This window comes from Colossoma macropomum, unplaced genomic scaffold (genome assembly GCF_904425465.1).
Source record: "Colossoma macropomum unplaced genomic scaffold, Colossoma_macropomum, whole genome shotgun sequence".
In the NCBI taxonomy this organism is placed as follows: Eukaryota; Metazoa; Chordata; class Actinopteri; order Characiformes; family Serrasalmidae; genus Colossoma; species Colossoma macropomum.
The window spans coordinates 37,939,033-38,011,121 of record NW_023494792.1 but is presented as its reverse complement, the minus strand read 5'-3'; the positions used below and the strand labels follow the sequence as shown (position 1 = coordinate 38,011,121).

At 39.5% G+C, this 72,089-nt stretch overlaps 1 protein-coding gene across 2 annotated transcripts; it reads left to right on the top strand.

The window, feature by feature from the left end:
* The first annotated feature begins 22,049 nt into the window (after positions 1–22,049).
* lrig3 (leucine-rich repeats and immunoglobulin-like domains 3) lies at positions 22,050–44,767 on the top strand. 2 transcript variants are annotated; one of them, XM_036577093.1, is made up of 19 exons: positions 22,050–22,576; positions 27,278–27,349; positions 27,453–27,527; positions 34,630–34,764; positions 34,983–35,126; positions 35,376–35,519; positions 35,969–36,112; positions 36,950–37,093; positions 37,974–38,054; positions 38,283–38,354; positions 38,466–38,537; positions 38,947–39,110; positions 39,364–39,693; positions 39,952–40,233; positions 40,481–40,951; positions 41,133–41,291; positions 41,482–41,622; positions 42,940–43,146; positions 43,853–44,767. In XM_036577093.1, exons 1-19 carry the CDS (start codon positions 22,065–22,067, stop codon positions 44,086–44,088), a joined length of 3,585 nt encoding a protein of 1,194 aa, XP_036432986.1. In that variant the 5' UTR covers positions 22,050–22,064; the 3' UTR covers positions 44,089–44,767. The 2 variants fall into 2 exon arrangements, with proteins under 2 accessions (XP_036432986.1, XP_036432985.1); XM_036577092.1 differs by having other exon boundaries at positions 42,940–43,188; positions 43,853–44,753.
* Positions 44,768–72,089: the final 27,322 nt, after the last annotated feature.

The following is a 72,089-nucleotide window of genomic DNA, read 5'->3' as shown; positions in this document are numbered from 1 at the left end:
AGAATTTAAAAGGCATGCAATAATGGCTTGAAACATCTTTTTAAGAGACTCAAAACAAAAAAAAAATCTGTTTGAACAGAGGATAATTATCTGCCACACTCTTGGTTTATTAGTATTTCAACACAGTCTCATTTAGTGCATTACAAAAATATTAAATGCCTCTGAAAGGTCAGTACAGGAATCATGCTCATGTGAGACTAAACTAAGCTTTCTTTTTGATGGTTCTTTTACTTCCCTCCACCTGGGGGCAGTATTTACCACTGAGCTAAGAAGACTGCACTCATGTGAGACTGTTAGAGAAGGCTATGCTCAAATGCTGAGGTGAGGCAGCAAAGCTACTACATAACCTGAAAGATTCATTCATAGACAGCCTGAGAATTTATTATTAGTGGCATTTAATTGCTTGTCACATGCAGTAGAATATATGAAAATGAATAAGGATGAAGTAGTTACACAAACCTTAGTTCTAAAACAGTGTCAACAGTATGTGAAATCGAAATAAAAACAGAAAGTAGTGATTTGTAGTTTCACTTTGATGCACATGCACAAGATATGTAATGTTTTATCTTATCAACTTCATTGTTTTCTGTAAATATACTCTCATTCTGAAAGTGATGTCGGAAACAAATTCAACAAAAGTTGAGACAGAAGCAATTTAAGACTAGAGGGTGTTGTGAAATGTTCAAAAAACATCTTAAACTGGTGAAGCAATCATCACTGGGTATAGAAGGACCCAGTCCTTTATGAGCAAGGATGTGTCAACATTTGAAACTGTTTGAAAAATGCCTCAGCAAATAATCCAGCAGTTTAAGAACAACTTCCTCAACAAGTGACTGCAAGAATTGTAAATGCATAATATTATCAAAAGTTTTAGGAAATCCGGAGAAATCTCTGCACATAAAAGGTGATGCTGGAAACTGAACCTGAATGCCTGTGACCTTAGATGGTACATCGTTAAAAGCCAGCATGCTTCTGTGACATATATTGCCACGTGACTTTGAGAATAATTTTACATGCCATTCTAAATAGGTACTGTTAGTTGGTGCATCCACAAATCCAAGTGAAGCAGAAGCCAAATATCATCAATGTCCAGAAACTGTGCCAACTTTTCTGGGCCTGAGCTCATCTGAGATGGACTAATGCATGGTGAAAATGTGTATCGTGGTCTGATTGTTTATGGAAATAGTGGCTTTGTGTTCTCTGGGCCAAAGAAGAAAAGGACCTTCCAGATTGTTACCAGCATAAAGTTCAAAAGCCAGGGTCTGTCACAGAATGGGAGTATTAGTGGGTAACTTGCACATCTGTGAATGCACCATTAACGCTGAAAGATACAAACACATTTTGAAACATATGCTTCCTTCTAGATGATGTCTTTTTCAGGGACATCCATGCTTATTTTAACATGACAATATCAAGTTACATTCTGTATGTGTCACAACAGCATGGCTGCATAATCACAGAGGGCGGGTGCTAGACTAGCCTGCTTGCAGTCCAGACCTGTCTCCCACTTAAAACACATGGTGCGTTAAAATGTGCACAACATGACAAGGAAGGCACATTACAACGAGCAGCTGAAGACTTACATAACAGAAGAATAGGACAAAATTCAGAACTGGATTAATTGATGTCTTCAGCTCCCAAACGATTGTTAACTGGTGTTAAGAAAAAAAGCTGATGTCCACCTTTTTTGGAAAATGTTGCAGACAACAATTTTGGGATAAGCATGAATTTACAAAGAACCCTAAATAATATAGTTAAAAAGTTATCAAATATTGTGTCTTGTACTGTTTTCAATTTAATACAGGTCAAACAGAATTTACTAATCACTGCTTTCTGTTTTATTAGCATTTCACAAACCTTTCCTACTTGTTTGCAGTTAAAATTGAAGTTTTTAGCAGCAACTGTCCAGTTCATACACGTCAGAATCAACCACACAGGCCCGGTGATGGGTAATTCAGTCACTGCAGTAAGAGTCCTCACGGACAGTAAAAACTCATTTACAGGCAGTTTGAAAAAAAAAACACAGTTCATTTATTGGTTTATTTTATTGGTTTATTTCATTATTTTAAACCATAGCAAGCCAGTAGTATTCCCACACATAAACATAATGTTATAAACTTATAAACATGCTGGGTGATGTGATATCACTACATTTGCTGTACCCAACATAGATGAGAACTACACTGATTAAACACACTCTGTGCTGCAAGCAGATATCCTGCCCATACAAAAAAATGCCTGTATGGTACAGCGTACATTTTAGCACATCCTCACACCACAGCATCAGCTTTCTGACTGAAAAACAGCTTCAGTCTTGGGAAAACACGAGTAAAACATGTCTGTGCTTTCGTTCATCAGGCTGAGCTAAGCCAAAGTCCTTATAAGAAAGTCTGTTCACTCAACGGCCATCTTGGCAACGCCACTGGGCAGTTATTTCCACTCATACAAGACCAAGCTCCTATCTCTTCGAATGGGGAGAGACCTATAAAACCAAAATGTTTAAAATATACATTAACAAAATCTGACAAAAACAGCATAAATAGTTTGTTGCGTTTGGCTCAAATAACACACAGAGAGAAGAGAGGCTAGTTGTGCCCCTGTCCTGTCTTGCCCTTATCCTGCTCTGTCCAGTCAAAATAGAGTGTTTATCCATTAGACCGTATGAAAACATGACTTTTCAGCTTGTTCTGGCTATTGCGCCTCTGAAGATCTCCACAATGAGGGGGTGGGGCTTTTCCTGCTTGTAACTTAAACAGCAAGCTGATTGGCTCATTTTATTGAAGAGTGGGACTTTTCTTGTAAACAGATGCCATGTTAAGCAATACCAGCTTTCCCATTCATATTTCAACCAGTGACCAGTCTCCTACTTTATAATGTCTCTGACTAAGCTAAGAACCACAGACTCTTAGACAGTAAAGTTCTTGTGACATTCACATTTTTATTCCTACAAAATTAATTATAGTTTTATGGCTACATTATAGATGACAATAAACTAAGACCACAGTTAGTGAACTGCACTTTATTCTGTTCCTAAGACTCATGTTATCACTATGTTTTCTCCCCTGTCCACTTCAGTGACGGACTGTTGGAACAAAATACACCAACAACCTGGATTAACCACGGTTATTTTCTGCACATTTACATGAATAAGTAACTCTGTTACCAGCACAGTCCTGCTACCACTTTAAAAAAAGAATATATTTAAAAATTAACTATATTATGAAATGAATGATTAAGGAGTATAGATTGATTATATGTTTTATTAAATCAGAGAGTTATTTGTTTTGAGCTTTAACTATCACGGTACAATTTTTAAAAGGTGGTTTCCCTCAAAGCCTGTTTTCACATAAATCGGCGTGCAGTTAATCTCAGCAAAGCGTATTGTTCATACTGATCTAATATCATAGCACTGCTTAATTAAACAGATAATATCTCTGTCTGTGCCTCAGTGTGTTCACATATATCACACCTGAAAACAAAGGGCATGTGTGTGTGTGTGACATTCTGGAAAATCTGCCTCCGTGTTTGGAGTTGAACTGTGACACACACACACACACACACAGACACACATACACACACACACACACACACACACACACGCAGACACACATACACACACTTAAAGATGTATGTATGCATGTGCACACACACTCACACATACAAACCTCTCACCACTTGCCTCAAGGTGGGTGGGAGAGGAGACATCCAGCAGCTGTGTTTTTCCCTAGCACCTCCAGCACACACCACACACACACACACACACACACACACTGCACATACACTGCTGACATTTCTCCATCTTCAAACTCTATTTTCCATTGGAACACAAAGGAGGAGCTAACAGCTTCATTTGGCGGACTACAGCGCGGCCACATCATTTTCACACTTAAACAAAAGCTTGGGGATGGGGGTGTGATGTCAGCAGGGGTTTGTGGGGGAAGACTGGTGACCTATAATCAGCTCTCTACAGGGGTCAAGCACCACCAACCGCCCCCTCACACCCACAACCCCCCAGCCTCACAGCCACAGTAACATAACACTAGTCCCTGAACACCCCCCTCCCCCGTTCCTCAGGTGGTGGGCCTTTTTGTCTCTGCACCCCTAACACTGCCCCCACACAACTTACCCAGTCTCTCCTGTTTTTCCTTTCCTTCTTTCTTTCTTTCTTTCTTTCTTTCCAATGCCCATTTCTTTTTACACTTCAGAAAAGTGACAGCTTGACAAATGAACATTTAGGCAACGTTGTGAAAATTTTCACATTTTATGTGAGTTTATTTTGTGAATGTTCTAAAATGATTCAACCCATTTCCAGGCAGTTTTAGCGTTCTTCCTACAGTGTTAGAAAAAAGTGTACTGTCCTGGTTAATTTTGTTTCCCCAAGGTGCAACCAATGTAAATAAGTGGTGCAACATGGTCCAGATGTGTAAATTAAAGAGTTTAAATCTCATGAGAAAGAAGCAGATTTTTATCTTTTCATAACTAAAGTTCAAGCCTGGAGTCAAGACAGGGTTTAGGCAGTTAATGCAATTTAAAATATATAACCACAGTGGAATATGGTACAGTTAGGTTCCCTCACTAAAAGTACTGAAGGCATACCTGTACCTTTAAAGGTTCAGTTTTTTGCTGATGGAGTAGAACCTGTATATTACATAGAGGTTTTTTAAACTTTAAAAAAGGTTCTTCACAGTCACACATCTCGTTTTACAAGGATCTTGATAGCTCAAGAAGAAGTAAGGGTAGCTTGTCGAAACCAACTGCAGTGGAACTTCTTATTACATCTATCAGAATGGGAACATCCAGGTTCTACCAGACATTTGTTAGGCTCTATTCATCTTTTTTGTGTCATATACCAAAATAAAAAGTTCTTTAAAGAACCATCCGTTGAAAGTTAGTTTTCCTGTGGCATTGCTCAAAGAACCCTTTCTGGCACCTTTATTCTTAAGAGCGTTTCAGATCTTACAGCCATGGATGATCTGTCAGTGAAGTACACGATGAAGAAATGTCTAGATAGCTTAATAATCTTATAATATTCTTACAACAATCTATTAAATGGGAAATATGAGACATTTGTCTACATGTGTGCTTTCACTTCAGACATCTTATTTGCAGGGTACTGAAATGGGGAGATCATTGAAGATTATTAATGATCTATCTCATTGTTGGCTTCATCAGTGGTACTGGTCAGTAATCACTGTAGATGAAACATGAAAATCTGCCATGAGGTCCTTCCTGTCTTAGCAATGCTAGATTTGCGACACACTTTATTAGCAGTCTAAACATCTCTCCAGATTTCTTCCCTTGATCACAACCAGATGAGACTCTGATGTGTTGCAATACACAGATCCTGGAATGATCCCTCGCTGGTTCAGCTCTCTGTTAAAAGTCTCTGGCACATGTGTGCTAAACAGTGTGGATCCATGAGGCTAAAACCAAGCTCTGGCTGGAAACGGTCGTTTTTATGCTGAACCAAGACGACCTTCGTGCTCTCATGGTTTTAACTCTTAGAAGTCCAGATGTATTACTGTTGTTTTGTTACAAATTTTTTGTTTACATTCTGTATCAACAGGCTTTAGTCTGACGTCTGACTTGTTTCAGTCTCAACGTCAAAAACATATAAAGTAAAATAAAGGATGTTTCTTCTTTCTGCAAACCAAGATGTGCACTCAACAGTATCTTTCCATCATATTCAATTCACAGCGAAATATCTGCTATCTACTAATAAACACATGATGAATAGACTGAAAGTTTAGAATAAGCACTTTCAACAGAATTTCTGTTTAATTAACTATTAGTAAGAAATCATTTATTTGAAATCACACCATGCTTTTGTTCTATCACTTGCAATGACTGTGTCCTTAAGGGTTAACTTTCACCAGAGAGCCGTGGCAAACTTTACCAGCACGTTCTTGTTTGAGTTAACACCACATAAGCACTGACGGCCAGCTGGAGGGATGATCCATCATTTAACTGTCAGTCCCCTGGAGGTGCTCTGCTTTAAGCAATAAAGGAGGAGGCCCAGGCCCAAGCAAAACAAAGGGAGTAAAAATGTGCATCTAGGATCAGCGTTCTCTGTCTTGAGTTAGCTTCTAGTTCTGTGCTATTACTCTTGATAAGTCTAATACAAGCAAAGGGAGAACAAATAGAGCTAGAGTACAGCAGCCTAAACCTGTACTCCAGTTAAAATGCTGTTATATCACTGGAATAAAGATCGAGTAGAAGTAAAGGTAACCTAGCAAAAGACAACTTTGAATAGAAGTACAAAAGTAGCAGGTAAAATAACTCCTTAAGTACTGAACTCCTAATAGGCCTGCAGTGGAACTTCTTAGTACATCTATCACCATAGGAACTGAAGTTTGTTAGGCTCCATTCTCCTCTTTTCTATATCTTTTTGAGACAATTGTTGTCTAACATAAAGTGTGAGCAATAGCAAAAGAGTCCAAATGCTGAACCGACAGAACACAATGAAATTAAACCCAAATGTGAGCTCCAAGTGAATGGTTAAATTAAAACTGAGTAAAAGGTAAATTACCGTCCTCAAAAATATACTATGGTGGAGTAGAAGGAACAGTATTATTATTTGAAATCGATCAGAGGAGCCAATCAAAATTGGGCTTAAAGAAGAATTCCACCAATTTTTCAAAAGTCCTGCATAATTAAATCATTAAACGTAAAGTCATTCGAAGTGGTGGGATGTGAAATGGTTCACTGTAGAGAAACTTATGGACTCAGATTTCTTTACAGTGGTGGTTTTAGGAACCAGCGCTCATAACGTCTACAACATAACAATAGCCATTTTATTTACTATCCAAAACCACCAGTGAACCTACACGTGCCTACTGTTTTTTTTTTTAGATTTGTTGATAATGGTTAAACAGTGGTAAAACCAAAAAAGTTTTCACTGGCAACTATTTTGCCATATACACCCTGCATGTACCCCTCCACCATGAGTACATTTCAAAAAATATGGTTTAGACCAAATCCTTATATGCCTTGGCAATCAGACAATAAATTTGTAGCCATTTTCAATAATAACTCTCTGTGAGGGAGCTTTTAGAGGCGTTAAACGCTTCAGACGTTTGGTTCCTATCACCACCACTGTGAACAATTCTAACTCAGTAAGCTACCCAAGAACGCCGCATTTCACACCAAACCACTCTGATTGACTTTGTTTATGATTGAACTGTGCAGAAAAGTATTTAAAAATTGGTGGAGTTACACTTTAAGTACCTGTCTCTGAGTAAATGTAACTAGTTACTGCTGAGATGTGAATGTATGGGTACCACTTAAGGTACTTTGGGGAGTTGTCAGTGTGTGGCTTCATGACTACTACCACTTCAATAAGCAGGAATGTATTACAACTATTGCAACAGAAAATTGCCCAGGCTGTGTTTAGTGGCTTTAATACTGGCAGTCTGTGTGGGTTGGTTTTGTGGTTGAAAGGCTCCATTTCGTAAAAGTAAGTCAGTATGCTGAAGATTAATCTTGCAACAATAATTTCTTTCCAAAATCTATGAGCTTATAGCTGTCTTTGATGGATTTAGGCCTATTCTAATCCAAAGAGATGATGACAGAGGATAGCAGTGTGTGTTTACACTTCTAAACAACCCCTACTGGTTAACCCCATGACCAGTGGCCCACATGGGGCTTCATTCTCGCAAAGTGTTTTAACAGCTGGCCTCGTCTTATCAACTAATTTGACTCCATTACAGATTCCTCTTCATTAGGTGACCGTTACTCTATAGGAGTGTAAGATACCTTTATTTGAACTGTGAGAAGGTGAGATGCATAGAAAATTTCATCTTCTACTTGCAATAATATTTTTGTATCTTAGAATAGAGAAGTATACTCTACACCAGAGCTGCCCAAAGTGTGGCCTGTGAAGACGATTGACCTGGCCTGCCAGAAAGTTACCCTAACCCCATCCCTTCACCCAAACATACTGTTATAATTTAAAACACAAATTTTTACAGTACACATGCACAAACACACATTATTATAATTTTTATTATAATTTAAATGTTAATTTTCTTACATTATTTAAAAATAACAGCTGTAATTTTCGTTGCATGAAAATTTCATGCTGAATAGAGCAGTTTGGAATAGCATTAAAAGTTAGAATTTTTTTTTCTCCTGTAAAATTATTTTGGTATATACTGCACTGTGCAATGTTTTTAGGCATATATATACATATATGATAACTTTACAAGACAAGGAAAAACATACTTTACTTTTAATGTAAGTCAATGGAACCAGACAAAATGTAAAGAGCAATAGGCATTTTCAAATTATGTCAAAGACTGAACAAAAATGAGATTTTGTTCCTACAACAGCGATATATACATACGCACACCCTCTCCTTTGGCCCCGTAAAAGTCAAAAACAAAAACATTTAGGCAGCCCTTCCCTACACTTTGGAAAGAGGACAAACAGACACTTGGGATTCAGTCCTGGGTTTTCCATCTTGGATATCTCCTAGTAAGAAATTATTGCAGTTTTGGTTTGGCAACTGAGGTGAAATCTACATTTTTTGCACACTATAGCATTCCTCTAGCCAATCTAAATACCCCAATGGAAGTTTCATTAAAGTGTCCTAAATCACTGCTTTTGCTAATCATGAAAGTTATCTTTACTATAGATTACATTTCTCAGAAACATATTATATTTGCTTAAAAAGAAAGAAAAAAACGATAGTATTACAAAAAAAGCTTTCGGCTTGTTTTTTTTTTTCACAGAATGTCCATCAACTCCACACACAAGTCTGAAGAAGCATATCTTTGCTCAACTCAGGCCTTCTGTAAAACGTTCTTAGTGTTACTAAGTGTAAGGATTAAAACATATGGTGTAGAATCACTGCCAGGATGAAAAGAGTCATATGAGACCCCATAACACACACACGCTTACACCAGAGGAATCATCTTCATGACTGTTGTTCCCATTTGTTTCTGAGGAGGGGATGCATCATCACTTTGTCTTTAGTGAAGTCCTCAGGGTGCATTTAATCACGGCGGACCAGGCTCAGTCAGGGGCGTTAAGGTCTTTGGCAGAAGTTCAATCATTTGTTTCTTCACTCTTTTCTTTTTCTTTTTTTTCTGCTGAACTGCCTGAGAAGATGGATAGCCTTTCTTCACTTTATCATGGTCACAAGTTTTATACTAGCTCAATGATGTATGAATATTTTGGATGAATATATTAATACATGCATATTATCATACATGGTTATAAATAATAGTATTCATATGCAGTAGAAATGCTATCAATCAAGAAAAGAAAAATGATTACACAGGCCTGCCACTAGCCATAAACCGATTTCTAAGAAAAAAAGCTGGAATGTAAAGCCTTGGCAGAATACAACACTAGATACTGTTGTTCTTCATCTACAGCCAACATTTTTCAAAATTTCAAAAGATGAATGATGACATGGGATTGCTAGCTTTACAAAAATGTGTCCATATGCAGTTGTTATATTGCTAAGACTATTCTGCTAGTTTCAAACTCAGCTAGAGGCCAAACAGGCCTCACTGTTCCCTTAGTCTTAAAAGTGTTAGGGTGGGATCTTGAGTGGTGCAACCAAGCATTACCAACCAAGTATCTGTAAGAGATTGTGAATTTGATCCCCAGTGATGCCATGGCCATCTGTGTCTGGGAGCTCTCTCTGGATGGGTATTGTGCACCCTGTCTCCAATTAGCGGCAATTAGTGTTCTCCTCCAAGCGTGTTGAGCTGTCCAATGATGTTGGATACACTGAAAAGATGTGATGGCACTTCACGTGTCTCTGTGAGGAAACATATGCTAGCCTTGGTGGCATGGCTAATTTGTAAAATGTGTTTGCAAGGTATTGTAGCACATGTAAGCAATGAGTTAACTTGGCTAGCTACATTAACTTTTACAGTGCAAAATCTAACATCTGCAATTTTTATGTAAAAATATTACAAAACTGATAACAGGTTTAGGTAACAGTTTATCAGTATCCCTTCAGTACATGAGAGGAGAAGATTCAGACAGTAAATATTCCTCTTTAGATCAGCGTTTCCACAGATTTGAGCTGCAATCCAATTATAACACACCTGAGCACACTAAGCACATTCTTCTGGGTTTGGGTTAGGATTGTAACTTAACTCCACAGGTAAACAGCCTGAGATATGTAGTGAAAGAGGGTTAGGAGCCACTGGAGACCAAATAAATAAGATATGTCAGAAACTGTAGGCTCCATTGTTAGGATGTTACAAAAGCCATTGTTTATGGGTTAATGGAATGTTTGCTTGTGTGAAAGTTCTGTTTCACTATCTAAGATTTAAAATGAATGACATCCTCTAATGATCATTTTACTCAATATTGCATCCTTTCCAAAATCTAAGCTCGAAATACAAGTGTGTGTATAGAATTATAAAGCAAGAGACATTTTAAGGCCTATATCATATAGATTGTTTAAGCCTCTATAGTGACAGTGAGCAATGTGGATAGTGGACAAAGAGCACTATTCAACAATCTCTCTAAATATATCATTGCAAATCTTTTAATTTTTCACCAAATCAATGCAAATGTCAGCTGCTCCTTAAACTGTAAGAACATTTCATGATGAATAGACCAATAGTAATGATCCAAAATTAAATTCTTGATTTGTATACATCAAAGTTGCTGCAAATGCAATAAAGTTAATAATGTTTTTCTTCTGTTGCAAACATACCATTTTGAAGGTGGACTTCAGGTGGACTTTTGCACAAACGTGTGAGTGAACACTGTCACTAAAGCTTTAAAGATTCTAATTTACACTCAAATTGATATGTTGATAATATAATTTATAATAAAAAACTTGTAAACAACAATACAGAAGCATTTCACCAGTGGTCTCAGAGTTCTTGACCCCACTGTATAAAGTATTCATATTCCCTGATTATATTGTCTATGATCCTTGATCAACATCTTCAGAAGGGACCAGGCATTGGTTTGGGCCAGAGTGTGTCTGCAATAAAACCAGTATCTTAGTGTAACTAGACTCTGTTGCTATTCTTACTGCTATGCTGTGTCCTCATTACTATACAAGAGTCAATAATGAGAGTGGTGGGACGTAGAGAAGCACTGACTGAGTGTGAAACTGTTAATAAGTGCTTAAAGCAGCACCTCAGGCCAAACATGACAATCAAAACACCAACTGAACAGGATGCACAACGTTTTCTTGGAAGATTGCTGACCTGGAAAATAATGGAGACAGTGCTTCAGTGAACAAGATAATTACATTTTAAACATAGTCAATAATTCTTGCTCCCAGTGATTGGCTGAGTGAGGATTTGTCTGGCAATTCATTACTGACTGATTGTAACTGGCACACACAAAATATGAATCTGGGTCTGTAGTGCTTTACAGAATCAGTAACTGAACTGTTTTAGTACCAGTGGAATATAAAACCTTCTTATTACATCTTTATAGCTAACTTTCCAGTATGTTATACTGATATTTCAAAGACATATCAAAAGCAAATTATTTTCATTCTTTGATTTCGGTTGGATATAAACTGTTTTAAAATCTGGTCTCTTGCATCAAAATGAACGACAACACTACATTCACATTAAAAGTTATTGGAAAATTGTTGAACGTTGTGGTTTTTCCCCTCTTGTGCTAACATTCACCTATAAAAGAATGTCGAATGTTTGAGATCTGCAGGCATTTTGGGGACGTTTCAGTGCACATACATTGCACATCCTATCGACTGCTTATTAAATGTATAAATGTAAACAAAAAATAAACTTACATATGACATGTTGAATTCAGTGACAATAAATGAATTGGTAGAACTGTCCAAATGGAATGATGGGTTGAGGTCTAATTGCTAACCCTTTTTGGCTGATTGCCCTGGAGGCTACATTCAATGATACAGTCTGTTATTTCATTAATTACAAGAGGCATGTATCGTAACCGCCAGGTATGTGCACGTACACTGGTCTCTTTATGAGCTGAGTGAGGCAGGCACAGAGTATATTTTGTTTGGGTTGTCTCGCCTGTTATGGGCGACGGCCACACAGCTAACACACAGACCACTTCTACACACTTTCAACCACCCATCAACAACACGCGCTTATGAGTGCATAACCCTATAAATGGGAGTTTAGATATTTCTGAAGGCTTAAGTAGATTGTCTGGGGTGCTAATCATGTTACTGATGGATTTAAGTTGTTACAGTGTGTGGTGGACAGTTTGGTGGACATTACACAACCCTAAAATGAATGAGTAACAATCTTATTGTGCACTTTTGTCTGTCTTTCTGTTGTTAGCTTGGGCTAGTTAGTTTCAGTAATGCTCACACTGTTGGAATCATATACACTATACACAATACACTGAATATGACTGAAAGAAATGTGTAGAGCATTTTGACCAAAGAAAAATTACAATTATTTCCAAAAAGTACAGTACTGTGCAAAAGTCAGAGAGCAAAAATGGCCATTGAGCATAAATGTTAATCTTTCAGGAGATATTTCTGAGCAGATTAAATATAAGATACTGTATTCACATAAGGAAAGTCAAAGGTCAATAAGTAAACAAACTTCTAAGACTGAACTGTGGAGGTATGAAAAAACCCTGCGGATTTCTCTACATTGTGCTGATGTAGCTTTTTTCAGTCATGTGGAAATGTTGTACACATTTGCACGACTGATATTCAATGCATCACCATTTTTGAGTGTATGAGACCTCAAACAGAAACATACAGTTGTTTAGCATATCTGAAGTTCATAAGATTAAACTTGTGATGTTATTATTATATCTTTTATCAGTTCTAAAATGCAGTGTACTCTGTCCACTGAACCAGGCCTCCTTTCAGCTCTGCATGGCCAGAAACCTGCAGGTTTAGAGCCAAAAGCTCCACTGGTGGAATGTCTGTGGGGCAGACACAACACACCTCCGCCTGCCTCCAGCACAGAAACGGCTCTTCTACAGCACATTTGGTTGAATATTTAAGTGTAAACACCGTCTGCCTGCCATCACCTGCAAAGTATGCCTGCTCCTTTTTCACCATCCCCCCATCTCTCAGTACCACCCCTCAGCTTATATTTTTACTGGCTGAGAACACTTCTCGGTGCAAAGCATGCTGGGAAAATATTTTTTTTTCACTAATGTTGCTATTCTGAGTATAATGACTGGCATCTGGCCACTCCTAACCCTGGCACTGGGTAATGGAGTCCATGGCCAGACCCTGGGACGCACTCCAAAATACCTGGCAGGGGCTTTTTGGGGCTCCATTTTCCACAGATTCAGGGTGTGCTCTGCTTTGGACCACATACAGTACAGAGTGGAAGAGGGAATTATGGTAGCTTTCAAGGCATATGTCCGATTAAACAAGTCAAAATATGACTAGGACTTGTATTGTAATTGCCCCCTACTTAAAGGGGAATTCCAATGATTTTTCTAAACATCTGCATAGTTAAAATTGTTAAGATGTAAACAAAGTCCTTGATAGTGATGTGAAATGCTTCATTCTTTAACGTGTTGGTGAAAGGAACCAGACGTCTAAAGAGTTGAATGCCTTTAAAATATGTCTTACAAATTGCTATTACGTGACAAGGTTATGAATATGGTGCCTGACGCCTGAGACAATGTTTTACGATTATTTTAAGATCATATTTTGGCCTAAAGCTTATTTTTAAAAATCCATTAATTGTGGCGAGACAAACCCATTTACAATGGAAACAGAATGCAAAAATGTGCAAATCATTAAAAGCCTATATTTAACTGAAAATAGTGCAAAGACAATATATTAAACGTTGAAACAGAGAACTTTTATTGTTTTTTCTAATATATGTAAATTTTTTAATTTAATGCCAGCAACACATTTCAAAAAAGTTGGGACAGGGGCATGTTTACTACTGTGTTGCATCACCTCTTCTTTCAACAATACTCATTTGGGAACTGTAGAGACCAAATGCTGTAAGTTTCAAAGTGAAATGTTTTCCATTCGTGCTTGACACAGGATTTTATCTGTTAAAGAGATTGGGGTCTCCTTTGTCATATTTTTTGTTTCATAATGTGCCAAATGTTTCCAGTGGCTGACTGATCTGGACTGCAGACAGGTCAGTTTATCACCTGGACTCTTTTACTACGGAGCCATGTTGTTGTAGTATGTGCAGAATGTGGTTTGGCATTGTCTTGCTGAAATAAGCAAGGTCTTCCCTGGAAAAGACGTCGTCTGGATGGCAGCATATTGTAGCATCCCACTACTGGCTCGTTCGGCTATGGACGCGCGGGCGAGCATGGAGCACCATGGGTACTGCCATGGCAACGGTGGGAGAAACTCAAAAACAGTAAATAGTTGGTCATCTTAGCATATAGCTGTGTATATGTGTTGATGGTGATATTCTGTGCTGGGCTGTGGGGTTGGTTAGTGGAGTTGGGGAGCTACCATCATGTGGAAATGTATGTATATATGTGGCTGTATATGACCTGCCTGCTTTCTGGCTGTGTTAACTGGGGCTGAGCAACAGGTTTCCCCTGCTTCATGTTAATAAAAGAGCACTCTTTTTCTTCTTCTATGCCAACACTCCTAAATATCATTCCAAAACTTGTATATATCTATATAGACTCACCCATGCCATGCTGCACAAAGGCACCCCATACCATCACGGATGCTGGCTTTTAAGCTGTGTGCTGATTTAAGCTGAATGTATCCTATACTCTTTAGCCCAGAGGACCCGATGTCCATGATCTCCAAAAAGAATTTCAAATCTTGATTCATCCAACCACAGGACACTTTCCACTTCGCCTCCATGTTAAATAAGCTCAGGCCCAGAGAAGGCGGCAGCGTTTCTGGATCCTGTTTATATATGGTTTCTCCTTTGCATGGTAGAGTTTTTACTTGCATTTCTGGATGCAGCAACAAACTGTGTTCACATATAATGTCTTTCAGAAGTGTTTCTGAGCCCATGCAGTGATTCCCCCTACAGAATCATGTCTGTTTTTAATGTAGTGCTGCCTTAGGGCCAGCCAATTGTTTTTTGGCCTTGTGCCTTACATACAGAGATTTCTCTGGATTCTATGAATGATTTAGTGATATTATGTACCATAGATCATTAAATCCCCAAGTTCCTTGTTTTTTTTTATGTTCCCAGACTCTCTGGAATGCTCTTTTTATAGCCAATGATGTTACTGACCTGTTGCCAATTCTTTTAGCATTACACAAATTTATTTGCCCCTAACCCAACCTTTTCAGAATGTGTTGCTGGCATCAAATTCACAATGGGCGTATATTTTCAAAACACCATAAACTTTCTCAGTTACAACATTTGATATGTTGCTAACCCTTTTTGGCTGATTGCCCTGGAGGCTACATTCAATGATACAGTCTGTTATTTCATTAATTACAAGAGGCATGTATCGTAACCGCCAGGTATGTGCACGTACACTGGTCTCTTTATGAGCTGAGTGAGGCAGGCACAGAGTATATTTTGTTTGGGTTGTCTCGCCTGTTATGGGCGACGGCCACACAGCTAACACACAGACCACTTCTACACACTTTCAACCACCCATCAACAACACGCGCTTATGAGTGCATAACCCTACAAATGGGAGTTTAGATATTTCTGAAGGCTTAAGTAGATTGTCTGGGGTGCTAATCATGTTACTGATGGATTTAAGTTGTTACAGTGTGTGGTGGACAGTTTGGTAGACATTACACAACCCTAAGAGTAACAATCTTATTGTGCACTTTTGTCTGTCTTTCTGTTGTTAGCTTGGGCTAGTTAGTTTCAGTAATGCTCACACTGTTGGAATCACATACACTATACACAATACACTGAATATGACTGAAAGAAATGTGTAGAGCATTTTGACCAAAGAAAAATTACAATTATTTCCAAAAAGTACAGTACTGTGCAAAAGTCAGAGAGCAAAAATGGCCATTGAGCATAAATGTTAATCTTTCAGGAGATATTTCTGAGCAGATTAAATATAAGATACTGTATTCACATAAGGAAAGTCAAAGGACAATAAGTAAACAAACTTCTAAGACTGAACTGTGGAGGTATGAAAAAACCCTGCGGATTTCTCTACATTGTGCTGATGTAGCTTTTTTCAGTCATGTGGAAATGTTGTACACATTTGCACGACTGATATTCAATGCATCACCATTTTTGAGTGTATGAGACCTCAAACAGAAACATACAGTTGTTTAGCATATCTGAAGTTCATAAGATTAAACTTGTGATGTTATTATTATATCTTTTATCTGTTCTAAAATGCAGTGTACTCTGTCCACTGAACCAGGCCTCCTTTCAGCTCTGCATGGCCAGAAACCTGCAGGTTTAGAGCCAAAAGCTCCACTGGTGGAATGTCTGTGGGGCAGACACAACACACCTCCGCCTGCCTCCAGCACAGAAACGGCTCTTCTACAGCACATTTGGTTGAATATTTAAGTGTAAACACCGTCTGCCTGCCATCACCTGCAAAGTATGCCTGCTCCTTTTTCACCATCCCCCCATCTCTCAGTACCACCCCTCAGCTTATATTTTTACTGGCTGAGAACACTTCTCGGTGCAAAGCATGCTGGGAAAATATTTTTTTTTCACTAATGTTGCTATTCTGAGTATAATGACTGGCATCTGGCCACTCCTAACCCTGGCACTGGGTAATGGAGTCCATGGCCAGACCCTGGGACGCACTCCAAAATACCTGGCAGGGGCTTTTTGGGGCTCCATTTTCCACAGATTCAGGGTGTGCTCTGCTTTGGACCACATACAGTACAGAGTGGAAGAGGGAATTATGGTAGCTTTCAAGGCATATGTCCGATTAAACAAGTCAAAATATGACTAGGACTTGTATTGTAATTGCCCCCTACTTAAAGGGGAATTCCAATGATTTTTCTAAACATCTGCATAGTTAAAATTGTTAAGATGTAAACAAAGTCCTTGATAGTGATGTGAAATGCTTCATTCTTTAACGTGTTGGTGAAAGGAACCAGACGTCTAAAGAGTTGAATGCCTTTAAAATATGTCTTACAAATTGCTATTACGTGACAAGGTTATGAATATGGTGCCTGACGCCTGAGACAATGTTTTACGATTATTTTAAGATCATATTTTGGCCTAAAGCTTATTTTTAAAAATCCATTAATTGTGGCGAGACAAACCCATTTACAATGGAAACAGAATGCAAAAATGTGCAAATCATTAAAAGCCTATATTTAACTGAAAATAGTGCAAAGACAATATATTAAACGTTGAAACAGAGAACTTTTATTGTTTTTTCTAATATATGTAAATTTTTTAATTTAATGCCAGCAACACATTTCAAAAAAGTTGGGACAGGGGCATGTTTACTACTGTGTTGCATCACCTCTTCTTTCAACAATACTCATTTGGGAACTGTAGAGACCAAATGCTGTAAGTTTCAAAGTGAAATGTTTTCCATTCGTGCTTGACACAGGATTTTATCTGTTAAAGAGATTGGGGTCTCCTTTGTCATATTTTTTGTTTCATAATGTGCCAAATGTTTCCAGTGGCTGACTGATCTGGACTGCAGACAGGTCAGTTTATCACCTGGACTCTTTTACTACGGAGCCATGTTGTTGTAGTATGTGCAGAATGTGGTTTGGCATTGTCTTGCTGAAATAAGCAAGGTCTTCCCTGGAAAAGACGTCGTCTGGATGGCAGCATATTGTAGCATCCCACTACTGGCTCGTTCGGCTATGGACGCGCGGGCGAGCATGGAGCACCATGGGTACTGCCATGGCAACGGTGGGAGAAACTCAAAAACAGTAAATAGTTGGTCATCTTAGCATATAGCTGTGTATATGTGTTGATGGTGATATTCTGTGCTGGGCTGTGGGGTTGGTTAGTGGAGTTGGGGAGCTACCATCATGTGGAAATGTATGTATATATGTGGCTGTATATGACCTGCCTGCTTTCTGGCTGTGTTAACTGGGGCTGAGCAACAGGTTTCCCCTGCTTCATGTTAATAAAAGAGCACTTGTTTGAAGTGCTATGTTTCCCACATCTTTTTCTTCTTCTATGCCAACACCCCTAAATATCATTCCAAAACTTGTATATATCTATATAGACTCACCCATGCCATGCTGCACAAAGGCACCCCATACCATCACGGATGCTGGCTTTTAAGCTGTGTGCTGATTTAAGCTGAATGTATCCTATACTCTTTAGCCCAGAGGACCCGATGTCCATGATCTCCAAAAAGAATTTCAAATCTTGATTCATCCAACCACAGGACACTTTCCACTTCGCCTCCATGTTAAATAAGCTCAGGCCCAGAGAAGGCGGCAGCGTTTCTGGATCCTGTTTATATATGGTTTCTCCTTTGCATGGTAGAGTTTTTACTTGCATTTCTGGATGCAGCAACAAACTGTGTTCACATATAATGTCTTTCAGAAGTGTTTCTGAGCCCATGCAGTGATTCCCCCTACAGAATCATGTCTGTTTTTAATGTAGTGCTGCCTTAGGGCCAGCCAATTGTTTTTTGGCCTTGTGCCTTACATACAGAGATTTCTCTGGATTCTATGAATGATTTAGTGATATTATGTACCATAGATCATTAAATCCCCAAGTTCCTTGTTTTTTTTTATGTTCCCAGACTCTCTGGAATGCTCTTTTTATAGCCAATGATGTTACTGACCTGTTGCCAATTCTTTTAGCATTACACAAATTTATTTGCCCCTAACCCAACCTTTTCAGAATGTGTTGCTGGCATCAAATTCACAATGGGCGTATATTTTCAAAACACCATAAACTTTCTCAGTTACAACATTTGATATGTTGTCTCTGTACTATTTTCAATCAAATATAGGGTTTTGCACATCATTGCATTCAGTTTTTCTTTACATTTTGCACTGGCAATTGTGCTTTAAAAGTAGGTAAAAAAGTAGCCACTACTTTTTCTGGAAGAGTAGCTAAATTGTAGCTAGCTACAAATTGTGGGAAAGTAGCTACGAAGTAGGTAGCTACTAATTTTCAGTAGCTATCCCAACCCTGCCATTTCACATCATAACACTCCGAATGATTTTGGTTACTTCCTAGTGAATGAATTGAGCAGACATTTTGAAAAATCGGTGGAATTCCCCTTTAATTCCTAATCTAAATGGCTAAATCTAATTTAATCAGAAAAGCATTTGTAATTATAAATGCAGTTGTTTCCCTCTGAATAACTGAGAACAGTAAGCTTGTGACTACCACTGTGTTCCCTAATCACTATTCCCTATAGTGGAGGCTGTACTCTAGCCTGGCCAGCTCTCACTGTCAGTTGTTTATATGCCTCAAAACTGTGCTACATTACAGCAACCAAGAGGGTGGTTAAAATAATACAGGTAGGAATCTCTATGCAATCAAATTTGGAAGTAATTTCCATAGTGCAAAATAAGTCTTCAGGGTATGTTTTTTTTTTTTTTGCCTGTGAAAATTTTCAGATGTGGTTGCTATGGGAATACAAGAAGGTAACAAAAGCACTATTTTTGTGCTATGCAAAAAAAATAAATTAAAAAAATCTGTTACACGTTTCAGTGAATACTACATAGTTTCAGGCATAGCCTATGTTATCGGTCTTTGGCACTGCTATCTTAAAAAGCTTTTATTTTTTACACTGCATTGTTTTGTGGAGCTGACTGTAGACCAGCATGAGGAAGAAATCAGCCAGTCATGAGGGGAAAAACTCAACTTCCACCCTGAGGCTGATTTTTTGCCACACAGATATACCCAACACATGCACACCTCCAACCCCCTCCCAAAATCTACCCCAAAACCTCAAGTCAAACTAGGTCCTTGAGGGATTTAATCAATCACCAAGTCAGAGAAAACTGCTTTGCACTCCCCCTATTATACATTATGGCCTCTGTACCTTCGTTGATTGCTTCAGTGTGTGAATACTTCAAGCAGGCTAAAGATGGTCTGAGTTACTTCAATTTTATCCTGTTGAAGAAAACATGTTATCAAAACAAGCCCTTGGACATTTTTTGAGATTTTAACGTTCTCTATGGTGTTGCTGTGTGTACTACAGAATTTTTGAAAATAATAACTTATTCACAAAAAAGAAAGATGTTACACACCTCATCACAGTGTCTATGTGTGAATTCAATTGCTTATTCATATTACAGTATAGAAAAGAATAAAATAATAATGACAGGCTGAAAGCCACAACTGAATGCCTGTGACCTTCATTCCCTTACATAGCACAGTGTTAAAAACTTGCTTTTCTGATGGATGTCAACCCATGAACTCGGGAATACTGTGACAAATTCTTGTCAATAAACATGTTGCTGCATCCACAAATGCTAAAAGTTAAAACCATACTATGCATAGCAGAAGTCACATGTCAACAATGTCCAGAAACGTGATTTCTCTGAGCTCAAGCTCATGTGAAATGGACTTAGGCCCAGGGGAAATGTGTAGTGTTGCCTGAAACGTCAATCTTCCAGATTGTTTATAGACGTAATGGGAAAAAAAAGGAAAAAAGAAAGAAAAGGAGTATCCAGATTGTTACCAGCGTAAAGTTGGTAAGTATGCAGGCGTACTAGTTCCGGCCACATGGGTAAGACACCATTAACGCTAAAAGACATATACACATTTTTGAAGCAATGACAATGCCAAGCCACATTCTGCATGTGTTACAACAGCATGGGTGCATAATCAGAGAATGTGGGTGCTAGACTAGCTTGCCTGTAGCCCAGACCTGTCTCTCCTTGTGAGATATGTGAGGAAAATCCTTTCAAAACTGGATCAATTGGTGTCTTTACTCCTAAAGAGGTATTAAGTTTTGTTAAATTGTATTGGAACTGAAATTATGTGCATTGTTACTTCCTTAGACATTATCCTGTGTGTATAATACACCCCTGTTAGCATGATTACATAGTCTGACATTTCGCACATGGTTCATTTCAAATCCCTCAAATAAAACAAGCTTAACTGTTACACAAATGTAAATGACAGTAAATAATGTTGTGAGCATATTAGTTCTTGATGGACAGTGTCCATTACATGCTTACATTCCAATTCGAGCCCAGTAGTATGCAGTAAAAGACAACTCAGTACTCATTTCCTATTTAGCACAACAGACAGGTGATCAATAGTATGCAATCAACTTACACATGTGAGTGCCATGCTGAAGGCTAAAAAGCAACTGTTTTCAAAACCTTTAAACAGTCTCAAAAGATTAAATACAAATTGATTAGACAACAAAACTGTTCCTAGCTAGAACTTGTGAAAATACTTTGCTGTTTATTTATTGTAAGAAAGTGCTTGACCTAAGCAAAGATAATAAGAATTGATCCATTTCCTGATGGTTACATGGTGCAATCCAATTTTCATTTGAACTACTAGCCTAATTTTAAATTGGAACGTTGGTTAATTAGGTGCCAGTGAAGAATCTATACCACGTCTGAATGATAATGATTGAATTTCATGCTGAGTGAGGGTTTAAAGCAAGAACTGGCTAATAACTATTCCTCACCCATTTCCAGAACAGTTCACACAAGTCACTTGTAAACAGAACCAAGCAAACGTGTGAATAACGTTAACTCGCTCAGAAGAATGGAGGAGGACAGAACCTCTTTTGGAAAGAGCTGGTGAGAAGGTGTCACCTCTCTAAACTCTGAGACTCTGAGTGTTTATCTAGATACGGACTACGGCTATAGTCTTGGATTAAATATGGACCCAGATAGAGAATCTCTATTTAAAATCATTGTACAATTCTGGAATCAGAAAATATTATTTGCTGTAAAGGGAAACACTTTGTTTGCAGCGTTCACACAGTGGCTTGCAGACAATAGCCAGATAACTACACCTATAAGTGCTCTTTCAAATGGTAATAACCAGCGAGTTAGTCTTTTGTTCCTCGAGGAAGGCGGCTAATCATCACTGATAATCATTTACCACTTTTAATTTTTTTTTTTTTTTACATTTCCCTGATTTTTATCACATTGTTGTGTTTTTACAAAAAGACTCTAATATTCTTCTACCCTTCTACCCCTTTGATCGTTTCCCTTTCTTTGAATTGCTCGACACGCGTAAGCCTTTTCTGTGGACTACACTACCCACAATCCTCGTCGCTGCTTTACCTTTGCCGAGCATCGTTTTCCTCAGCCAATGGGAGCGCGTCCTGTGGGAGTCTGGTATGTTGGTCGCTGCGCTTCGACTCCGAGGAGAAGAAGTGGAAAAAAAGTTTGTAGCAGAAGGAGTAAAGAAGTTTCACACGAGGATGGAGGGCTCGGAGCCGTTGGACTAACACGACTGCGTTTGTTTAAACGACAGAGACATATCGGTACTTCAGAGTTTCAGACCACGAGCTGTGTTTTTCCTCGCTGCCCGTTTGGAGTTTGGACTTTTCCCTCGGTTTTACTCGGAGGACGGACGGCTGTTTTCGGGGAGCTCGACGATTTTCACGGTGTCAAAATGTCCGCTGCGGCGCAGCCTCTGGGCGCTGCCAAGTGTGCTCTGCTCTTGCTTTTCTTCTCCGGTGTAGAGCTCGTTTTTGGAGATACTGAGAGTTTAGAGCCGTGTCCTGCTCCTTGCACATGTGTGGGAACTTTACTGGACTGTAGCCGCAGATTCACAAAAGGAGCAACACCGGAGAGGCTCCCCTCATGGGTCACGCAACTGTAAGTTAATGGCTGAGATTTTTTGTCCGTTAAAATGTGTATTTACTAGTTACGTTCAAAAGCGAGCTGTAAGTTCTTTGGAAAGACTTTACAGGTTTGCGTTGGGTCTGAGGAGGCCTGCTTTGGAAATCACAAAATACCCCGCTGTTCTGTTTGTACTGCTTTGTACCTCAGACTGTACAGTTTTTCTTTAACTAACTAGGTTATAACTTTCAGCTGCATGGCCACACACTTCAGCCATCCAGAACTGCTAAAGCTAACAAGAAATTGATGTGAAAGAAGCTAAATAGGCAGTCCAGAGTTTTTCATGTGATTCACATGTGCCTTTGGGCCCTCATTTTCACTGTCCCTTCAGCTCTCAGTACTTTTTTGGACATCTTGATAAGATCTGTGTCAACACACATCACAGCAAGTCACCAAATGGCTTTGAAAAAGCAAGTCTGATGTGGTCATTAGGCCTACAAACAAACCTCTCAATCATAGTGGACCTGACCACAAAAGCTCATCTGGTCACTGGGCAGACAATATCCTCTCACATTCGTGTGAATCTTTGGACTACTTTGTTTTTCTCCAGGCTCTGTACTCAAGTGCTTTAATTTGATATCTAGGAGCGTTTCAGCCTGAAAGACAGAGAGACCTCAATGTTCTTTAGGGTTCTTTTGCACCTGAATTGGTCCTTTGTGGTTACTCTGAAGGGGCCCTGACAGGGGTGATCTATTGTATTAATTTCATTGCTTTTTAAAAGGACATGGCAAAATTAACATTTTGAAAGGCACAGGTTTGGTGGCTGGGTTGTCTGGTTACACTGCAGCGCTTTTTATTTGTCTAAAAGTTTTCTTAAGTTAACTCTGATTGTGGCCAAAGTTTTTCATAGCTTAACGCCTACAAACTCTATTTCCTCATTTACAGCCACAAATTATTTAATTAGAAATTGGGGTTTGTGCTTTTATCTGAGGGGTTTGTTACTAAAAAATGCCTACAAGTATGTACTACTTCCAGCCCACGTTCAGCATTGGCTGCTGTTGACTAGTTTCTCTGTTTCTGTAGGGAACAGTTATGGACACATTTATATTTCACACTTTTAACTGTTCATTTGGGATTGTGGATGGCCCTTTTAATTAGTTATAAGATATAATCATTATTATTAAATAAATTGAAGTAGTTTGAAACAGCTGTCTGTTATTTCTAACACTGCTGCTTTGCTGGGTGCCAGTATGTTTCCAGTGTTTCTTACTTGACACACTTACTAATGTGGAAAGTAAAAATCTAGGTTTGGGTCTGAAATGCTGGACCTGCCCTTTAAGGTAGTTTGTGAGTATTTCCTTTGCTCAACAGCTTGGCATGGCTGTAAAAAAGAAGTCTGGAAAGTTTATAACGCCAGAAACAGGCCCCTCCTTCCACTGCACCGCCAAAAACAAGTCATAGCTGAGGGGGAATAAATTCTTTGTGCCGCACCATGCTAATTTATGAGTGGCTCTCCAGCACATCTTAAAGCCTTCAACTGGCCCAGCCTTTGTTTTCCCGGGGCCCATTATTTCTGCTGAATTAGCAGCTAAACTGAACCAGCAATGGAAGCCATTAAGGAGCCACTCTGTGTGGATGTGATTGTGTAACTCTTGCAGAGAGAAGGAGGGAGGGAGGGAGGGAATGCGAGAGAAAAAGAAGGAGAAAGGGGAGAAGAAAACAAGGCCTCAACCCCAGTTCTCCCTGCCAGGGTGGTAAATGGAGGGGAAGAAAAGTTTTGCTTAATTCAGAAAGTAGTAGCGCAAATACTGTAAAATGTGCTCAGTTTATCACAGCTGAGATAGTGACGTTACGCTGTTACAGTATGTATCAAAGTACTTTTAGAGTTGCTGTCCTTGTTTGTTTGAAAAAGTCAGATGTGATAAACTGATGATCTTTTTAGTGAAGCCGACTTTGCGTTTTAAAGCGTAGAAGCTTGTGCACGATTTAAATCTGGACTTTTTTCATGAATCGGTGTGGAAATTGTAAGCTTTGATGCTCATGATGATGCTGTATTTCGGCTGCCCCACCAGCTATTTTACTAAGCTATACAGGAGACGGCAGTTTGCACATTTGCATTCCACACATCTAGCTGCTCTTTTGGCATTTTTGTAGACTTTTCCCCCATTCGAATATTATGATGTAGCGTTTAAAGACTAGGACAGAATGTGTTGACTCAAGTATTAGTGCTTGTCAAGGCGGTAGAAGTAGATAATCAGCGCTTGCTCCACAGTGACATGCTCTCCCCTCTGATTACTCTGCAGGCCCAAGTGTCCTATAAACTAACATGTAAGCTCGGGCATGCCTATCTTATCATAACAAAGAGGCTGGATATGTAGGTTTCTCTCTTTCTTGTGGCACCAGTGGCCATTCACTGCACAGCAACATCTAACAGCCCAGTCAGACGCTTACATGCAATGGAGTTCTTATCTGATCCACTTACGATATGGATTTCCAGAGGAAGCATGAGTGCGATAAACACACTGCTTTATCTGCCTCTCTCTGCACACCTCCTGGTCCCTTAGGAGGCCTTAGTGTACAAGACAATATCTAGTTTGGTGAGACTGTAAAATGTACCCTTGTTCACATGTATATTAGCTTATTGGTACAAGCAGATTTATAGCTTCAGTCGTAGATGTCTTGGAAGTCTTTTTTTTTTCTATTTTGTGAGAACACAAGGTGTATTAATTCACTTAAAAAGAAATCCCTCATGCTTGATACACTATGTATTGTAGCATAAGAGAGAGAAAACTGGGCAATGATTCAAGAATATTTGATGACTGCAAATCCTTTTTATTTTCTCCCAGTGAAATCTCACGTGAAACCTCTTTTTAAGAGCCAACAAAGAAACTTGTGCTCTAAAAAAAAGACTTGCCTATGGAAATGAAATCGGCCCTCGTTCTCGCTGCATTGTGAATAGATTAAGAGTTGTTACTTTTCCCCCCTGGTTCGTGCTTGCACTGATGAAGTCCAGATGAGGGGGGGAGGGTCCAGCTGAGGAGTCTGGCACCACAGTGTTGATGGAGCGCAGCGTCAGGAACACAGATTTTACTGAGTGCGGATTCCTTCTTGCCTTGCTCTGCCAGTTCTCCTCAGGGCCTTGCTACAAAGAAAAACAAAAAAGGAACTCCACCACACCAGTCCCAGTCTCACTCTTCCACCCGGTCATGTCAGCTGTTGGTCTGCTTTAGATTGAGTTTTCAACAGAGGAACTGACACTTTTGTGAGAAGTTGTTTCAGTTTAATGAGTGTAACCCTCAGAACGGTCTAACTCCAAATGATTTAACAGTGATGTCTTGGTTCAGTTTTATGAAAATATTATAACAGTTATTGTCTCTGCCATAATAAAACTTTGTATGTCTGAAATTGTAACTTTTTAGGAAAAATGAAAAGTTCTGTAATGGTACGTTATGGTAGTGAGATATTATATATAATATATATATATAATATATATGTATATTCAATTATTATATATGTATTTTTCTTTTAATATTAAAGGATTAATTGTAAGTGAAGAGCTTTGAAATGGCAGAGCCAGAGTGATTCAGCACCCCATACTGGTAGCCAGAAGGTCTAGGTTCTAGGTCCTGTGAAGAACATCAGGAAACTTGAGCACTGTCCTGGAAAACTACAGTTACAGTACAAGGCCAGAAACTGACGCCGCTCCAGGGACAAGAAAGAAAGTTTGGGACAGCTGTTTTCTTGGGAAACCAGAAAAATGGTCTTTTCAGACGACATTGTGGAATTACATGAGGGATACGTTTGCTGGGGGAAAATAACTGTCTGAATAGTTGCTGGATTAGCTACACTGGACCACATGTTTAACAGCCTGCTAGGTGGATTTTATAGAAGTAATCAGAAAGCCAGCAACATTAAGAAAAGAGCAAGTGATTGTAAACCATGTTCCAGCCAAGTCAGCGATGCCTAATATTAATATTTATGTTCAGCTTCTCTTTTATTTTGACAAAAAGAGGAATTGCTTGCTTATCTAATTGTCTGTGCATTTCTACTGTAGTTTTATATACATTATATTGCTACATGCAGCAATTGTGATACGACTTGTAATACGTCTGTGAGTCTTTGATGTAACGAGTAAATATACACTTGCATTATTTTGACTCATTAATTATATTTGTTCTCCATTATCAGTCCTGGAAAGGCCATTGTTGCTGTAATGATCAACAAACTGTATACTGTTCAGTCAGATTTCTTTCTGTGATCTGTGGGATTCTTCTAATGGCAAAAAAAGATGATGAAATCATTTGTGCATATAGTCAATGTTATGTCTCAAGCACTCATATTATTGTAAGATTATCTGGTAATCATGAAGATAAAAGAAGATAACAAGGATTTATTTTGTTTGTTTAACCCATTGAAGATAATTTCAGTATGGAAGTGCATAGGATATAAATGAGTTGACGTAAAAGCTCTGTTTGTCTAATTGCTTTTAAAGCTAGAAAAATGTCCATCTTAATAATGCTCCTAATGGATGTTTTATATGGGTTTAGAGCAGGATGCTGCACTGGCCTTTTACAGTATTGATAACAGAACTGTTTTGGTGCTTGCTTATTTGCTCTCCAGTGCTGTGTAGACAACTTTTGCGTAACAGCACAGAGACTCGAGCTAATCTGTGCAGTTTGTGCTGAAAGGCACCATGTTGTAACTTTGCCTGCCTTTGACAAATGTCTGTCTTCACAGGGACCTGAGTCATAACAAATTACGAGCACTTCCTGAAGGACTGTTTACCAGTCTGCAACACCTAAGTGAAATGTAAGTTTGCTTTGTATCTAAAATGAGGACACCTGCCTCCAGCCCCATGTTCTCATCTAGTGTACCTCATGTAACACATGACCATTTCATTCTTGTCTTGCAGAAAGCTAAATAACAACGAATTTGAGACGATACCCGATTTTGGCTCAAGTTCTGGGAACATCACCATGCTGATTCTGTGAGTGTGTGTTTAGAGATTTATCATGCCCCCCAGAGACATTGCTGTTTTGTGTCTTTTCGCCCATCCATATCCACTTCTCTGGGTACTTGTCTGATTAGTTTACTTTTTAGAAGGCGAATGGTTTGTCAGGTTAAGCCTCTTTTTTAGTCTCTATTGAAGACTATATTTGTCTCCTCCTCATGTCTGCTGCTATTGGGCCTCCCTTTCAATCGGCCGCAGTAGATTTGGCAAACGTTCAGCTATTTGGGAGCTTCACATTGCCACATTTGACCTTTTCTTGGTTCTCATAGTCATAAATATTGTGTATTTAGCCTTTGTTCTCGTTTTCTTTACCGTGATTTGAAAGTTTATGAAACTTATAAGGTCCTTTTTGTTTTATTCCTTTCATGCCATATGTGTGTTATAAATACTAGCCTTTAAATATGCTTAAAATGACATCAAATCACTTGTGCAGTACAATCTGTATATTGTATATCAAATAATGATGTCAAAGTGTGCACATTTTTTAGTAGTTTATGTTGTTTAGACCACAATATGACATACTGTCAACTGTACAAATTAACAAAACGTCTGTGTAGCTGAATGCTGGGAGCAGCCACTTTAGACAGTAGATATACGAATGAAAATATAAATGCTCGAAAATATTCAAGATTTTTGTTGTTTATATATTTAAACAAATATCTTCATCTGGAAAGTTATTGGTTATGTTAAAAAAAAAAAACTACATGGCATCTATGGTTAAAAGTGGCTGCTCCTAGCACTCAGCAACACAGAAAGGTAAAACACATAAGTAAATCTATGCAGGTTTAATGAAGACCTGGATGTGGTTTGAGAGATGGTTTGGGGATATATTTACAGAAAAGATTGGAGTGGCTGTTGACTTCTAGTGTTTGTTAGCAACGTTGTCCTCGTAGCTCTAGCGCCTCACTACTTATAGTTGATCATTATTCTTAAGTCTTATTAATTCAGTGTAAAAATGTCACCAAAGCTATTTCTGAGTTGTTTTTATTTGAATTTGGTGTCTGTGTTCATGCGTGCATGTCCAAGCTTCATTATTTGGCTAAAGTAACAAACTGCTCTGTTTGAAACACATTATATATGATGGAGTGAAAGGCTAGACTCCATATCTGTCCAGAGCCTGAGTCAACGTGTTGTGACATGAGATAGAACTCCTGAAGGCTGCTCAGGTGTGTAACCGCATAGGTCTGTTTTTACACACACACACACACACACAGGCATATCTGCTGCATGCAGGTGCAAATGAAGAAATAGTTGAGTTGGCAGTGGAAACTATGCCTCGCTGGGTAGTTTGGTATGCTTGATTTTGAGTCTTTTTCCAACATGTCTTTGCAAACTTTCACACTCATATTCTGAAACACAACACAAAGTTTCGTAAACTTTGGATTAATTAAACTTTTATTTAACTGTAAGAAGAGTGAAAACTCTCCCATACCTGCCTTTAAGTAAGATTAAAAAGGATTAGTGTGGTCAAACATGATGTCCTAAGCTGAACTGACTTCACCTCTTTTTATGACTCACAAAGAGAGATTTCAAACTTCACTCTCTTAGTACTTTACCACACACAGTCTTTTTAAATAGAAAGACTTTATGAGGCTCAATAAAGAATCTATCAGTGATTTTTGTGTGTATGTGCACGTGTATGTGTGTGGTATTTCCTATTGGAAGAAGAACAGAGCTTGGCAAAGCCATCTGATGACTCCTTCTTCTGCCGTGGCGCCTGTAATAAGAACCATGGCTGCTCTGAGCCAGCAGAAAGGAGTGTGCGTTCTTAACTGTGTGTCAGAAACAACACATTGAATGTAAATTGAGGCTTACAGTAATGTTATAGATCTTTTAAGACCACTCATGTACTGGTCTAAATTTGAATATCTCAGTTTGGCTGCTCTTTAAAGTCATGCAGAGTTTGGCTGCTCTTCAATTATTAAGTGATGGTACCTAGCAGGTTAGATTAAAAGTTATGTTCTTGATAAATCTGCTTGGCAGTTAGTTTGCAGTGTGTATCTGGAGATTTTGCAGGCTGAAAATTATCCGCAGGAGGGCGCTTTTATCACTCAGATTGCTTTTGTGAGAGGAAACCCGCACCAGCAGGATCTTACAGATACATGCATAGCAAAGGTACTGAAGCGACTTATACATGGAAGGTTTCTGCAGTTTATACAATGTTTTATTAATGAATGAATTATTATTTTAAAAGGCCCATATTGTTTGGCTTTAAAATAGAAGGACTAAATGTTTACTCAGTTAAACATCTAAGTTACTCAGGTCGTCATATAATTGACGGTGGTAGCCACAGTTAAGGGCCGTACATTTTCAGGGAAATCAGTTTGAAATCCAAATTATTAGGACAGTAGCATGAATTTCAACTGCTAATATCTTTATTTAGTTCCTGTACAAGGTTATAATAATAACAGTTTAATCAAAATATGTTTATAGCCAAGCATTTTTTTTTGTGTGCAAAAATCAACCGTCTGCAACAAGTATCAGTGGAAAAATAATCATCACTCCAAAAACACAAAATAAAAGATTAAACAAACGCTTTACACCTTTAGAAAATAGCAGTCTTAGCCGTCCATTTTAGTAATCGTGAGTCATGTTAATTTCTTTACAGAAAGAATTACAAAGAAGTGCAGAATTAACTTCAAAAAGGAGACAAAAAGGAGAAAAAAGTGCATGGAAATTGCTCAATTCATTAAAATGATAATGAGTGAATTGCTCCCAGCTGCTGAGCTATCGGCGTTTGTTTTTTCTCTGAGCTTTGGGGTCAGGGAAGTCGATGAGAGCTGCCGCTGTGTCTGCCTTACTGTTTAAATAAGAACTAAGTGGCATTCGATACTCCAGCATTTCTTTTTTTTTTTTCTCCTCCCTCCCCTCATAGCCCTCTGAGAAAGGGGAAGGGTAAAAAAGAAAAACGAGTGCTGGATGTGTGCGCCGTAGAGAAATTGGATGGGGGTTTAGGAAGGCTCCGGCGTTGGAGCCATCTCATTAATTTCTTTGCAGAAGCAGATCTTGACTTCATTGGGAAAGTATGCTGAAATTGAATTGACTCGCGAGAAGCTAATGGTTTTCAGGGCCCTTGGTGAGCGTGTATGGCATTGCGTGCTCTTCAGCTGATTTCAGAGCCAAGTTTTTGTTTAGAAAATGAAGGTTATTATTTATTTTTATTTTTTGCTCATCTGCAGTCATACACACACTGTTCTTTTTCCAATAAAAGTCAAATAGATTGTAGTTGTATGCAGTGGCTGATATTGCCTATTGCCTGGTGCCCCTGGCCACAGCACTTCCACACTTTCACCATTTTGAAGATCGACCATTAATAACAAAATAACTACTTTTTTACCTTCCTCTGTAAGATCCAGAGCTTGTTTGGTCGGACGCAGAACTAATTGCATCAAGTCAAATTTTTGAAATTCCCCAGCTAATGTCAAGTAACAGCTTCCTTTTAGATATGTAGAACATTTCTTAGTAGCCTAGGATGGATTGTTGATTCATTTTTATATTGAAATTTCAATTAAAGAGTGCAGTTTTCAGATTGCTAAAGCTGCAGTTTTAATTAAAGCCTGTTTTATCAACAGCATTGTCTTGAATTTTCCACACCTAAAACTTAACCTAGTAACAGAATAGTTAGACCATTCAGAAGCAACCAAACACCTGACTAATGTGTGTGTGACAACACAATTTTGACTGACTGGCAGTCTGCTTCACTGTGTTCAACCTGAAACTAGAAAAAATTTCTCATCATCTTGGTCAAAATAACTTTTAAATTACGATTAAAATAATCGTAATTCAAATCACAGCTACAATATTAATCAATAACACCGCAATTGGATATTTGGTTTTAGATGTCTGAGTTGTTAAAATGTGGCCTTACTGCTGGTGGCAGTGCTGACAGTTGAAAAAGAATCAGATTATGATGATTTAAAAAAAAAATAAAATGTCAGAGTCAAATAGAAGAATTTATAAGGTTGAATTATGATTTTGAGAAGGATATGATGTTCTCTCAAGCACAATGGAGGGAACAAAGATTCATAGGCTCAGTGGCCCAAGTGAAAGATTTTTATATCGATCTGCTACTGGCTGCATGAGCTGCTGTAATGTACACATTTATTACACACTTATTCCTTAGTAAGAATATAGTTTATTATTTAAATTTAAAATCTTAAGTAACCTAAATGTCTTCTTCAACACTCAGAGCTGTTCAGTAGTGCCCTTAGTGTGACCTACATTTACCTTTAATACTGCTAAAAAGAAGTTGAACAGATTTTTGTGCTTGACGGCTGTGGACAGCTGACAGGCCAAGGCCTGAACCGATTAAAGTAATGACACGTAATGAAGCTTATTTGCCAAAAATTGGCTGAACAAATTTGAAGTGTGTGCAGTAGGAAGGCACAATGCAACGCTTGTTTGTCTGCACTCTGGGCTGGAAAGAGGGGGAGATAAAGAGATAAGCTGGTTTGGAGCTCTTCTACACACACACACGCACTCTCTCTCACACATGTAAGAGGTTCACTATTGAAAAGCCTACATTAGATCTCTGAGCAGATGTTGGAGAGAGATTGAGAACGAAGAGAGGGAGAAACTCTTCAGAGGCCTCCTGCTGTGGTACAGGGTAGAGAGAGCTGATGTAGTGCAGAGTATCTGAACAGTGTTGAGCAATTGGCCTCCTCCATTTTAGGAGAGAGTGTGATTAGTATGACGTAGCAGGTGAGAAGCCCAGGCAATTCCCTGGTGTAGATAATCAAGAGTAGGGCTGTCATGATTACTAGATTAAAAAAAAAAGAAAAATTAAAATATACCCTCTGAATTGCTAATTATTAGCAAGTTGAACGGTGATCATGCATATTTTAAGTGCTGCTTTCTTTTGTAGTTTTTCAGGGAAGTTGAACTTTTTTCCCCCAACTTGCCTGGTTGGGCAAATGGACAGAAAGTCTACTGTCCTGAGCTGAGTTATACTGTCCCTAACAGTTTTTTGCATGAGTGCACATACACAAATGTGTTTAATTGAATTCATTCTTGAAGTAATAGCTGTTATTATATTATAATAAAACCTTCTTCAAATATCCTGCATCACCAACATTTTGAGTCAGGCCTTGTGTCAAAAATGAGTACCAATAGGTAATTAACTCAACATACAACTGGATTACGCCATCTTTATGATTAAAATGGGAATGAAGGCAATATAAAGTACAGCTGTTCACCCTATGGCTGAACATCAGCTTGCCCAACCAGGCTCTAAGCTCCCTGTTCCAAACACACCTGATCCAGCTAATCAGCTAATTAACCAGCCCTTCCAGAGCTGAAGTGAGTATATAAGAGCAAAAAAACACAAAAATGTGCAGGACAGGGAACGCTCCCTGTTTGGAGGAAGGAAATTAAGATTAAGTCAGTTTTCATTTAGCTTTTTCATTAACTTGATTAATTGTTTAAATAACTCTGCTCACAGTGTCTTTCCGAAGACTGGGCAGGAAGTAGAATTTTCATGAGGCCTGTAGCTTTTTCCCCCCTGCTACTTTTGTCTTCAGCCTTTGAGAGAAAAACTGGAAATTCAGGATGGCCCATTCCGGGGTGGCAGCCAGGGGGAAAGGTGAAAACAGAGACCCAGGTGGTGTGTGCCTCTTTTGTCTGCTAGCACAGAGGCCGTGGTGCATGCAAAGCCCTGTGCAAATCTGCACACAAAAGGGAGGCTTGTACCCTTTCTGTGGGTGGTTTGCCTCTGCTGACGGCTGGGGGTCTCTCTCTCTCTCTCTCTCTCTCTCTCTCTCTCTCTCTCTCTCTCTCTCTCTCTCTCTCTCTCTCACTCTCACTCTCACTCTCAAAATGGAGCAAAGGAAAGAAAGAAATGATTGGGGGGTTATGTGGGAGAAAAGAAGGGACATGAGTCTTTATGTAATATGTACAGAATGTATAGAAATGGGTCTTGAAATGCTGTATGTGAAGGGGTCCGTGATAGGGCTATGTCCCCCTCATCTCCCCAGCCAACCAGCTCCATAGATGCCAAGAAGGAGGGATTACACTGGAGGACATGTTCTGGCAGGCTCTTTCTCTCTTTCTCCTTTTCTCTCTCTCTCATTTTGTTGTGTATAGATTTAGTTTTTACATATATTACATAGATGCAGCAAAAGTTCATGGCTGCAAAGTAGGATGAGAACGCTACTAGATGTTAACTCTAATAAATACCCTTATGGATAGTGATTCATGGCTCCATTAACAACACCCATGGGCAAAACCTGCATGCAAGATATGCACTGGTATCATCAAGCATGGTACAACTAGCTGGAGGGTTTTTTCTTCCTACTCCAGACTGCAGACCTTCTGTGCCCCTCTGTTTTCATATATCCCCAATACCCTGGGGGCTAATATGGGACTAACGTTGACGTAGTGCTCAATTTCAACCAAATAAATTAAAGACACATTGATAGGAGACTCTCTCGCTCGCTCACTCTCTCCTCTGCTTTAGGTAGGGTAGATTGTGCCTTTGTTACTAAGACTGCTGTGAAGTGTAGGAACTAGACCTACGATCCACTGCGTTTTGAGACCTTTTTTCCCTTTCTTTCTCACTCTCTCTCTCTCTCGCTCTCACTCTCTCTCGCTCTCACTCTCTCACACACACATACACAAAGGCAGCACTGTACAGTCTCTGTTTATAACTGAGGCAGCCCATGCACTGCAATTTAGGAGGCGTGCAACCCAGGAAATTGCTGGTCTCTGCCATGCCGTGCTTTCACTGAAGGAATGGTATTCATCAACCAAGTAATTGGCAGTTTTTTTTAAATACCTTGTAAGTAATTACCTTATAAACAAAATAACATGGCACTCAAGCAATCGGCTGTTTTGACCTGTTGCGTGGAATGCTGACATGGGTTAGCTCAAAGTGTACCCATGCACATAGCCTGGAATTTGTAGAGTTCATGACTAAGGACAATACGAGCTCGCTAAAGGGATGTGTCATTGTGGGACGGTTGAAGTGAGACTGCTCAATCTTGATCATGACTCTGAGGGGAATTTGAGCCTGCTGACCAGTGTTGTAAATATGTATCTGCTTTTCTGGAATTAATTTGACCCACCGCATGTCTGTTTTCAGAGCCAATAACAAAATCTCAAAGATATCACCGGAGCAGCTGAGGCCGCTGGTTGCTTTGGAGACACTGGACCTTGGCAATAACAACTTGGTGGAAGTGAGGGCAGGAGCTTTTCCTCCTGTACCTCTGAAAAATCTGTGAGTGCTTCTCTTCTTTTGGAAACTGCATAACTGCTCACCATAGAAACGTCTCCTGTATTTACCTAGTGCTGTAAATAAGCTGATGCCAACTTCTAAGTCCTTTACTGTGCAAGTTTTGAGATTACTTTGATGATGAGTTTCAGCTGTATTTTGTACATATGAAGCATTTGCTCTACTTAAATTCAAAGCTAAGCTTTGCATTTGTTTGTTCTCAGGTACATGAATAACAACCGCATCTCCGTTTTGGAACATGGCTGCTTTAGCAATCTGTCAAGCACTCTGCTGGTGCTGAGACTGAACAGGAACCGTCTGAACTCCATTCCTGCCAAGATCTTCCAGCTCCCCAGCCTTCAACACCTGTAAGTGGCGTCTTTTAAAGTGTTATTCTCATGCTTTTCTCTCGTCCACCTCCCTCTATAATAGCTTTAGAGACAGACAAAGCTGCTGCAAACTGTGAAAGCTGTTTTCCTTAGTGTTTTTGTAGAAGCACAGTATCACTGTGAGATCAGGTAAGTTCTTCATCAAACCATTAGTACAGTAGCAGTCTCCTTTATGCTTCTCCTTATATGCCACTCTTAATAAAACGCTTTGATGGCTGTGATCAACAGAGACCTGAGCAGGAACCGGGTGCGGCGCATTGAGGGCCTGACCTTCCATGGGCTGCACACGCTCCGCTCTCTGAGGATGCAGAGAAACGGCATCACCCGGCTGATGGACGGAGCGTTCTGGGGCCTCAGCAACATGGAAGTTCTGTGAGTGCACTATTACTATGGTTACATTATAAAAAATGTAGTTAAGCTGGGGTTATACTTCAAATGAAAACAACGTTTGGTCACAAAATGATATCTTTTTGGCCAAAATGGTGCAGTGGTTTGAGTTTTTACGGTGCACTGCTTGCTGAACAGAATCACCATTTGTCCTGAGACCTCCCCTTGGCTGTAATTGGTCTGCTGCATGAAGCAGACTTATGTACTGAAGTGTACTCAAAGATGTCCATGAATAAAGTTATTTGTTTTCTTTAATCATAGAGTAAAGCAAGCTAATAATTGATGTATGTTTAGAGAATACTCTTCATTATCTTTGTTTTTCTTTAAGACTGTAAAACTTTGATTTGCACACAGACAACTGCAAATTAATGTTGTAATTGCACAGGTATGAGATTGGGAATAATGTGCATGTCTGAACATGTTTGTGTGAGCAGGCAGCTGGAGTATAATAATTTGACGGAGGTGAGTAAAGGCTGGCTCTATGGGCTGCTTACCCTGCAGCAGCTGCACCTGGCTCACAACGCCATCAGCCGCATCAGACCAGATGCCTGGGAGTTCTGCCAGAAACTCGCCGAGCTGTAAGTGACATGTTATTTTCTTTCTCTCTCCTTTGCTTTTTCTTTCTCTCTCTCTCCCTCTCTCTCTCTTTCTCTGTACCTCCTGTGCTTGCCAAAGTAATAACAAGGGTGGGTGACTGCCTCTGTCTGGTCCTGTCACATCTGAGAGGGGGCTGAAAAAGAAAGAGAGAGGGAGGGAGCTTCAGCGTAGCAGATAATGAGCAGGCTGATGGCAGTGAGAAATGTTGCGCTTTTGTTAGTGTTGTTTATGGCTGTGACCTGGCATGTTTGTTAGTCCACTCTGTGAGGGTCAGTGGAGTTGTTTTTGTTTCTGGTGGATATTTTCCCCCTCCTTTTTTCTCCCCATTGCTCCTTTTTCATTGTTATTCATTGTCATGTCAACTAAGTGAACCTGGGAATAAAGCTAATTGGACAGTATTCTTCTTAAAAAGGAAAGCAGTTTGAAAATGCTGCGGTCTTTGTTTCCTCTGGTGTTTCAAGTGGTAATTTTTTACACATTGAAGGATTTTGTATTAATAATATAAGGAAAATCATATTTGTGTTTAGGAAAATTTCATTTGCACATAATTGTTGTAGATGATATCAAAAATGTGTTCTTGAATGCTATATCTTGTTTTTAAGTCGTACATGGGCATTTTTAACCGTTCAAACCTATATGCAGTTGTCAACATAAACATGCCTAAATGTCTATAAATGACTTGAAAGCAGGTCAAGTATGTTACAAAGATTTAAAGTCTTATGTAGGATCCCCAGAGTCAGCGTTACCAGTATTTTGTATTGTTAAGTTATATCCATATTTCCAGTGTCTCATTCTGCTATAATTGCTTGTGTCCTCAGGGACCTGAGCTCTAATCAGTTGGCGCGGCTGGAAGAAGGCAGCTTCATGGGCCTGAGCGTGGTCGAGCAGCTCTCCATCGGCTACAACCGCGTCAGCTTCATTGCCGACGGAGCCTTCAGGGGTCTCTCCCACCTGCACATGCTGTAAGTGGAGCTTTCAGAATTGGGTGCAGATTAGAGACAGACACAGCCAGCCAGCTCTTCCTGCTTGTCATCTTACTTACACCTAAATCATTGGTTGAACAGTGAACTAGTAATTGTTAAACACATGATGTTTCAAAATGAATTTATTTGATTTGAAGGTGTAGTAAGTAAACGATTTGAATGTCTATATATGTAAATCCGTATGGTGTATATTCAACTTCAGACACTCAGTACCTCAGTACCCCTCCCCCACATTTCTCTCCCTGGGCCTTACACTTAAACAGAACCAAATGGCAACTGAGCATGAAGGTCAAGACAGGGCAGGGGTGTGTGTGTGTGTGTGTGTGTGTGTGTGTGTGTGTGTGTGTGTGTGTGTGTGTGTGTTCATCCAGCCCTCTCCCTAGCCCAGTCATTTGTAACCAGGCATGCAGGGGAGGAAACTAGCTGTTTGAAAGCAGTTAAACATGGAGCTGGGGAGTGAGGTGGGATAGAGCAGGGGCCCCAGATACAAGTAACAAATATGATTGACCTGCAATGTGAACGGTCTTTTTACGCTTTGGAAGTTACCCCCTAAATAACTAAACATAAGACCTGCTGGCAGGTCCAGGCTTCCCTTCTCTTCCTTACCCCTTATAACTTAATAGTAACACAGCCATATTGCCATGTTTTCCGTACAGTTTTGCAATAGTAAATTTTAGGATGTCTGTGTAGCCAAAGATGTGTAGCCAATGTGTTTATTTATGTGGATCTTTTAGGGTTAATTTTTGTCTCCGTTTTCCTAAGACAAACAGAAGCATTATGAACACTGCCAGCTCAGTTTTCAGGGTGTGGAATTTAACAGTGTGGTTTTGATTTGATTTTTCGCCCTTTCTTTCTAAAGGGATCTGAAATACAATGAAATTTCCTGGACCATCGAGGACATGAATGGACCCTTTTCTGCGCTAAACAATCTTAGAAAACTGTGAGTTAACATGTTCAGAAGTGCGTTAATGACATCTTCATTTAGAATATGTAGTTTTGTTTTACTAGTCTATTGTGAATGTCATGCTGCGGCGTAAAGTGATAAATATTGTTACACTGATTAAAACGTGAGTTTAGAAAGTCTTGTAATGTTGCAACAAATAGTTTGACAGTGTGGAAAGTGACTTTGTGTTCTAATTTATCTAAACTCTTCACTCACGTGTTTCAGGTTTCTTCAGGGGAATCGCATTCGATCAGTTACCAAGAAATCTTTCACTGGACTTGACCTGCTGGAGCAGCTGTAAGTTTTTTTCGGTTCTGGAGTACTCAGTTCTGTGGAAAACATCTTTTAAACTGAACTATGATGGTTAATGTTTCTCTGATCGTTTTTCTTTTGCTTTTTTCAACTCAGTGACCTGAGCAACAATGCCATCATGTCAATTCAAGGCAATGCTTTCTCCCAGATGAAGAAACTAGAGGAACTGTAAGTGTGAATACTTTCTACCAACTGAATAGTGTTTACAGCTGAATAGAGTATAATTTTACTGTGTCACGAAGAGGGTCTGGTTTGTGGTATTCAGTTTTTGAACCGCAGAAAAATACTTGACTAACAGCAGTAAAAACAAGCCTTGTCATACCTCTGTGGTTATTTGATTCACTAGAAGAAAATGTCTGAATTGCCTTTGAAGCTCTCCCCTTTCCCTAAAATGGGGGCAGGCTCATTTCAGTGCAGTAGTTCAGCTCTTGTCTGGAAATTGATACTAGGTTTGGTGTAATAGTTTGCTCGTCTAGTTTATCTAAATGTTGCTCAGTTTCTACAAGTACTCCAGGTTTTCTTTATTAATGTAATGATTGGATCATTAGGCTTTTTTCCCCATTTTGCATTCTGCCAGGCACCTGAACACATCGAGCCTGCTGTGTGACTGCCAGCTGAAGTGGTTCCCACAGTGGGTGGCAGAGCACGCCTTCCAGCCTTTGGTCAATGCCAGCTGCGCCCATCCACAGCTGCTGAAGGCCAAGAGCGTCTTCGCCGTCAGCCAGGATGAGTTCGTGTGCGGTAAGTGGGCACCTGGGACACATTTTCCGTGTGTGTTAGACCTGTCTGAGCGTGACTTTTCTCATGGTGGAAAATTTGTAATGGAAGAAAAATCGCTTTGAACGACTTATTGTTCTTAGAGTGTTGAAAGAAAAGCAAGAACTTGCAGGTTTATTCCTGTGCAAATTTTCTGACAGTGCTATTAATGCATGGTAAACTTGCTTTTGAATCAACAAAGGCTCAAATCTTTCTTCTGTGTTGCATCTGTGAACAGATGACTTCCCCAAGCCTCAAATCACAGTGCAGCCAGAGACACAGTCAGCAATCAAAGGCACCAACGTCACCTTCGTGTGCTCAGCGGCCAGCTCCAGTGACTCTCCCATGACCTTCGCCTGGAAGAAGGACAACGAGATCCTAAACGACGCAGAGATCCACAACCAGGCCCACCTCCGCTCACAAGGTGGTGAGGTGAGCCAGGTCACTGAGTACACGACCACTCTGCAGCTGCGCCACGTCGAGTCCTCTAGCGAAGGAAAATACCAGTGCGTCATCTCCAACCACTTTGGCTCCACTTATTCCGCCAAGGCCAAACTCACTGTGCACAGTAAGTGCTGGGCATGGATGCTTCATAATGTAGCTGTATATTTATTGTGTTGGCTCCAAGTCTAGAAATCTTAGAAATCTTGATCAGTTCTCCTAGATTTTATGGAAAGTTGGTGTTCACTAAATTGATATTATTTTTTGTTTTTTAAATGCCAAGATTAACAGTAAGCAATACAGCAGTGATTTTAAAAAAAATAGGGAGCCATTCTGTTTTTGCTTGTCTGCCATGTATTAATATCGCCTTAATGTTTTCCCTCAGTGTTGCCTTCCTTTACCAAAATGCCCATGGATCTGACCATCCGTGCGGGAGCCACAGCCCGATTAGAATGTGCCGCCACTGGGCACCCGACTCCTCAGATTGCCTGGCAAAAAGATGGAGGAACCGACTTCCCAGCTGCCAGAGAACGGCGAATGCATGTTATGCCCAGTGATGCTGTGTTCTTCATCGTGGATGTGAAAACGGAAGATATTGGCGTATACAGCTGCACAGCTCAGAACACTGCAGGGGCAATATCTGCTAACGCTACGCTAACTGTACTGGGTAAGACCAGGCTGTGATATTGGATGCTCCTGATTAAGGGATTTAAGTTATAAGAACAATAGCCATATAAAATGACTTTGTGCTTACTATTTACATGGCTATCTGACCTTCTTTGCTACCCAGAGAATAGCTAGTAATTTTTCTGTATGACTGTCTCATTAGCCTGGAAATGATTCTGACCTGATGAGCAGGTTAGCTTAATATGTGGTGCAACTCTTAATGATGACCTTTTATTTGTTTCCTTCAGAAACCCCCTCTTTCCTACGCCCGCTGATGGACCGCACTGTGGCTAAAGGTGAGACTGCCGTGCTTCAGTGCATTGCTGGTGGAAGCCCCCCACCACGGCTCAACTGGACCAAGGATGACAGTCCGCTAGTGGTGACTGAACGCCACTTCTTTGCTGCTGGAAACCAGCTCCTGATCATTGTGGATGTGGCAGAGGGTGACGCTGGTACCTACACTTGTGAGATGTCCAACCCCCTGGGCACAGAGAGGGGCAACGTCCGCCTGGCTATTCTGCCCAACCCTAACTGTGACTCAGGCCAGACAGGCACAGGGGTGCTGGGCTCAGTCAGTGGGTCAGAGGAAGATGGATGGACCACTGTGGGCATTGTCATCATCGCAGTGGTCTGCTGTGTGGTGGGAACGTCATTGGTGTGGGTGGTCATCATATACCACACACGCAGGCGTAATGAGGACTGCAGTGTCACTAACACAGGTCAGCACTACTGCTCTTGAGCTTAAGAGTTACAATGTATGTGTACAACTTCACTGCTAAGTTCTTTAGTCAGTTGAATCTGTAGCTTATGTTATATCGGTAGCTTGTTTTTATATCAGTCACTTCACCTGTTGCTGGTGCATGTGTATGGTTCAGTAACTTAATGTTGTTTTCTGTACAGATGAGACAAACCTGCCAGCAGATATTCCCAGCTACCTGTCCTCACAGGGAACTCTGGCGGAGCGGCAAGACGGCTATGTGCCCTCCGAGAGTGGCAGCAATCACCAGTACCTGAGCTCCTCTATGGGAGGATTTTACATGCAGCCTAAGGACATGAATGGTAAAATAACTGTCTTTCACATGCTTTTCCAGGGGAGGAATCCAGATATTAGTTTGCACTTAAAAATTTTAATATGTGGCATGCATTACCTGATCTACATGTTTGTTTGATTTTATTTGTTTTCTTGTTTTGCTCTTCTAATTTATATTTAAAAATAAGGTAACTTAATGGACTTGTTTCTCTCCCATAGGTCTCTGTCAACTGGACACAGGAAGTGAAGCAGACATGGAGGCGGCCATTGACCCTCTGCTGTGCCATTACCAAGGGCCCATCAGCTCCCTGCTGAGAAGAGGCAACCTGTACGGCCAAGAGCCCGCAGACTCATACACAGGTAGTGTATAGCAGACCCAATTTATTTATTTATTTTTTCTCGGGGCGTAAAGCAAGGAAAAGTTCCGTGCCTGATGTGATTAGGGGCTAGGAGGAAGAATGGAGTGAATGAGGGGGTCACGAAATGAAAAAATTAATTGAATATGAAAATGTTTGTTAACAAAACAAACAAACAATAACAAATGGCACAATAACAAGTTGCACAAAACAATGTATAGTGATAGTTTTATATATGTATATGTGGGTGTGTATACATATATGTTTCATAGTTTTATCCAAATCCAGGCACAGTGTTCAAAGCCATAAAAAATATCCAATACTCTTTAAAACTTGTCATCGCTCGTTTCTCCATTGGTCTCTAAACAGCACATGCGGCATATTGTTTTCAAATCCATAGGATTGCGATGCTGATTTGAAAACAAAATAATTAGTTTATTAATTGCAGCGCTTTTTCAAAGTAGTGCGGTCACGTGCGTTATTGAGCCAGCACTTGACTGAGCCCCAGTATAAACAAAGGTGGTTGTTATTATTAGTGACAAAAATAAAGATATATTAATAAAGTAGGTCTACTTTGTTAATACAAAATATAGGGTCCCTATATTCTTGCTACGCAACAGTTTAAAAAATACGCAAGTATAACTTCCATAGACATATAGCTTTATTTAAGCAACAAGCCATGAGAGGCCTTGTGTTACTGCAGTTTCACTACAGGGAAAGGTATTCATGGCGTGAAGCGGAATAGAAGAACGTTTGGTCGACCGTCACTGTATTTTGCGGTAATGTCATGAACTTTAACTTTTTGTTGTATAATAATGAGCATGTAATAACACAGCATTGTTTAATGTAATACCTTTACTTTATAAGTACTTTTTGGTCACCAGATTAACTCAAAGTTTTATTTTGCACCAAGCTCACGCCCCTTTTCCCATACTTGGTCTGAATCTTACATGGTTCCCTGCTCCCTACATCGTGCACTATTTAGGAATTTAAATACTGGCTCCTGCACCCAATAGTGCATAATATAATTATGTATGGTATCTAAAACGGCCCAGAATTCCTGCACAGTGCTGGAAACTTTTAAGCCATGCTTTCTAATTTCTTTAATGAGCAAATTGCTGAAGGTAATGTGCTTCTTTGACTTTGTTTTGAGGTCAGCTACTTGCTACCAACAAACAAAAGCTCTTCTGTGGTGTCTGGCCTTCAGAGTTATTGGCTTATATAAAGGAGCAGACAAAAGAAATGATGTAATTTTGTAATGTTTCAGCTTCATTCATTGTCTGCCTGTGTTAATACCGATCTGTTTGCTTTCCCCCCTCAGGCTGTACTGCAGACCAGAGCTCTGTCTGCAGGGACTCTTACAGCGCAACCCTCCCCAGCTCGAAGAAGAGAGACTATTACCCCTGTGCCGCCTCCCTGTCCGCTGATCCCTTTGAGCACATGAGCCCTGGGTTACTGATGCAGCTACCCATCGGGGGCCTCCACGGGCCCCCACACCTACAGAACGAGTGCCCCTGCCCAGGAGAATGTGAGTGTGGTCAGCCACGGCTGTTTTCTGGCTCCTATATGGGTGAGTCAGGCCATTCATTCATAAAGAATGTGTACTTTTTAAGATGCTTAATGGAGAATTTAAGCAAGCAGAAACCTTATTCCTGACTATTGTTTTCATTATAAAATATGTGCTTTTGTATGAATCCTTACCTAGTACATGTATAATGCCTTTATAAGGTCAGTTCATTGAAAGATTCATAGAAAAGTTTTCTTGAGTTTTTATAGTAACATCTGTAAACGTAAAGTGATTGTTTGGTGAAAAATTAAATTTACACTATTTTCCACTTAATCCAAATGTGGTTGATCAGCCAAGACAAAAAATGACAAATTTATGTAGATTTTTCAGGCTAGACAAGATTGCTGTTACTGTTTTACCTGTCTATCATTATACCTAATTAAGTCTATTTGAGCAATAACTTTGCATGGTTTGAGGCAAGTGTATGATGATTCAAGCATGCAGTTTGCACAGTGCTAATTTGTGGGGTATAAGTTTCCTTTTCTTGTTAGCTACATTAGCCTCATAGTTTTGGTGCAAAGCTAAAAAAAAAAGCAAACTTGAAACACCAAACGTGTCTATTAGATTAGGGTTGAGGGAAAGTTTTGCTGACCAAATTTGTCTTCAACACTTCACTTTAAGGCTATGGAACGTTCTGACCTTAAGCACATTTCCATTCCTCTCATAGGTACATTTGGTAAAGCTCCATGGAGACCTCAGCAAGAGCTGTACCCCAGCCTGTGCACCTCAGTCTCTCATAATGGAGTTACACTTCACGAGAATCCCTACGCTGCCCTTGATACCGACTCTGACCGTGAAGAGGACCTTTCCCAGCACCCTACAGCGGACCTGGACAGCAGTGTATACGAGCAGCCCTTCAACAGCAGTAGCCACAGGACCCTCAGCTCCCAGCCCTGCTCATAGCACCTCGGGCAGAGCGAGAACGAGACTCTCTATTGTTTGTTAAAGAGGAGGACCAAAAAGGAATTCTACCTCAGAATGGACGCTCCTCGTGTGCGCTGGCTTGAATGTAAAAGATAAATGAGACTGTTTTAAAAGGAAATGTATAGCTTTTGTTACTTTTGTGCAAAAAAAGATATTAAATATATACATTTTATAAAGTTTATTATATTTTGTAAATTAACAGTGTAAATAGAATCCATTATTTTGCCTACATTTTTTTTTCTTGAAGATGTAAAGTTGTCATGAACAGACCTGAGTTGAATACACACCTAAGGGAATTTAAATGGCTGGTCCACCTCTTCTATGCAGAGATTCCATTGTGATCCTGTTATATAGTTATATTTTGCTTTCACCTGTCTTGTCCATCTGAGATCTTGCTTAGGCAAAGGAACTCTTCAAGTGAACTAAAACAACACCAGTTGTTTGCTTGCAATGTTTGACCCAGTTCTGTTTGTAATTTTGTTCATTTATTCATGCATATGTGTTTTTTTTTTTCTACAAGTAAAGCACCCTTTTGCACATATCAGTTCATGAAAATAAAACATCTTACCATGTGCTGCTACGCAGTGGACACATTTTTCTCGCCTTGCTTGAAGCCTTTTCTAGTAGACATGTGCACTTGATAGTTTTTGGCATGACCCGATATTAAATACACACAGTATCGTTATCGTGGACACTTTAAAATACCATTACAGCAATTTAATCAAACAAGTTGCAGAGATTTTTAGATATGCAGGTGAGCTCTAGTTTCACAAGCCCCAACTACGATGTCAGGTGACAGGAATCGATCGAGTCGATTCCCTCAGTCGATTCCATACCACAGTCTCAATATGGAGGGCTAACCGTAGCTAAATTAACTTCGCTGGCTAAACTGTACGCCGTTCCCCTCTGACAGCTCCTTCAGGTGCTAGAGGCAGACATTTCGACCACGTTTTTATCAGGTGGGCAGCGATGGATTTATCATTAAGTTTGTGAACAAACTCGCACTACTCGAACTCGGCACACCCCTCAGAATGTCCCTGGAGCCAACGGAAAAACAGAGTCGAAGAGTCGACTCCCAAGTAGTCGACTCTGACTCCCGGACGTCGACTCCCCATCACTGCGACAAAGAGAGGTCCCAGATCCTTTTCCTCTGTCCAAAGATGTAAATAAAAGTCCCAGCCAGCTTGGAAGAGAACAAAATGCAGGACCCCTCGAATACACGTATGTGTGCTGTTTGAAAGTGTGTGTTTAGGAAGTAAAAGGCCCGAAACAACAGCGTAGTAAACAACTCTACCTAAATAAGATCGCGGTTACGTTTAAAGAGGCCCATTCAGTTAGGCGTTTAGTTGAAATATTTACTAAAAGAATCAGCATACAAAGTAAAAAATGAAGGTTTAAATGATGGTGTTTAGGTTAGAACGGTGTAGTATTAGCTAAGCCGTTAGCCTAATGCTAACTAAACATGGGTAAGTAAAAAGCCATTGAGTCGCTCACAGAAATTATTATAAGTCAGCATTAGCATTTTCGTAGCTGTGAATAAATAACATTAAATTCTACACTTCCACATTAAGTCCTGTATATCATGTTATGTGTGGTTTTCACATATTAATGGCATATATGGTAGCTTTTACCCACTGCTGTACTTTATGTAGAACCACCTACACAGTACAGCCATTAAAAGAGATGGAGGACATAGTTTGTTAGTGCTAAACAAGTGTTTTAAATATATCACAAACTGTGATGAAAAGTTAGGTAGTTATCGGGATACTTACTGGGATTTTTATGCCTGCACATGCCTAAACCTTAGCAAGGCTTTCACTGGTGTTTTTCTGAGAGAGAGTCAGGGCTGGAAAATTCCCTAGTGGGCTGTTCCAAAATCAGGTTGGTCCACAGAGCACCAGAGCACCATTCAGTGTTTTGTCGTTGTCAAGGACAGCGTGGAAGCTCCTAGCTCTTCTTCCACACTTTTGTTTGGTTTGTGTTGAAGCGGAGGCTGTGAAGGTTGCTAGCTTCTCCAAGTTACACCACAAACCACCAAACATGGCCGCAAGTCCAAATACAACTTAAATAGTTTAAATTTTTAAACAGTGAGTGCAAATATATGCATGTGTAATGTAGGATTTTACTATCATCTGCTACTGTAGGTGGTGTGTGTCGACGCTCATTGTTCCTGTGAGTTAGACTGTGTTTAAATGTTGGGGCTCTTGGTCATTTCACCATTTGTTAGGCTATCCTGAGTTCTGGAGTAAACGGGCTAGTGTTTACCACAGTCCACAATCCACGCTTCAGCAGGGCTTGGGCCTTAAGTGGCACTTCTTTGCTAGATTTCAGTTAAATTTCACATTTTATTTTGATGGTCTCCTATAGCTTAATAACTGAAATTCAGTTTAATGCTGAAATTGTTAGTAAGCTCCCTGTTGAAATTCAGTTGATTATCAGCAGCGTTATAGGTTTTGGGCCAATGTTGAGGTTAAAGCCAACCTGATCCCTTCATTTTTTAAATTTTTGTTTTACTTTGTTAGTTGTTAGGTCATTTTAAGCATGATTCATCATGTCATTTAAAAGAGAAAATACAAGTTTCCCTCAGAAATAGGTCACTGCATGGATCTGGAATGAACAAAACGATCACCTACAGTATATATTTTTGATGATAAAGTGTCAACAAGTTTCCATTAGCTTTTTCTTTTCAGTCATATATTGCAAAGTAGGAGGTAGGTTCCCCAACCCAGATCAAACAGATATAGAAATAACTCAAAATTGGGAGTAATACTAAACCTGAAACACCTTCTACCTCCTTTTGAACTTCCTATAAATATTCTTTCTCTACTTTCCATGTCCTGTGATGATGTTATTGCATCTCACCACTTTCCCTCTTCCTCCTGACTTTACATCTGTCTCTCGGTTCTATGAAGGGGATTCTTAGTGCAAAGCAGAACTTCAGTTCAACTTTTCAGAATACTTTCCTCAAGAGCCAGTGCATGCAGCTTTGACCTACTTACTACAAACTTTACTACCTACTTTTAAATTGCTCATTACATTATAGACCAAAAGAATATTTAGTTCATAAATGCAGTACTGTGCAGAAATCTTGTAAGCACATTATATAAAGCCATTTATCTCGGCAGTAAGTGTGTCATAACAAAGCCTCATGACATCCCCCTTTCTTTTCAACTGCCTATTACATTATGTGAGCATTTCATGATGAACAGACCAATAGAAATGATCCAGAATTAGTTATGAATGTTTTTTTGGCTTCTTCTATAAAGATCCAAGGTTTTGTAATGACAGCAACAATGTATTTTCCATATATTTTCCATTTGCTGACTCTCTTTTTGCTCAGTATTAGACTAGTGGATAGCAGGACTCTTGTGGAAGAGATGGAATTGATGAAGCTTTTAAACCTTCTTCTCCAGGCCAGTTCCATGACTACACATACCCAGCAGTGCTCCTGTTAATTAGGCAGTAAACCCTCTCCCACCCAGAGAATTGGACGTGTTGGAAGCTTTGCCAACATTTTGAACAGCCTTGAATGCAAGATATGGGAACCACACACAAAGCCAAACACCTGGAATGCAGCTGGCTCATGGATGAACAGTTCAAGGGTGATCAAAAAATGATCTCATCCAAGACGTTTTCTTGTTCAAAGATCCACTCTTTAAATGTCGATAGCATGCAGATTCGTTTGGTTAGATGAGCAGCCAAATGGAGGTAGACTTTCTCTCATTAAGGTGCATTACATTAGGCCAGTATCATTTACTGAGGGGTAGTCAGGAAGTTTCTTCCAAGACATGTACACATGGCTGGATAATGTTTTCAGCCAAAGCCAAGTCAGTAATCAGAGCAGTTGAGATACAGTTACCTTTTGTACATTTTGTTGGGGCTGGAACAATATGCGTGTCGTGTTTTACACGTTTCCTAAATGACTGTAAATGAGAGATAAGATTCACGCATAATGCTTGGAAAGCAGTCTTTGCATGTGCTGATCAAATAGTTTCAAGGCTGAGAAGTGTCTCGCTTTAACAATAGCCAACAAAAAGTTTCCATGAAGGGGAAAAAAAAAGAGAAAGGGAACAACCCAAATTCCAAAATAATTCCATCCCTTTGATTTTGGCTCCAGTGAAACTAGACAGGAAATCGACTATTTCTTGGACCACCGGTGTCTGGCCTGGATTTGATCTCAGCTGGTCCAGGATCAGCTCCCAAGCTCCAGAGAGTATTTACTGACTCAGACGGCTCTGATCTGGAGCCTGTAGACGAGGCCGGCTCCCTCATCCACCCCTCTGACTAAAGCAGAGAAAATGAATTTAGCATGCCTGAGCCTTATCTCGCTGTCAGACACTCCGAATTTCATAGCTAATTTGCCTTCATTGCTGCCAGATGTGGAGACATGGACGCAGAATGTTCGTGGTAATGGATGGCCGGAGGCACCCTGATGAATTCTTTGCTCCGTTTTGTGGGGAGACTTTAAAAAACTCTTTAACTGGAATGTACCCAGCTTCTACAAGCTAGCCTATATCAGCAGCTTACTGCTGCTTACTTATGGAAGCATAAAATGGGGAGAAATGAGAACTTTTCTCTAAAAAAAGAAGTTTGTATCTTCTCGATTGCAATCGTACATCTCCTCATGGAATTTTGTCCCCATTTTCTCCCTCTTGCCTTCAGTTCTTCCATCTTTTTCTTTGTCTCTCCTACAGAGCTATGATTAAAAACAGATATGCACTTTTTTCCATCTTGCAGATGTTGCAATAAATCACAAGCTGGCCCTGCCTAGGCAACTGGCTGTCTGACAAATGTTCCACAATAACGTTCTCTCCCTCACCCCTCACCCCCCTTCCCTAACTCTCATAAAAAAGAATGAAAGAAAGAATGGGGGGACAGGAAGAAAGGCAAGAATTTTGTTGTAAGCATTTCTAACTCTTTCAGGACAATTGTACATTAGAGTCATGAGAGCACAGGTGGACAGTAAAAGATGCCAAATAAAAACCTTCACCTAAAGCTCACTCCTACTGGACCTGGCCGTGGTCAGAACTAGATTAAGATGTGAGGTTATGGGGTATCTTTTTCGATTTCCACCCTTTTTTTCATTTTTTTTTTATTTCTGGAGAAATAAAAATCTACACCAAATCTACACAAGAGCCTCATTTTCAGTGGGCCTTATGTACAAGTACAAATTTACAATGAACACCTAAAAATAACGGTGGAAATAATGGCAAAAAATAAATAATTACAAGGAAGAAACAACATTAGACAATACATTCTCATAAAAAGCCACTTAACGGGTTGATGAGATTCAAAATGCTACAATTCAGTTAACACACTGAACACATCAGACAAGTAAACAGGTTGTTAACAAGCATTTAGCTAAGGGAAAATTAGAATAAAAATACAGTAAATAGAATAAAGAATGATGAATAATAAAGAGCTGTGGAGGAGCTAAAGAGAAGTGTGAATGTCTGTACATATGCAGATAATAACACCTATACATACAAAGGTCTTTAGCTATAAAAACTGTTATATACTCAGTATTACAGAATGATAGAAATATTTGCAGAAATGTAACATCTGTACAGTTGTGCAAATAGCATTATGTTACAGAGAAGTTACTGTGATATAATAAGGAGGTTTGATGGTTTAAGTTTAGTGGTGGTTCAGTTTAAGTGTGAGGTGTCCGCTGTGGTTCATGAGCACTACGGCTCTGAGGAAAAAGCTGTTAGCATGTCTGGCTGTGCTGGTTTTGATGGCCCTAAATCTTCTAAGGGAAGTGGCTGGAAGAGGTAATGTCCAGGATGAGAGAGGTCAGCTGTAATTTTGCTGGCACACTTTGTCACCCTGCTGTTGTAGATGTCCTGAGGAGTTGGCAGACTACATTCAGTGATATTCTCTGCTGTCCTGACTATGTGCTGGAGTTTGGCTCGTTCTTGTGAGGTGGAGGAACCAAACCAGATGGTAAAGAAGACAAACCTTTTAGCCGAATGGTTTCAAACCTTATAACTATGGTGAACTCATAATGTAACCATCACCTCAGAGCCTTTTCAACAGGGAACTCTTAGTGCACCACAGTACCACACATTACAGGGCAAGAAATAAATGGAATAATTACAGATAGAAAGATGATTCTAGGTCTAACTACTAGCAAACTATTCTTACAGTTATTTATATCGTATTGTTTTGATTCTAGCCATCTATGTTCTTGGTCTTGTATCAGGTGGAACTTCATGGGCTGTTTCCATTTTGCTGTGCCTGTGCAGTTCCATTTTTTTCTGCTGTACCACTGCAGTGCTGGGTGTGTATTGAAAGATACTGAATGTTGTTTCATTTTCATTGGCATGTTGTCCATCAACAGAGCCAGGCTATAAAACATGGAGACAGAGTGCTGCAGGGGATTTTTTTTACGGGAGGCGATATAATCACGTAAGTGACAACGGAGATTTTTCCACATTTGATGATGGCAATCAAAAGCAGTTTTTGAACAGTAACATAACAGCTTCAGTTCAGTTCCGGCGTCATTGGTTTTTGGCAGGCTGCGAAACCGTGATATCATTCTATCACACACCTGAGCCAGGAAAACAAGGCTATAGAATAGTGCTTACCTGGCTCAGGTGTGTGGGATTGGAAATAAACCAAACTGAAAAGGAATCTTAAAGTCAACATGAATTGCAAATCATAAATGTTCCATGATTTATTCCTGCATGAAACACAGTATCAGTGAGGGTCTCCGAGCTCTGTTTTTACTCGTTGATAGGTGGAGGGAGTGGGAGGGGGAAGTTAAGCATGGTATTATTGTTTAATATTGTTTTTTTCTGCCCGCTGGTCTTGGGTGACATAATACCCAGAAGACGTTTTAGAGATGGACAAAAGTCACTACACTGCGGACAAAGATCACCTGAAAACAAGAATTTTGTCCTTTAAATGATATGATGGATCATGGATCAAAGCTAAACTTTATATGAACAGGAAATAAAATAACAAGGTCCAAATTTTAATTTAGGTTGACTTTAGAGGCATAATTGTTAAATGTAGATAAATAAACAAGGCATAATTGAAAGTAGGAGAAAATGCATATCCATTGTGTATCCACAGTATCCATTTACTTTAAAGCTAAACTGTATGAGTTTATCATGTACAGGATGATGGTGCGTAAACCTGGGCCCCACTCTGTGCGTTTGTGTGGTCTACCGCTTTGTGGCTAAGCTGTTGTTGCTCCTAGGTGCTTCCATTTCACATTATTAGCACTTACAGTTGACTGGGGCAGGACAGAAATATCACAAACTGACTTGTGGCAGAGGTGGCATCCTATGACAGTGTCATGTTTAAAGTCACTGAGATCATTAATACAACCCATTCTACTGCCAGCGTTTATCTATCAAGATTGCAAGGCTATGTGCTTAATTTGATTCACCTGATAGCAATGGGTGTGGCTGAAACACCTGAACTCGATAATTAGAAGGGGTGTCCCAGTGATTTTGTTCATACAGTGCAACAAGTAATGATTTATGCTATGCTAGCTACCAAATTTTAATTCAGTACAGACTTAGCTCAATATTACTACTTCCTCTCCAATAAGCTTAAAACGAGACTGAAGTTGGCTTCCTGTCCACCAGCAAAATATCCTACCTAGAGTTTTGTGTAGGGAACTACCAAGAAATCTGCACTATCGTAGCACATTTCGACAAGGTAGCACAATTCATCACAACACCAGAGGTGCAGCAGCCGCTTTGCTGAAGCAAACACACTGCGCTGCTTCAGAATGTTGTACTTGTAACTGTATTTGTATGTGCTTCATGAGGTTGCTGGTGTTAGCCCCTTACATGCAACTACTGCTTAACATATTGTGGCATAGACACGTTGTGTTTTAAGTAGCTCAATCAGAAAAGAAAAGAAATGTTTAATTTTGACTGTCTTAGTTTCACTTTCACAGGGACTTTTAGGTTGAAGAATTTGAATACGGGGCATGGGGGGGAGGTGGCACTTTAGTCAGAAAGCAAAAAAAAAACTTGTCACTGTTTTTTTGCCTCTAGCTATGGTAGGCTGTTAGTTTTCCTGGCTGTATGTGCTAATTTGTAGAGAGCCCAGACATCACAATATATTGCATTTAGCTGCGTTATCGTTAAATTTAGTGAGCCCTCACTTTTGAACGTCTTACCCTTTCAGCCATGACCGGAGAGTGCAGAACGACACTCGACATTCAAAAAGGTTAAGGTAGTCAGAGGTATACGAACATTTTCGTTATACGGAGCAGAGCGCCCCTCCCGCTGATCCAATCTAGCACCAACCATTTGAAAATGCCTGCTACATAGACTAAATTAACGTTACTTAAACACTGATAGCAGCATGTCTGTCCAGGAGCTTATTTTTATATTTCAGTACTGACCAGTCTCGATACCTATGCCTAACAATAACATCAGCTATTGTCTACAGAACTAAACATGCAAAATGATTGATAGGTGAAATAACTGTAAAAAGCTATATTAGCCATGTTAGCTGGAGGTGGAGGTGAAACACCTCGCTAACAATAAACTAGTTAAAAAAAGGTAGACACACACGCATACTGGTACAAGGGCATGCCGCATCGTCATGGTCCATAGCACCACTGTAGCCATTTCTCACAACCGGCAGCTCTGGGGAATGAACATCTGCTCATCACTGAGCACTTGCTCTCTTTAATGCCAACAAGGGGAAAACTGTTCCACTGAAAGCGGTTGGGAACAGCACAACTTCAAAGCCTGAACTGCCTTCAGTGTAACGTTAGTCTGCAGTGGTGAAATTCTGACACATACTTCTCCTCTGTATGACCAAGTTCATTCTTTCATCAATCTTAATTGCACAAACCCATTTTATCTATTGTCTGAGGTGCTTTCTTGCCCTGAAGGACTAAAATTTTCATTTCAAAGAAAGAAGTCTTATTTTTTCACTCATAAACTCTCCAAAGCCACTTCATAATCATAGATTTTAAACAACTTTTCTTGTACAACGTCATATACATAGATCATACTAAATCCCAGGTGAACCAGGTTAATATGAAATTTCAGAATTTATTAAACCATAGCCATTTAGTAAATGTGTCAAGATTAGATTTGGCCCCATCATTTCGTCAGGGGAGAAAATAAGATGAGTGGACACTTTGCCTTGGGTGTGTTCCTCCCCTCAAGTAACTCTTCTTCTTCACAAAAGCATATGCACTACTGTACACTAGTCAGTAATTCAGTATTTTAAAAGCTTCTTATTTTCCTACTAAGTATTTAAAACATGAAGCTCTACAAGATTAGCATAATAGAAAGTTTTATACATGTACATGCAGCCAAATTGTTCTTATACTAAAAATATTAACTCCACATGTTTTGATTTGTGATTCTAGACTGAAGTCTTAATCATGAGGCATCTGTAACAGCACTATGACTGGCTCTAAATCATAGCATTTATACTGTTTCACGCTGATCTAGGGCCAGCACGATACTGTTGACCATTAATGTATGACCTATAAAAATGGCATTAAATCACTGGTTATCTCTTACTCCACTCATTCTATTTCTTCTTGTCCTTTCGTTTTTCTCTTCCTCTCTGACTCACAGAGTGCCAGCATTGCCCAACATCCACACCCATACTGGGTAGAAAAGAAGCCAGGAAATTACTGATAAGAATCAAATGTTGTGGCTGGTGTTTTTTGTGTGTGTGTGTGTGTGTGTGTGTAGTAGGGGGGTGTAGGGTGTTAGAAAAAGAGAATGACTCAAGAGTTGTCTAAACTCTTCTCATACATGCTGGTCAGTTGATGTTAGCTGCTTCAGAATCATATAGCACAGGGGAATTACAACTTAAACAACTTAAGAACCTGATACAGAAAGATCAATCAGGATTTTTGTTGGACTTGCAGTTCTTCCTGTGAACTAATATTGATTACAAATATTGAAAGGAGTGCTCGAGCTTTTTTCGAAACTAATCTCTAATCGCATCTACAGTCTACAGTCTGATCTACGGTCGTATACACCCCTGGACAAATTACTGTTTTATTGATTTTTTTTTAGAGAAAAATAACATCTCTACACAGAACAAACTTAAATATGGCATTTTCTTCTATATTTCTATATATTTGCTGAGTTTAACAAATTACATAAATTATATATAGTTCAGTAAATATTACAGTTTTTCAGTCCTTCATGCTAACAGCAGTTTTTAGTGTTTTCTTCTGGCTTGGTTGAAGCAACAGGCCACGAGACCCTACTGTGTGGGATGTATCTAAGTGATACATCTGATAGAGGCGCACTGCAGGTGGGGCTAGTGGGCTGCTTTGGCTAAACCAAGACTAAAGGCTATCATTGCCCCAAGAGACCTGCGGTTTCTTTCATATGTCTCTCTAATGTTCACTTGATACCAACCTGGACAATGAAGAAAGGAAGAATTCCAACCAGTACATCACCCACTATCACCGCCTTCCCACGAAATACTGATATTATAGATTTTGCCATGAGCATTTTTACTTACAACCTTGACAACCAACACCGCTGATGTGTTTTGTAAGTTATGTCTACTGGTGCACATGCACGTGTCATTCAGTAGTGTGTATGTGTGTCAGAAATTGCTTCATTGTACCAGTCGTAGGTATCATGCTGCGTTCAAGTGCCAGGTGGTCTAGAACTTGAATTGACTAACAGTAAAACAGATCAGGAGGTTTAAAGAGAGTTAGCCAAAGTTAGCCACCCTCATCTCCATCTTTTAGTCATGCTTAAATACTTGAGGACACTGACACTTTCTTTAGCCCACACATTCCATCTGTCACTGAACAGTCTTGAGTTTCTTCTCTTTAATGAAACTAACACATCTCTCATTGTTTCAGACCACCCTGTCCCACATCTGTCCTGACAGTGTAGGTGTATACTGTCTCAGCCCAGCCATTACCAACACACTCTCCACCACTGTCCACTTTTTTCAGAGTCATAATGCTGTATCCAGACTTAGATTTATGTACGGGTGAATAAAAGCTGATAGCAGCATGTTATGCTGGTAGTGCACCTGGGTGAGCTGCTTTAGACACCATTATGAGTTCATAGTTTTTACAACTGGATTGCAGAGAATCAAGTTTTGGAAAAGTACACAAACATGATGAAGTTTTCATAACCCTACTCTTTATTTTGTTAAAGCTCCATGATTCCAGCTGAATACAAGCAGCACAAATGCGTATTAATAAACTGTATTCACTGGCAGAACTTTTGAAATGTTTCTCAAAAGCACTGCATCTTAGCTGCTGAAGGAAAAACTCTATAATTATTCATTATTCAAAGTCCACTAAAATTTCCACAAACATGCTGGTTTATTCAACTATAGATCATGAAATCCAGTCGTGGAATTATGGAGATGTGCTGTTTTTAGTTTGTACTTTACCCAGGCTAAAAGATATAAAGGGAGGCAAGGGAGACTTTTTAGCATATGTAGTGGACACCCGACCGCTTTCTACTTCATCTTTGCTTTCTGCTTAAACTTTTACATTTCAATGATGGAGGGAACATGACATCTTAGTACAAAAACAGAGCGTTTATTACACTGTTGATTTATGAGTAAATAACCCAGAAATGCTGGTTTTGTTCAAGCAGCTTCATTGCATAAATTCTATTGAACACACCTTAAAAAAATTGTTTTAACTTATTTATTTGGCTACCTTGATTAAACTTGCTGGGGGCTCCCGAGTGGCGCAACCGTCTAAAGCGTTGGCCCTATCATCAGGAGATCGCGAGCTCGATCCCTGGTGATGCTACAGCCGTCCGTAGCCGGGAGTCCGAGAGAGCACAATTGGCCTCGCTCTCTCTGGGTGGGTAGGATGGCTGCCCTTCTCCCCCCACCACTCACTCAGCGCGATGCTAGTCAGCGCAGGCGTCTGTTAGCTGACATAACAGATCTGGTGGTTGGCGCTTTCCTCCGAGCGCGTTCAGCTGTCCAATGAAGTTGAGTGAGCGGCAGTTCGAAAAGAAGCGGTTTGCCGGTTTCACAGGTCTCGGAGGAAGCCAGGCTCTTATTCTGTTCACCTGCTATTAGAAGTTCATTAATCTCAAACTTTTAAGGCAGCCTGTGTTTTTACAGTGCAGCTGCAGTTGCTATACCTTATTCTTTCTTACTCTTAACAGTGCCAGTATATCTTTATAACTCTCCTGTAACATCAAAAACTGCCACACTCAAAAAAGATAGTTCTTCAAGGGTTCTGTAGTAAAGAAAATTATTATATAGTGCTAGTATAGTATATAGAACCATGAACACTCAGAGAACCCAAAGTAATTGTGGGCCCATCTGTTTGGGGCCTTGGAAGTGTTCTACTCTACTTAGGATAAATTCTACTGATTGATTTCATAGCTGTTTTCAGTATTTATTGATAAATCAACAAGTGTTTCCAGACATTAAAAACTGACTGAGATAAAATGCAGTAAAATTGGACTGGTACAGACTGGTTGAAGACAACATGGGGAAAGATTTGCCAACTCAAACGGTATCGTTTCCAGGGTTATTCAGCATGACGACCAGGGCATGAGCTGACATGAAGTGATGGATGATGATCCTGCTGATAGAGAAATGGATTATAGTTTTTCTTTGATTGTCTTGACGATCAGCACTGATCAATACTACATGTATTGAGTCCTATGACGTCTTACTGTTTAGGATGACAACTAAAAAGACAAAAACTCCACCCAAAAGATAATCCCTGAACAAATCGCCAGTGGTTAACGTTGGCTGTTTTAGGGTTTCAGAAATGATGGGTCTGGACAGATCCGAAACAGTGAAAGGCACGCCCCTCAGGGGACACATCGGAGAGGAAGAGAGAGAGGGAAATAGAGGAGAAGAGAAAGCTTATTTGGTTTAACTCCAGGTGGTTTCTCTCTGTCTTCACAACATTCCTTCACTGTATGTGGAGGGTAAGAGAGAGTGAAAGAAAACCTTAGGGAAAACCAAAAGACCTGTTGTGAGGGTTACAGAACATTAGTGCTGAATTCATTGGACAACTTTTCTGTTACCGGACAAAACAATACACAGTTGTAAAAAAAAACAACAACAACCCGTATCTCCATTTTTGCAAATGTTTTTTGGACCATTTCATTAAATGAAATGTCCCAAAATGACTTGGAAAAATGTCTGGTTTCTTTGACTTACATTAATTATATGTTTTTTCCTTCTTCTGTAAAGTTGTCATTTTGGAGATACAAATTTCTGTTGCGACAACGATATATATATTTTTGCTTATTACAGTTAATTTAAAATAATTACAATCAATATTAAACCAATTTCAGTTAATTTTATACAGCTTTCGTTCTCTCTCAGTATATGATACATCACAGTACGGGAATACTAGGGTGGGCAATATGATGATATTTTCTCGTTATCGTGATGAATTGTCACTACGCTTTTTGAAGAGCATTTTATGGATATCGCCAGTTTTTGAAGAGCAAAGACCAACTGCGTGTTTTATTAAATAGGGAGTATAATTCAGCTTGTTTCACTGGATTTAGTGCAGTGCAGTTTGTATAACATGGAATTAAAATTACTGTAGAGGTATTGTTGTCATTATAGTATTTTATATGTGGCACTACAGGTATTGTCTGTTCTAACTCATTAAATCTCAGATAAACTAAATATTGTGATGCATATCGTGAAGATGCTTTGGAGTGTTGTGATTTTTTTCTGCCATATTATCCACACCTATCTATGATCCATATTGTTATCTTTAATAATTTGATGTTTAATCTCATTGATTGGTCAAGAGTGCACTTGATTAGAACCTTTAAAGCCAATGTAAATGTGAAATCAGAATGCATTCTCCTTCTACAACGTGACATAGTTCTGAGTGAAGCACAGCATCAGGGAGCTAGCATCTTCTCTCAGTGATAGCTGGGGGTCGAGGGAGTGGGAAACATGATTATTGGTTAATATTATTTTTCCATGCCTGCTGTTGCATGGCATTTTAGAGGCAAATAAATATTATATTTTGATACAAGATCAAGGGAAAACAAGAAATTTGTCTTTTAAATGCTAACTAACAGCATAAAATGGTCAATTTTGATTTCAGATTGACTTTAAATGCACGTCCTCAGGATCTGGTTCACACTGAAAGAAAAGTGGTGAGGTGAGCTGAACTGTCCCTCAGTTGTAACATGGGATAACCTGTAAGAGGAGGACTAGCTGCCCCTACCCAACCTAACCTTTATTAATCTTGTCTCAGGTCACTGTAGAAGGGCAGGTGTTGCATCAGCATTGCCACCAGTGATGTTTTTATGTAAGTACAAAAAGAAGGTTGAACAAATAGAGGTGAAAAATGACAGTACATCCTCATTTATAAGGATAATTAAAGCCTAGATGGAACAATTAAAGCAGTTCCAGTTATTCATTCATTCATCTCTATAAGATTATAATTCCACCTCAGTATGGTAATTTTTGGTCTGTGTAGTTGGAATATTGTCATATTGGTGTAGCTTTCTTATGTTCTCAAAAATGTAAGCAATTGAGAAATACTGCAATTGCATGTCTGTATTCCAAAGATTTATTTGAATATACTGATTTAGAAATGCTCTGTTTGAAACCTGATTACGTTTGAGAAAAACAGTGACATTAAGCAAAATGTTTTTTCAATTACAGCTCCTCAGTTTCAGGCACCAAAATTACAAAATTATTGACACAGTCACCATTTCAAAATACCACATCTGCAAAATCTTACAGAGAAGAAAATGACACAATAGCAGAAACACTGGAGACACAACTCTGGAGACTCTCAAAAACAAACATCATATCAGAATGCCACATGCTTACATCATATATTTATCTGTCACAAAGCACCAATAAAACACTGTGTGTCAAAGACTGTACCCATCAGATTGGAAAATCCAAATGAGAAAGCAGTCAGTTCATCAAGTTTGGGCTTTGGAATAACAACTTTACTGTTATGAATGTTCTAATTTTTTTTTCTCAAAATCAAAATGTATTTATATATAAGACACTACAGATTAATGGTGTGAAGAAATAATGTGAAGAAAAGAATAAAATGTTCAGAGACTGTCCTGTCTGCCTCATGGATTTGGCCTCAGGTTTCCATCTCCATCACAGTTAATGTTTTCCCTGGCCAAGCTGTGGGGAAAAACCTCCTAGCATGGTGGATTCGTGTTTGGCAAGCGCCTGTGTTAACGTCATAGGCCTCTACCGTTGCCTAGAAGGTTCATAACGGTTACAGTTGTCTACCTACTTTCCCTAAGCATGCCTCAACTAGACTGAGATGGACAGAACAAAAGGAAAACATGGGACACTGTCAAAGATCTGAATTTACTGAAGTCCTTTAAGTTGATTTAGCTGTCCACTCCTATTACTATTCCACTGGTAATAATATACTATTAATATTACTTTTGCTACTTATACTGATTTTATTACCACTACAATTACTACTAGTACTACTACCACTACTGCTACTACTACTACTACTACTACTACTACTAATAATAATAATAATAATAATGATAATAATAATATCAATGCAGCATAGAGGTGCCAAAAGGGTGCTATGCCATAGAAGAACCGTTTTCCTCCCTGAAGAAACTTTCAATGGATGGTTCTTTAGAGAACCATTTTGTAAGTGAGCTGTGTGACCGAGAAGAATCTTTTTGAAGTATAAACAACCTGTACATCTCCACATGATGTAGGCTATATAAATAATAACAATAATAATAATCTTTATTTACATAGCACTTTTCATTTTTAGACAGGTTTAGACAGCACTTTACAGACAGGTAATAAAGCTGAACAGTAATAGAAGAAATTATGATCATTAATTTAAAGTCATATAAGAAAATGACAGATTCAAAAGATAGATACCATGAGATGTGGAATTTTATTTAAACGCAACGTTTAATAGATATATAATAAATGCTTCTTAAAAGTGAGCACTGAGCTTGACTGTCTAAAAAAAGGTGGAATTGAGTTCCACAGTTTAGAAGCATAGTGACTTAAAGATGCCTTAAATTGTCAAAGATTGCTTGCATTATGTGAAGGTTCTTCACACTCACACATCTGATTACAAAAATTGATCTTTGGGAAACCAACTATACTACTAAGTACATCTAATATTGTTAATAGTGCTATCACTGTTACTGCTATAGTAGTATTGATAAATACTGTAGTAACATATTGCTTGTATTATTACTACACTACTAGTAGTATTGCTATCACTGCTGCTGCTTCTACTGCTACCTTTTATGAAAATATGTTTTATTTTCTTGTTTGACAAAGAAAATTGACTACTTGAGAGTGGCAGTTGAAATCTAACTGCTGCACAGTGGAAGTGTACATTGCCTGATTTGACAAAAAAGGGTAATGCTGAAGCTGGTAAACTGAACATTTGTCCTACAGAATTAGTTTGTTGGTCTAGGTGTTTAGTATAGAGAATTCATCACTCTGTGTTTGCATTTGTTTTAGAACATAAGGAACTGGGAAAAACACTACAAATAGTTCTGCAAGTGATTGATTTCTTCCAGGGCTTTCTGTCCTTCTTTGTTTTTTGGATGAATCCATGTGCTAATTTCATGGAGTCTAATACTTATAGCTCTGTATGTTTGTGTGTGTGTGTGTGTGTGTGTGTGTGTGTTTGCTTCTTAGCAGTGGGGTGTGTGTATTTCTCTGTACTTGAGGTTACTGTGGTGTATAGCATGTTATACAGGGTTCAGCCTGATGACAGTACACATGCATTCATCACTATGGTAGCACAAAACAACACAAACAACTGATATTTAATGATGGTTTTCTGTTACCTTTCTCAGTTACAACTCCGAGTGCTGCCTGGAGCCTATAACCGCTCTAGTTTGATTGTGGAAGTAGGGGATTCCCCATGTTTAAAAAACACACTCCTACAGCTTTACCTAGACAAGCCCAGGTGGATTTGTATCCTTTGTCCTGGTGCTGATAGATGGATGAGGCCTCGCTGATTTATATTAACACTCTGCATCTGGTGGTTTTTCTCTAAACCAAAAGTACAGTTTGGCCCCTGGAGATGCAGTAATTTGAGATGCAGACAGCCCACCCAGAAGGGAATTGCAGTCAATTTTTAATAAGTTCATGTGGCTTGACACTTTCTGTACGTTTATTAGCTTTATGCTAAGTCCTATCATGTGTAGCAGTCCTTTTAAACCTCCTGACCCTGCATATTGTCCTTTTTCTCCTCTCAGATCCAAACTAGCGCTATCCAAAAAAGCCAACTTGCTAGTTCAACAGAAAAGAAAGTCTGAAACGTGCTGTTCATTTAGGTTGCCATCGCACTCTTTTTCATAACAAAGATTTTTCTAATGTTTTCCAGATGCTCTGGAAGGGGAGAGAAAGCTGTGGAGGCTCCATGGCGGTGTTAGATAATGTCTTGGCAAAGTGTGAAGGATTTCAGAAAAATAAATAAGATCATCCCAAAAAAAAAAAAGGTTTCAAAGGATTGCGTCTCGGCGCCCCCCCTTGTTAAGACATGCTAACTGCAGACGAGAGATGATTTTCTCACAGGCGTGGGATTTTGCAAGCCAACATAAAATGAAGAGCCAATCAGACAGACAGTCAGATAAAGGAGAGTGTATTTTTGGTTTCAAAGGTTAAGATTAGCGTTAGGTTTACGGTTAGGTTTAGAAAATTAAAATTACATAGGTACTTACATGTATATGAATCATTCAACTGGTTCAAAGTCGGACTTGAAAACTCATTTCAGACTTTAACGGACTTAAGTCCATTGCTTTGAATGACCCTACACCTTCATTATGCTTATATTATTAAAATACATGATTAAACATTCCATTTTGTCACTGACAATACAATCAAAACACACTGTAAAGAGGGGCTCGCCAGAGTTACTTAAGAAAAAATTAATTCATGTGGTAACAAGCAATTGAACTAGTTGTATTCAACTCAAAAATGACATTGATTGAAAGAATCATTCATTCAAAGTATTTATTTAGGTTGAATAAAACTAGTTAATTTACTAGTTACCATATGAAGTAATATTTTAAGTAGATCTGATGAGCCACTACTGAAACTTTACCAAATGTATCAATAGTGACTGTTTCAGCAGTGGAAATTTTAGCTAATTTTGAACAGAACTCAGAAGTATTAGCCAGTACATGACTAGCAAACACAGCTTTGAACAGCTGTATGTACATAAAATCATATATTTTGTTATAAATTTTTAAATTGAAATTAAAAACAACAAATTGAAAAAATGAAAAACATAAGTTAGTTGAAATTTAGAGGCATTATTGCATATAGGTACTTACATGTATAATACACATAGAACATATTATTAAAGCACTTTGAATGAATAGGGCGCGCACGCACAGATATATATACATACATGGGACATATTACATTTATGTTGTAATATGTAATACATATGGGACATGCGATTATTTAATATGTATGTCCAGTATGTATTATATGTTAGGACCTAAATGCCTAAATGTATTATGTCCCATAATAGAAACTAATCAAAAATGCTGCTAACTTGAACTAAATGTACTCTTGGAATATTTCTTACAGGTTGGATGGAAGCCATGGGACTGTAGTTTCCTCAGCACTGAAGCAGTTACACATGAGCCTGTGTGTGTGTGTGAGAGCAAGAGAGAGAGTGAGAGAGTGAGTAAGAGTGCCTGTAGAGGCGACATCAATCTTGCTGTGAATGACTATCATTATTCTAATGGCTTTGTAATGTTTGCTTTCCGGGGGCCAATAATTGTTACCAAACATGGCGTTCAAAGTGCAGGTGGACAGGAAAAAAAGGAAAAACAGGGACACCGCCGGCGCAGCATGAGACAGATTCTGGCTTTCTGGGCTTACCGAGCAGCGGTGGGATAAACCGGATGTTGACTTTTTCAGAAACATAGGCACTGAGTGGTCATAATTGCAGTCCAGACGTTCCCTTTCATGTACATCCACTCCCGAACTTCAACTACAACACACAATTGGAAACTTTTAGGATAAAATAGTGGCTAAAACTATCGCCCTGCACACGGCAGAAATGCCAGTAATGCTATCACCATGGCAGTATTTACATGACTTAATGCCATCATGGCTTTATACCATTGCCAATTCTGCTATGAGGTGTGGAATGACGTTTTTTGACACTCCACTTAAAGCCCAAACTCTCAGATGTTATAATCCAGAATTTTAACTAAAAAATGCCCTTATGACGAATGACCAGTAGGACAAGTGTGTCTGTGTGTGTGTGTGTGTGTGTGTGTGCGTGAGAGAGAGAGTAGCCCACCATCACCCAGTGACCCCGTTAAACCCGCATGCCCCATAAACTCCAGATGAACACAAAGCCTTGTAACCTTCATTACACAGCAACCCTACAGAGGCCCCACAATCTCCAGCACAACCCACAGCCCTCACATCACATCCCTCCAGGGTGAAAGAAAGTTTTCTATGAATTTCCAATGATTTTTGTAACATTTTTGAACATTTTTACTTTAGGCTCTCTCCCGCCATTTTTTTTTTCTTTCATCCCAGATGGCTTTTTTGGCGTCTCACTCTTCAAAGTGGACTCAGACAGCCTCACTTCAAAAGGACGGATTCTGTGGCTTTCAAAGTGTTGTAATTACCAGGGTGCGAACACACATGCTCGCCATATTGCAGCCGTTGCAGTCAAACACCCATTTTTAATCACTGTGCCACTCTCAGATTGATTGTTCTGACACCCACAAAGAGCAGAAATGTAGCTTTAAAAGCAGAGTACAGAAAAACTCCAGTTGTTACAGTGACAGAAGAAGTAGACCGTCTGTTGTGATTTACGTCTTGTAGAACATACAAGAATCAAGGAACATTTTTGACAAAGACTCATTTGGATAAAGACCACGGCAGTCCCACCGTAAAAATGAAGTATATTGTATATTTAGTAGAATATATGTTAATATACTTTTTAACGTATTACCTTTTTTGGGGTAAGGCTAGATATGTTGTACATGAATGGTAAATATATATGCTGGTTTCTGTGTGTGTGTGTGTGTGTGTGTGTGTGTGTGTGTGTGTGTGTGTGACTCAGAGCATCTGCTTCTCCTTCACTCTGTACACACTCTGATTCAGTGGACACTCAATATGGACTGAGCTTACCAACACTGAGTGAATGGATGTATAAATAAGTGAGCTGGTGAAGGAGTGAGTGAGTGAGTGAATGAGTAAGTGAATGAGTGAGCGAGTGACTAAATACATGAGTGAGTGAAGGAATAGATGAGCAAGAGAATTGATGAGCGAGTTGGTAAAAGTTTAAGTGAATGAGTGAGTGAATGGATGAGGAAGGTAATGAAAGAGAGTGAAAATGAGTGAATGAAAGTGACCTAGTGAACGAATGCATAAATGAGTGAGCTGATGAAAGAGTGAGTGAGTGACTGAATACATGAGTGAGTGAATGGTTACCTGAATGAGTTAAAAAGAAGGTAAATGAGTGAGCGAGTGAACAAATGCATAAATGAGTATGTTGGGTAAGAGCGAGTGAATAAATGAGTGCATGAGTAACTGAGTGAATGGATGAGGAAGGTAATGAAAGAGAGTGAAAATGAGTAAGTGAATGGATGAGTGAGTTGGTTAAACTGAGGAAGTGAATGAATAAGTAAGGTAATGGATGTGTGAATTGTTGAGTATGTGAGTGATTAAATGAAAGTATTAGGGAACCGAATACATCAACTGAACACCTCGGTCTTTGTATTTCACATTGGATTTCTCTGTATTTTTCTACGCTTTCTACGCTTTTCTGTATGTCTGTCTATTTTTCCGCTGCTCCTCTTTTGTCTTTGAAGCAGCATTCCTCCTAAACCAATTCCATGCGCTTACGAAGCAAACTTGCAAACATCTGCATTTTCCATCAGAAGTGGTTTGAGCTGTGTGCTTTAAAAGAGGCTGGGAGTTTAAAGAGCGGGGGGTGGGGGTGGCCCGATAAACGCTCGACAAGGCAAAGACAGCTAACTCACTGAACTGTAGAAGTGCTCATTTCTGTGGATTTAAACATACCAAACTCCTCCAAAAACGCTGCAGAGTAAAATGGCAAGCCAAGCCACTGCCATAAGCAATAAATCATAACAGTGAAAAAGACTCACTACTCCGGTTTTTACTGGGGATTAAACTTGAGCTGCAGTCAGTTTATCTTCACATACTGTTAAAGTTCAGGTAAAGTGAAAAAAAGTGTTGAGTTTCACTCTTTAATTTGTTTGTCTGTAAATGCTTGCCAGAAAATATTTGCTTATTTAAAAGGCTAATTAAATGTTAATGCAGCAGTTTCCTGTGATATAAATACCTGTTTATAATGAATGTAGAGTTATATGTGTGAAGTCTCAGTTTATTAAATTAAATTTTTGCCTGACTGAATGTGTAAATGTCAAGTTCTATGGAAATCATATTCTCACCAGACATGAAATTTACTTTTGTTGAGTTCTTTCCTTTATTTGACTGCCAGAAGCTACCTCTCCCCCACAAAAGTGTTCCAGAAAAACAGAGAAATTATTGCACCAAGGTCCAAATCTTTCCAGAGTTTCAGGGTACTGGTGCTCTAAATCTGTGCCCAGTCTAATCATACTCAGGTCTAATTAGCTAGCGACTTGGCTATGGAGTCAAAGTGACTCACCTCTCCATTGCAAATGAGCTGTGATGACCTTTCCTAGGACGCCCCCTCTGGGGATACCAATCAGACCAGTACGCTTTCCCCTAAGGATGCAGCCGTCCGGCTTGAGTTTCTTTAGAAAAGGTCTCACAGATGTTCAGTTTGTGCACAGTTGCAGCAGATTGAGCGATTGTGCTTTAGAGTAAGGAGGAATACTGTGTGAAGTCACCAGAGATGGACAGAAACTGGTGACATTAACTCAGTACGTCTCCTCAAGTAAAATTTTGATGGATTTACACTTCGCTGATTATTTTCATATGATACTGTTTTTGCTTCTACTAAGTACATTTATAAGGAAATGATTCTACCACAGTCACTGGAATTTACTTTTTCACTTATTTCCATTGTGTCATATATTTTAATTATTCTCTTTTCATGCTTAATTTTATTGTTTTGTTCAGGCCTGAGCGATATCTCAAAATAATTTTCATGATTCGCTCTAAGTTGCTCTCAGTTCTTTTACCAAAACTGTGATTATCGCCTTCTACACATTGCCATCAGGTTAGTTGCCCACCATCGGACGATATCTGATGTCCGATATCCGATACATTGCCCTATCGCCCAGGCCTACACTCTTAGCAAAAAGGGTTATATATAATACCAAAAAAAGTTTTTTGGTTTGTACCAATACTGGAACCCTTTTTAGTGCTATATAATGCCCTTTTCAGAAAAGTTCTGTATAGAACCATTCGCAGCACATTCTCCATCATTCTGAAGAGCCCTTTCACTATGCAAAGAACCCGTTAAATCATGCAGAGGGTTCTTTGAGTGTTCATGATTTTATATAGAACCATTTTCTTGTCTAAAGAACCCTTGAAGAACCATCTTTTTTAAGAGTCTAGTTCAGTTGATGGCTGCATCTGTACTGTTGGTGCTTTGTAATGGGTACTTTTACTTTTACTGCAGTCATTATTTCATAGAAGCAGCAGTTTGTTTGAGGAGGAAGATGGGTTTAGGCTACTCTACTCACCTCTGAAAGTCTCTGAGCATTATTTTATTTAACCTGGATGTTCAAACATTTATTTGACCCTAATGTATACCTACATAATGGAAAAAATTACTTTGTTTTTACTGTGGAATATACTCTGGAAACATTGTTAAAGTTTCAAAATGTTCAACATCATTTAGTCCCCAAAAACATCATGGTTATGACATCATAAGCATGAAGTCAAACGGTTATAAATGCAGCTATAAAAAGGGAGTCTTAAAATATTTTAACCCTAAAAAGGGTTGCATTGTGAAAAAGCTTAAGTTAACTCCTGATACACAATATGTATTCAAAGATATACAGACACCCCTTCTAATCAGTGAATTCAGCTACCTTAGGGTGCACACATTGCTGACACAAGTCTCAGTTGCCACACAACTTGTATAATCTCTGTAGAAAACCTTTGCTAATAGAATGGAATGCTATGGGGCAGCTGCACATGAACCTAAGGACACCACGCCCAAATGTCAGTGTCAACTAGAAGGGTGTAAAGCCCCCCAGCAGTGGGTTGTGAAGCAGTAGAACTGTCTTCTCTGGAGTGATGGAGCTCCATCCAAAATCTTAAAGATGAGTTGGAGTGGAGTTTGTGATCCAGAACTAATCCCCCAACATCAGTACCTGACCTCACTAATGCTCTTGTGGCTGAATGCAATCAAATCCTCACAGCATTTAATGTAACATTCCAACATCTAATGTAAATCCATCACACGACTTAATAAGGCATGGGAACGAGATAATTGAGTCGTGGCCACGACTTAGTAAGGTGTGGGAATGAGATAATTAAGCCTTGACCAAGTTCAGGTAAAGTGAAAAAAAGTGTTGAGTTTCACTCTTTAATTTGTTTGTCTGTAAATGCTTGCCAGAAAATATTTGCTCATTTAAACGCTTACGTCTAACTTGATCTCAAACTATATTTCAAAACATTAACACTGTAAGTTGATCAGTAATTCAACATGAATTTGTCTTGCAAGTTTGTCTGGTGAAAGGGTTGCAAGAGGTTTCCAAACCATTTCCAAGTAAACTGAACATCTGAACATGTTAGAATTTACGGTATATACTATCATCAGAAGTGCATCTTTGTCAGTAATGGGTCAGTGATGTGTAGCATGCTGGTGAATCTTTCTAGTATATTTGAGGAATTTGCCAGAACTGGTTAGATCAGGGGGTGGTATGGTGGTGCAGTGGGTAGTGCTGTCGCCTCACAGCAAGAAGGGCCTGGGTTCGATTCCCGGCCGGGTGAACGGGGTAGTTTCTGTGTGGAGTTTGCATTTTCTCCCCGTGTCTGCGTGGGTTTCCTCCGGGTACTCCGGTTTCCTCCCACAGTCCAAAAACATGCAGTCAGGCTGATTTGACATGCTGAATTGCCCCTAGGTGTGTGAATGTGTATGTCTGTCTGTCTGCCCTGCGATGGACTGGCGACCTGTCCAGGGTGTATCCTGCCTTCTGCTCAATGACAGCTGGGATAGGCTCCAGCACCCCACCGCGACCCAGAAGGATAAGCGGTTTAGATGGTGGATGGATGGATGGTTAGATCAGTCAATTCCACAGACTACTTATAACTCGTGAGAAATATCCCTCTACTGCCCCCCAGTGGCAAAAGCATTTTTTTCCTTGCCTCTGCTTTTCCTACCTCTTGGATATTGTTTTATTTGCTCTTCAACATTTAGTCTTCGAGAAATTTGTCTTTATAAGCTGCACCAGAGTGTGATCCGTGAATTTATTTATGATTTTTGACAACAAATGCCTCCTTCAAAGCCCTGCTGTAGTGTGTATTTTCTCCTTGTGGACCCAACGACAAAAATGACACAACACTCATGATGGAAAATTGGGAAGATCTGAAGGCCCTTATAAGGAAAGTTAAAGAACAGAGGAAAAAGGCAGGACTTCGGCTAAATATGAAGAAAACTGGTTTTGACAACATAAAAGACCACTAACTTCAGCACTGATGGAGAAGATGTGAAAGTGGTGGACAGCTTATGCCTACTTGGATTAGTTATTAACAACAAAAGACCCAAAGAAATAACACAGATTGGCACTTGGCATAACGAATATAAAGGAACTTGAAAGATCTTTAAATGTATTGATTTGCCTCCTCTGGGAGGCATGGCAATAGCATGCAAGTGCGAGTTTCTTTTATTAGAGTCCAGGTTTGAAGTGGCAAGCGTGGTAGTGAAATCCATGAAAAGAGTTGACCAAACAAAACCACAGAGACTTGAAAACTGGTAAACTAGAGACTGAAAAATTCAGAAAACAAACCAGGAAACTCAAAAACTAAGCAGGAGTCAGGAACCCATCCAGGAAATACACTAAATAATCACACACAGTGCACGACAAGGACAAGGCAGATCAAGAGGGTTGAAATACACTGAACTTTGGTTTTGGCAAAAACTTTTGAGAGAACCTTGGACAGCAAAGAAAACAAACAAATGGGTCCTCGACCAAAGCAAGCCTCACTTCTCAAAGCTCTTGAAGCCCAGATTATTAGCCTCACGATTAGACGCTTTTCCGTGTCTACAACTGAGTGTAAAACAGACAAAATAATATATGAAATGAGGTATTTCAGCAGGGAGGGATCATGGTCTTGCAAGGCCTCTGGACACAAACATCTTTGCAGGCCCCTTGAACCCTAACAACAACATGCAAACAAACAAACATACAAACAAGCAAATAAATAAATAGACAAATGCCTGAAGAGAGAGATTACACCTGTCACTTTTCCCTCACCATGGTTTCTCTCCACCATGGCTCCTCTCCAGTCAGTTCCATTCCATGTGGATTTTACCTGCTCAAACCTGGCCCAGTGCCGCCCCTACCTCATCACTGGTTGCCTTAGACATTTCATTCAGTATGTTTACATCACGACACCTAGTTCCTATCACCACCACTGTGAAGAAATCAGTGCGTTTCTCCTCAAGGAACCATTTCACATTAAACCACTCTGATTGACTTTCTTTACATCTCAGCAACTAAATTGATGCTTGCAGCATCAGTTAATCAGTTAATTGTCCGGTATTCCAGTGTTTATTCCACCTACTAAACCTGTAGTCACTAACCCATCAGTGGTGGGGTTGATGTTTAATAACGTTTTCTTCTTATAACAAATGTATCTAGAGATATTATGAGGTAATTATGGAGCTCTCTGAATTTATGTGGCCTCTTAACAGGAACTATGTCCTTATTACAACCCCACCTAAAAGGAAATCCAAGAGTCGCTCTTGTATTTGTGAAACTGTATGTAGAGGAATTTTTACCTCACACCAACTGATGGCAAATACATTTCACCTTTACACTTCAGAACATAGCATGATAATATTCTCATCATATGCCAAGACCACAGTTAAATCTATTAACAATAGCAAACAAAGTGCTAGGTTCACTTACAGCAAACATGGAGTCCAGAGCAAAGCCAGATGTTAAAAGAAATGCCTTTACACTGACCTCTTTCGAGCAGTGTTGTTCTCCATCAGAGTAATTGAGATAATAAGTATTCAAAGTGATAATCATGTACATCAACCATTACACAATTGTTATCGGTCAATTATTTTAATAAGCTGTTTCATATTTAAAAAAGATGTCACTGAACGAAAGGAAACAGATTGTGATGGACATAAAACTGAGGCGAACGAAGAGTCCAAGTGTTACTTTTTCCTCCACCCGAGTATAAAGTCATTAGTGTGTTCGTTATGTGTTTGCTCTTGGTGACTTTTAATTGCTCAAAGCCCTTGGCAACAAAGCCTTTGATATAAAGGCTGATTAGGAACAACAAAAGCTGTGCACTGTTGACTCCAGGCTGCCTGCAACTCCCATCTCTGCGGCTAATGAGACCGAGACGCAGCGTTGGATGTGAGGGGAGGTCAAAAAGCTGGACTGTGGGAAGCAAAAGAAGGGCACCATCCCCGCTAATGAACCCCCTGCGGATTTCAGACCCACTGAGGTTAACGTACATGCAAATTGCAGATCCAGGGTGTCACTGGCCTCACTTACAACAGCGTAAAAGTTGAGTGTATCATGTTCTGTTGCTACTGTATGATCAAAAACTAGGTTAGAATGTACAGACAAGGTCTGTGTGAAGGAGGTCATAGGCCTTAAAAGGCAACCATGCCAAAGACGGTGTGTATAGTTACGGTTACATCCTCCTTATCCACTGATGTGTGAAGAGAGAATCTCCTCATTTCACTTATCACAGTGCATTGAGATCTGTGATTGGGACCACTGGGTAAGAGACAAAGGAGCTCCAAAACCCTCTGGTCCTTTTTTTTTTTTTGGTAGTATGCCGTCCTTGCTGGAGAGGCTAATTTTCTCAGCTCAAGTCGTTCGGGTTCATGTCCCCTGATATGCCTGAGGCCAGCGAGCATGAGGCGTGACAAATCCAGCCGGCAGGAGAGTCACTCTCACTACCAGAGAGAGGCAGAGGTTAGCTTAATTTCGCTCATAAGGGATGCCAATTGTCCCTTCCTTTTTGGTACCTCTGGCCATTTTTGGACCAGTGTGAGCTGTTATATCTTAGAAATAATCTTTAGCACAAGGACCATCAGTGCTGGTATCAACTCCATCCTTGAATACAGTTCTGAGATTACATCTAATAATTCTAATAAATATTAGTTTATACCAGAGTTACCAGATTATTAGCTACACTACTCACCCCCTCATATATTGCATATTTCAGTGAGTCATATGTTGCAAGACTGTGAGCGTGGTATAAATCAGGCAGACCACTATTTCTGGCATCACTTACTATTCGAGTGTTGGAATGGGTAAAATGAGTGACCTAAAATGTGTGACTAAACGTGGCATGCTAGTTGCTGCTAGGCGAGACGGTTCTAGCACCCACACTGCAGTCATCCTGGGGTTTGTTGTATACAACGGTTTCAAGAATGTTAATACCAAAATATCTTTTAGCTTTTTTTTTCATATTAGATTTTTGTTTTCCATTTATTTTGAGAGGTGATTAACAAGATGCTCCCTCCCTCATTTGAGCATCTTAGACAACATAATGGTGCAGTAGTAACCCAGAAATTGTTAGGAGGCCCCCTGGTGGCCACAGGGCCCTAATCAACTGCTTATGTCACTTATTAACTAGAGCCAGCACAGTTTATGCAGCTCTGAAGACCAAAGGTAAAGGGGAACACTACTACATAGGAGTAACCTTTAGCTATTGTTAGATAGCCTCATATAATAATATTATAGCTGTCTATGTCAATTGCAGTGATTTCAGTAAATCATAATTTCTTTAAAGTAAATGCTAACTAACCTTCTCCAGTATTATGTTAGTTGATTCTGATAGCAGTATGGTATGCTAGTTATCTAGTGCAGGGCAAACCGCTGGAGTGACAGTGTATTCTGACTTCATGTTTGCAAGTCTATTTT

Excerpts from the sequence above, each read along its gene's own strand:
- lrig3 (XM_036577092.1), top strand. The coding sequence starts at position 22,065 with ATGGGAGCGCGTCCTGTGGGAGTCTGGTATGTTGGTCGCTGCGCTTCG. Across the intron at positions 37,094-37,973 it reads CTCTCCCACCTGCACATGCT|GGATCTGAAATACAATGAAA; the intron begins GTAAGTGGAGCT and ends TTCTTTCTAAAG. Across the intron at positions 41,623-42,939 it reads GCCCGCAGACTCATACACAG|GCTGTACTGCAGACCAGAGC; the intron begins GTAGTGTATAGC and ends TTCCCCCCTCAG.